This window comes from Paroedura picta, chromosome 6, assembly GCF_049243985.1.
Source record: "Paroedura picta isolate Pp20150507F chromosome 6, Ppicta_v3.0, whole genome shotgun sequence".
NCBI classification, from domain to species: Eukaryota; Metazoa; Chordata; class Lepidosauria; order Squamata; family Gekkonidae; genus Paroedura; species Paroedura picta.
This window is the reverse complement of record NC_135374.1, coordinates 62,714,983-62,773,391: the sequence shown is the minus strand read 5'-3', so window position 1 is coordinate 62,773,391 and position 58,409 is coordinate 62,714,983. Positions and strand designations below refer to the sequence as shown.

Sequence of the window (58,409 nt, the reverse complement as noted above, 5' to 3'; positions counted from 1 at the left end):
CTGCATTCTCATTTCTAATATTTTAACATTTTATTGTATATTTTAAAATATTATATGCCCCCACAAGCGGTGACCACAGGAGCGGCAGCATGGAAGTCTATAGTATAATAAATCAAATAAAAATAATATCTTGTTATCGAGTGTCCATAACACACTCCACTGGTTTTTGCAGAAAAATTGTTTTTTATGGGTGTTTCTGAGGCATTGTGGCCTGAAAAGGGTTAATAAAAGTGCCAGCGTTTTTTTTTCTAAAATGTCCTCGAGTGTCTGTAATGAATCCCAGGTTTAATTTGTTTTTTGGTTCAGGGATGTTCCGGACTTCTTTTGGCCTGGAAAAGATTAATAAAAGCGCCAGAGTTGCGCAAATATTATTCCCAGGTTTTGTTTTTCCTTCCCCGGCACTATTGCTTGTCTCATGCCCGTTCCGGGGCATTCAGGAGGCAGGGAAGGGGAACCAGATGCGCGAGAGCTCCACAGTTCCCCGTCTCGAGCATTGTTCTCCCACGCCTGCAATGCCTTCCACGCTTCTTGGCAGGCAGTAGGGTTTGTTTCCTGCTCGTTCCGTCTTGTACCGTTTCCTAGTGACACTTGCGCCAACTTTCCGGAACGTCCAAGTCAGCTGCAAGAGGGTGGAAGCTGAAGCGCTCCGTTTTAGGCCCACTCCGAGGCACTCGCTACAAACGGGGAACCAGAACAGAGAGAATTCCCGTGGTGGCCGCAGCTCTGCAGGAACGATCCTGATGCCAGAACGGCAGCGACGCCAGGCATGGCAGTCCGGGCCTTACCACATCCACCTCCCCCCCCCCCCGGCTTTCCTGTACCTTCAGAGCCACATGAACTACGATTCCCAAGTTGCATTGCGGAACCCCCACATCAACTTCCGGTGGCGCGTCGCTTCCGGCTCAGATCGGAACCTGGAGTCCGGATTCGATCCGGGTGCGAACATTCCAAAAGCAGGTAATGCCAATCCCCGCCTGGCAGCGCGCCGCGGCCTCGTTTCCAGGAGCCGCCCTTGCTCGCCGCTCGGGACCCTCCGCCAGGGACTCTGCGTCCCGCCCCTGGGGTGGCCCAGGGCGGCGCGGCGGAGCCTCCGGTCCGGCCGCGCCTCCGCCTGCTCCTCCTCCCCTCCGTCCCGCTCTCCTCCTCCACGCCGCCTGTTCTTTGTTACAGGCAGCCGCCGCCAGCTGCCGCGCGCGCTGTGGAGGGGCGAGGCGGGTCCGAAGCAAAACCCGGCGGAGCCGCTCCCGGATCCCCAGCCGGGCCCGAGCAGCCGGACGCCTCCCCAATGCGGCGCAGGGTGGCCGAGCGCGTCTCCGCCGCCCCGTCCCGTCCCGCTCAGCCCGAGTCCCTGCCTCTCCGCCTGCACCCGCCACTGGGAGGGGCCGCCGTGTGCGGCCGGCGGAGGGGGGGGGGCGGGAAGGAGGGCGCGCGAGAGAAAGCACGCGCACAATGGGGCGCCCTGGGGCTGCTGGGGAAGGGAGGGCTCGGCTGGGGGTCGCGCAGCCCCGCTTAGTCCCGGGCCAGGTAGAGGACGGGGGTCGCCGGATTTTCGCAGCTCCTTTCTTGTTGCCGCGTTTGTGCCTCAGGCGCTTGGCCAAGAGAGGGAAGCGTGTGAAATCTTGGAAGTGGCCACGAGGCTCCTCTCTCGCTCGGGGAATGGGTCAAAGCTGGCTGCTAGATGAAGGGGGGGGGGGGTGAGGCTCGTGGCTTCGCGCATTTTTGCATCACACCCAATATCTTCATGCGCAAATTGCTGGCATGGATTGCAAGCCCTATGCGAACAAAGCGCGGCGAAAGGAGATTTTTAAAAATCTAACCTTTTACTAGTTTTGCACTCACCATGATTTCAACGTAAGTAAGGTAATAAAATAAACGTTCATGGTAGGTAACGTAAGCCTAAAACACACACAAAATTCGATTTGCATTGCCAGCAATTGTAAACACTTTTACTCCCGCACTGTAGCGAGACTGGAGACTGGAAAACCCAGTCCGCTAGCCAGAGATATGACGTCATGGCAAAGTGTGATCGGGTGTTACATCACGAATGGTGACAACATTCATTGTGGAAATCTTCTGTTGATGTTGAAGGGACTATAAAGCAGTGATGGCCCAGAAACAGTTGTGCTATATATTTTCTTGTTTGCTACTTAACAGCTACATTTTCCACATTGATTTGGATTTAGTACATTCGTTTTTCTTACTTGTGCACACTCATGCCTTTGTGCTAGTGTGCATTAAACCCACATTCTACCTATTCTCTTCAAAGTAGAGAGGGAAGCATGTGCTTGAAGCATGTGCTGTATAAACTGGACTGAAAATGCAGTTGCAAGTTATAGGAACTGCATAATTAACTATGGTCCCACAGCACTTAGGGAGCCAGTGTAGTTCATCTACTACAGGCATGTTTAATATTACAGCCATAGATTGTGCAAGGTACTGATGCATCTTATAGATTTATACTTAGATAAAACTGTTCATTAAGCAAACTTAATGAACTGTTCATTAAGCAAAATATTGGAAGGTGTCAGATGCTGTTTGTTATTGTACAGGTACAAGTTCATTTGTTTGCCTACCTGTACTTTCCCATCATTAAAAATTTATATTTCCATTATATTAATCCTGCAATTTCAGGCATGTTTATTTCTTCAGACAAGATAAATAGTTGTAACACTGGGGTTGAACTGTTTGTTCAGTGTCAGAATCCTAGTGTTTTTTAAAGCTACCCCAAATTGTGACTGCTGCACTTTTCATTGGTTCCTTTTTATATCTGTTAGATGCATCTTCCGTTATTTGTCCTAAAAAATAATATACCAATTATCAATACAATGCGTTAATTTGCTTGCCACTATTTTCCACAGTTTTATTATGATGTATGTTTGAATAATATATCTGAACTAGGACTCATGTCCCTGGAGAATCTAAATGAAGACATTAAACATATCAAGGAGAAAAGAGGGAAAAAATCATATTCCTTAGACTTAAAAACTGCATATACAGAAATGCTGTGATGAAATGCAAAATAATCTTGTTTTTGTCAATATTTTGATTTTTAGGGCTTAGAGACCAGTAATACAACAGACATTTTGCTTGTTTGGTTGTAACTTACATCCTCATGGGGGGAAAGCTGTTGGACGGGCAATTTGGAACAAGGAAAAAGTGGCCCTGGGGAGGCTTAAAAACTATTCCACTCCCATCTTCTTTCTTCCTAATAACTGCTCCTAAAAGTGTCTTCCTGTGTAAAGAAGGCCATTGAGCGACAGATGCATGTATTTGCATAGACTATATTTTTATGAGTAACTTAGTCTAAAGAGGCAGAACTGCTGCAGAGAGAGAGAGAGAGAGAGAGAGAGAGAGAGAGAGAGAGACGGCAGTAGGTCAGCATACCTTGAGGTGGGGTAGCTGCTGGAGCCTAGGACTTCTGGTAGGGCCTGCTGTCTCTGACCCCCATCTACATATATCCCCTGCCTCATGTTTTTACCTGTTCTCCAATCTGTCCAGAGTGCTTAATTTGTACACATCTTGAATGCAAGCAAAAATACCCAATAAATGTATGTCCACTTGAGCCCACAGCATGTTATAATATTGGCATTTCAGCATCTACTCCAGACAGGCTACTAGCGCCCTACCTTGTCCTGGAACACATAGCCACGGTGATCCACATGATGTTCATCTCCAGACTGGATTTCTGTAACTCACTCTATGCAGGCCGTCTCTTGTCCTTGACCCAGATACTACAGTTGGTGCAAAATGCAGCTGCTAGAGTTGTCACAAAAACACCTTGGAGAGCCCAAATCCAGCCAGTGCTGAGGCAGCTGCATTGGCTGCCAGTTGAATATTGGATCAAGTTTAGGGTTTTGGTTTTGACCTTCAAGGCCATTTGTGATCTGGGCCCAGTGTACTTAAGGGACCGTCTGACTCCTTTTCTCCCTTGCACGGCTCTTCACTCTGATCCCTGGCCTTCATGAAGTCTGCCTGGCCTCAATCACAGCCAGTGCCTTTTTTTGGTCTGGGTCCCTGCTTGGTGGACCCGGCTCTGTTGGAACTAGTTCAGTTCCACAGGGCCTGCAAGACAGAGCTCTTCTGCCATGCATTTGGTTGAGGCCAGGCAGATAGAAGATCTTGCTCCTCCTCTGATGCCCCCATTGTACCAACATCCCTGGAGATTGACAGCTAGGGGAGGGATTAAGTGGGATTTTGGTGATTTGGGGATGGTTTTAGTTGGAGTTGTTAAATGTTGGGGTTTTTATATATTGTAATTTTATTGTTGTGAACCGCTGCAGATTGGTTGGCCTGGAGCGGCAACATACAAATTCAATAAATAAATAATATAGAAGGACTTTCAACAGTATTGGCGTATTAAATAATAAAACGGGTCACCAAGTTATTCCCTCTCCCCCTGAGACATCACAGTAAGGGGTGGTATATAAATTGAATAAATATTACCAAGTTTTGTTTTGTCCTAGAAACAACACGGGCTAGAATGAACACCAGAAATGAAGCTATCAGCAGTACAAAGAAAAACCCTGTGAAATAAAAGTCTAGAGCAGACTTTTTAGAAAATTCTAGAGCAGATTTTTTTGTGATCTTTTCCTGGGTCTTTTAGGGCAGCGGTCCCCAACCTTTTTGTGGTTGAGGACCGCCTCCAGGGGTGGGGGAGAGCCGGCGGCCTGAGTGCTGTGCACTTGTGGCAGCTGCGTGCACATACGCATGCGCAGAGTTGCAGCGCATGCGTGTTTTCGCCAGCAGGGGGCACAAACTCACATGTGCGGCAGCTCCGCACATGTGCGTTTGCGTCGCCGGCATGCTGGCGGCCGCTTCATTCACGGCCTGGCGATCTTCTCGCTGCGGGGGGGGGGAGGTTGGCGCAGCCACCAGCAGCCTGGTAACAGGCCATGGTTCGGGGGTTGACGACCCCCATTCTAGGGGCCTTGTGAGCTGCTCTGCAGCAGGGGGTGTGTGACTAAGAGCTCACAAGCTATCCATTGGAGAGCACAACACAGAAGATTGGGAGACAACAATAATGTTTCCCTGGGACAGTTAATTAAGTGAAGATTTGTTGCCAAAATCAAGAACTACAGTATAGACCCAGTTCTCCATTGTTCAATTCGTCAGCCAGCCTTGAGGCTGCTCAACTCAGTTGAGAACCTGGGGCAAGACATATTTTTGGAGGAGGGAATGAACTGGTTATGCTGAGTGTTCTTCAAACTTTGTCATTTTGCTGTTCACCCAGAGTTAATGCTCATAATCTTGAAAGGCTTGATCTGAGCTAGGAAGAGAAAGATTAAACATGCTGACATAGTGCTTGGATGAATTGACAGCAGAAGAGTGTATGGCAGAAAGGGACAATTGCCGAAACTAATTTGTATTTTTCCCAGTGATAACTTTCCTCAAGACTAGCTACACCTCAAGAGTTTTGCTGGATGGGATCAGCCATCTTTAGCATTTTCTTTGCAAAAACAGTTGGCTAGTTGTCTAGGGCAGCTTTTTTCAACCTTTAGTCCATGGAGAACTGCCCTGAAATATTTTTCAGGCTTCAAGAAACTCCAGAAGTGATGACATGCCCCTTCAGAAGTAGCCACAGAAATAAGATGCAGGAGTCATCTAATCAATGGATCATTTACCATTTCCATTGTGGAGAAAGAGACTAGGCCTGTAGAGCAGCTGGGGAGGTGGGCTGCAGTGATGAGTTGTGATGTCAGCAACCATCAGAACCTCTGGGAAAGGCCACATAACTCCTGGTGAGCTCTTCCATAACCCTGCTCTAAGATAACCCAGGTGTGAAGGTCGCATCTCTTGTACATTTATAGGTGGTATTCTGAGGAATGCTTATCTGAACGGATGTGCTGTTTAGACATCCTGCCTATTCTATGCAAGTTATGTTTTAGGGGCTTTTGGCAAGAAGACTAGTTTTGCCATGCAATCTGACCCTGCAATCTGACCCTGCACTGGGATCCTTCATTGCACAGAAGCCTCCAAAATTGGATTCTGAAGTCTTGATCTTATAGTAGTTTATTTTTTAAATTTATTATTGTATTTATATATCACCCTCCCCAAAGACTCAGGGTGGTTTACATGAAACAAGAATGATACAGGTAACTCCATTTGTAATAACATGGTGATAACAATAACATTATAGAATGGGGAAATACTGCGAAAAGCATTGAATTCAATTCATACTGAGGCCTAGTAAGTTGGGTGAATTTGTAATGGTGGTTGGAGGGAGGCTTGGGGGCCAATGGAAAGCATTGTTCAGGTCAACCACAACCAAATGCCTGGTAGAGGAGCTTCCTTTTGCAGGCCTTATGGAACTATTCAAGTTCCATTAGGGCCCTGATATCTGGGTGGGGGCTGGGATGGAGAAAGATCTGGGCCTGGTTGAGGTCAGGTAGGCTTCCTTGGGGCCAGGGACCACTAGGAGGTTGGAGGTGGTGGAGTGCAAAGCTCTTTGAGGGGTGTAGGCAAAGAGGCAATTATTCCTCAGGTATATTGGGCCCCGACTACATGTGGCCTTAAATGTGATAACCAAAACCTTGATCCTGATCTGGAATTTGACTGGAAGCCAGTGCAGCTGCTAGATGTGGGACCTGGGAGGTGTTGCTGTGAGGACCCTGGCAGCTGTGTTCTGGTCCAGTTGTCGTTTCCGGATCAGAAGGGCAAGCCAGCGTAGGGTCCCTATCCTGCATCTCAAGTTAGGGAAAAGAAGGACATTTTCTTCCCTGGCTAGTCCTTTTCCAGCATCTCCTTTCAAGCCCAGTCAACTCCTGGAATTCATAGCTAAATGTGTCAGTCTTATACTGCATGCCCATTTTTAGGCCTTTTCATTAGATCAGATTTTCTCTATTAGGATTCCATGAAATCCTGGGGTTTCTTGGTGGTTCTGGTTTCCTTCTTTTCCCTGAGATGCAGGATAGGGATCAGAAAACAGCAGCTGTGGGATAATATGACAGTAGGATGGAAGCCAGGAAAGAATGAATTTGAATGCATATTTTTGATTATGTACTCCTGAACCACACAACATGTCAAAATTCAGTTTGTAACTGATGCCTTTTCCTTTTTATACCAAACACAAGGATAGTTTTGTTCATTTGTCTATAATTTGCTCTTTGTTGATAAATCATCTTGTTGACAACATTACATGTTGTTGATAACATTACGTCATAGCACTTACCCTCATGCAATTTTTCAAGAACACAATTTATCTTAACACAAGCAAACTCTGAATGTAACAATACCCATCAAGACATTTTTTAACCCCTAGGAACAAAGTATTTTTTGTTTGTGAACTGAAAAAAGGTGGGATCAGAGGGACTGCTGTTCAGTGGCTGTTCTGCTTGTTATGTAAGTCATAAACATAAAATGAATCTCATTTCTAAAAATGCCAGACTAACAATCCCAGACATAGATATCTGCCAAATAGTAGGATTGAAATGTGATGGATTGGGAAAGATGGGCGAGATTGTATATGTGAATGAATGTCATACTCTGTACTGAGGCCCATTCAGTGAATACATCACAAGGTAGAAAGGTATTGAGAGTTTATGCATCTGTGACAGGCTACTTGCCATTCTACACCCCAAGTAGCTCCTCTGTTCTCCAAATCCCATCTACTCTTTGAGGCCTAAGTATGCTGGCAGTCACCTTTCTTTGTAGCTTTCCCTGGAACATTACCAGACTTCATTTTCTTCTGTGGCAGTGACTAGTCTCTACCCTGGGTAGATGGGTGGGTAGGTTGTCAGAGAGATTTAGGATTTATTCACTTTAGTAAAGTTCATTTCTCAAACTCCTGGGTGGGGACAATCTCTACCATGTTTCATCTTATTTGCTTTCAAGCCTCATTAATGTTTGCAACATGATGATTTCTTGCCAGTTGTGCGCATCTGAAAGCACTGAATGGTATTCTATCTAAGTATCTTCAGATCTTCTCTAGCTCCATCATGACTGTCCTTCCCAGTTTTATTTTGATTTTTAGTTATATGGGATGGAGGGGTTGTTATGGAGGGGAAATAGAAATAAGTGTGGGGGGGAGACCTTGATGGATCCAACCTGATACCTACAGGATGTGGATACATATCCAGACAGATTAGGATCCGAGGTGGAAAAAATAAGCAGGCATCATTGACAATCGTTTAGAAATTTACAGCATGGTAGCCCTGTGAACGGGCTAGCAACATTTGGTTGTGTAGGAGAGCCAGGACTGCCATCTCATAGCTTCCTGGAAATCTGGGGAAGTGAATAAAAAGTTTTGTACTGCTGGACCCATTCATGAAGCTATCACATAGTTCCTGTTTGTCTGTTTCCATATATAGAGGACTCTTTTGTAATCAGGATATTGCACAGAGTAGTATAACATTTGCCCTTATTATAGTGGATGTTGGAGCATAGTTGGAAGTAAACTTGTAGCACTTATATTGCTCTGCTTATTATATTTCTTGTCATCTTTGATTACATAGTTTTAAATCTCTGTCATCAGTCATGGTGAGAAAGGCAGAATGTAAAGTTATTAAATAAATAAGGATCTAGCAATCTTCACATTTCAAGAAACAAGGCTGAGACTCTTACTATTTTCAAGTTTATTCTAACCATCTAAAGAGTCTCTCAGTTTATTTTCACATGAAATGATCTTTTCATATGAATTTATTTCCATAGGAAATATTGTCACATGAATTTATTTTCACATGAAACGATCTTTGATAGGGTCTCAAAAGTCAGACTCGGAAATCTATAACACAGTTCCCATTTAACATCTAACCTCGGGAAGGGCATTGTAGTATTTTTACAGGGGTGCAGAAGTCCATGTAACTCTCTGGAAAAGTATTTTGTCAGGAAATGCCTAACGATCTAATTGGTGTCTGTCTGTTTTGTTTTTACAGATTTCAGAAATGGCAGAAGATGGCAGTGAGGAGACCATGTTTATTTGTGAGTATTCCTCAAGTAATGGCAATTTATCTGAAGTCGGTATTTTAACTGCTTTCACTGTTTTAACTGGTTTTTATTGCTTTTTATTTGTATTTATTGTATTTGTATTATTGTATGTTGTAAACTGCCCTGTGTCCCTTGTGAAGAGAGGGTATGTGGTATTAAATAAACAAACCCATGGGAAGATTATATGGAAATCAGACCCATATGGAAGGCATTTTGCAGACAAAATTTGGACACAATAAGTCCAAAGGAGTCACAAATATATTCTCAGTGTGATAAGTGCAGTTAGAACAGTCTGCCCCAGAGCCTGATGGATCCAGTGATTTCCTGAGGTTCCCTCCCAAGTTTTTCCTGCTGATAGGGTGGGCATCTCTGTCATGGTCTGGATTATATGTGGAATTTGGTGATGATTTAGGGGATGACATGATCACTTTTAGAAGCTTCCTGTCATCCTATAGAATCCATTCTGAGCTACGTAGGTTCTTGGAGGCTGTCTGATTGAACATAAATTATGAAAATGTAAAATAAAAGTGATCGAACAAAGATTAAAGTGCATGTTTGTGCCTTGCCTTCTCTGTAGCAGTATTGGCAACAAACTGTGTGTCTGCACAAAATTTTGTATTGCTTTTTTGAGCAATAAAGTGTTTAGTCCACTAGAGCCCATTTTATGAGCTTTTAGTGTGGGATAAATATGTTTTGAGGAAACAAATACATCTGCTGGGCTGCTCACAAAATGGAATTTGTGGATATGTATGCTGCCCCATTTTGTATAGAAAATTTTTTAAATAGATTTTTACACCCACTTTTTATCTGCCTTAAGGTGTCTTGAAGCGGCTTACAATCACATTCCTCCCCCCCCCCCCAACAAATCTCTTGTGAGAAATGTGTGGCTGACAGTTTTGACAGAATGATGACTGACTCAAAGTCACCAAGCAGACTTCATGTAGGAGAACCAAACCTGGTTCTCCAGATTAGAGTCTGCCACTCTTAACCACTACACCACACTGGATATTCTATAGGTTACTTTATACAAATTTCAGTTGGTGTTTCAAAACTACTAACCCCACCTTGCATTCCAGCATTATGATGCCTTACAGAGTTAATTCGCTTTCCTCATCTTTCTTTGAACTTCATAGTCTCTTAAAGAGAACCGCAGAGCCATTTCTCCTGGTTATTTACTTTTTTTAGCACGAGAAAAATGCAAAGTATATTTAAAGAATGCATTTCAAATTATGGGTCCAGTGACCAATTTTTATGCATGTTCAGTATAGCTGAAACATGCACAAAGTACACGTGTAGATTTTGTTTGTATGATTTGTTACCTTGGCAAATGCTGGATTGCTGATGGTGTGTTGAGAGCCTAGACACACATGTTTTGTTTGAGTGTATACTCTGTCTACACTCTACAATCTACATCATATACTGAACATGCTCAGGTGGGAGTGTAGTTCCACTGCCTTCACTCCCATACATGTTCACTCTGTCTCCAGTAGAACTTGCAAACAACCCAGAGTTTTCTGCAGCATTTCACTTAAATGAACTTTCAAACATTGCGAACATAAGTGTCTTAATTGGTTTCTGGCCACTTCCCTTCATATGTTGTAAATAGCTTTGGGAAACATAGTATTGTAATGGGTTTAAGGATACACCAGTAAAAAGTGTAGATTATAGTTCTTTTCCCCCCCAGGTCTGGGGGAGGCATGTATTAAATAACCCTATTTCAACAATTCTATTTTTATTTTTTATATTTTTTGCTGTGGAGACCCAACCTACTAATGGAATGTGTGTGTATATTGAGGATGTGTGATGGGGGGATTAATTTCCAGCAACTATAACATAATGGATACTTATGCTTTCACTATCCTTTTACAATGCAAACAATTTGTTTCTTCTAAAAAATGGTACTATTGAGAACACACAGTGCTACTCAGTTGTGCTGACTCTGCAGTGCTGACAGCCATGAAGCTTAGAATGTTTTACAGGCAAACTAAACAGATGTGCTTGAGATACTGCTCATAAATTATAGTTTGTCTTCATTTGGGATTATAGGGGGTATAATTAAGGTACAGTTCCACAGGAACTAAGTGCTGGAAAAAATGTGTTTGTTTTAATAATACTACCACTGAGTCAGGATGAATGGCTTGATCATTATTTATTGTGTGATTGTTGCAGGTTTGGGGAAGGGGGCTTGCCTGCATACCCAGAGGAGGGATGTTTTTGTCACAGTAGTTCTTACTATCAAAGAGACAAGCTACTGTTTAGTTTAAAAAGCATTGTGGAAAGCACTATGATTAAAAAAGCAGGCATTAAAGGGATGGCAAGAATGTCCAATTTCCTCCTGACAATGCATATCTCTTCTTTGACTCCTGATCTATGTGATACCTCTTGACTGTTGTAAATAAAATCTTCTCTAGACAACAGCTACATTGAACATGAAGTAAAGTAGACATGTGCTTGGAGATGTTTGCAAAATAATGAAAGATACTACTATTATATATACACATATGTCCCTTAAGAAGTAGATGAGAGTGCTTCCAGTTTTTAAGCACATAGATTATATTTGCACTATCTGAATCAATTCATAATATATAATGTTCCAGTTTTCTGCTCCCTGCTCTAGGCATCTTTCCTCAATTGTTAAATGTATGTTTGAAACATAAATTATGTGGAAATTTTTATCACTGAGTTGAAGTGAAATGTGGTCTTGTTTCAACTTAGTATATAGCCACTGGTTTATGGAATATCTCAGAAGATGGAGCTGGTTGGATAAGCTTGAATGTTGTGCCTGGCTATTTACTGAGAAAGTTAGCCCAAGCTGGTCTTTCTGTTGTCTGCCTCCAGGGTGTGAAGACTGTAGTCAGTACCATGATTCAGAATGTCCGGAACTGGGGCCAGTAGTGACTGTCAAAGACTCCTTTGTATTAAGTAGAGCAAGGTAAGTTGAATTGCAGTCTCAGCTGCTTTTTAAAGCGTATGATGCCAGAGCTGCAAAAGAGGATCCTTTGAACTTTTGGTTTACCCTTTATGCTACATTTCAGACTTGAAATGTGCCTTATTTTGAGGCCTTCCTAAGTACCCTGTTGTGACTGACAGCTAAAATAATTCTAAACTACTGCTGGAAGTTTTCCCACTCTGGCATAATTTAGTACTCAGAAGACAAGGAAAATGGCTCTGCAGTAGAGAATAACCAGAGATGGTGTGGCTCAGCGGTAGAGCCTTTGCTTGGCATGTGTCAGGTCCTCAATTTGATCCTTGTCATCTCCAGTTATAAGGACCAGGCAGTAGGTGATGGGAAGGACCTCTACCAGAGACCCTGGAGAGCCACTGCCAGTCTGAGTAGATAGTACTGACCTTGATGGCCTGAGAATCCGATTCAGAAGATATTTTCATGTGTTCAATTAGGTCAGTAAGTCAGTCAGGATGGAAATCATGGCTAGACGTCCCTGTATGCTTCACATTTTGGGGCTCATGTAGGGGTAGATTGACCATTCAGGCCACCTGAAAACATCCCAGTGGGTCAGTGGTCTAAGGGGCTGCCTCCCTACTGGGACTGCCTCAACCCCAGTGTGGGCAGGAGCCACAGCTGCTGCAAACAAGCCAGCCCCCCCCCCTCCCCCGCCCCATGAGTCCTTGATTCATGGGAGCCAGTGAAATTTTAGCCAATGCTGAAACTATTTGGAGAAAGACAGATGTCCTTCTTTAGTAACTAGAAAGGTTAATGGAATCTCAAGACTGAGATGGGATGAAGATTTGCTTACTAATCATCCTTGGTTACACTCATTTGAATTATTATTGTATATCATTTGCAAAGTGGTTTGCAGCCTTTCTGTCTTCATAGTGGGCATGTGCAAGGTCATGATAAAGTTTGAGATGTACCGCAGCTTCAGATTTTGAATTTACTGCACAGAAAATGTTTTAGTGTGGGAGCAACATATATCCGTAACACTATTTCACTCCCTTTTATTTGGGAAACAGCTTCCTGGGGGGAGACAGTCCGGGGCCCAGTCCATCCAGGTCCACCCTGATTGGCCCTCCCCCTCCAGCTCCCACCCTCCCTCCTTGCCTGCTAGAAGCCTTGTGGTTGATGCCTCCATTGTTGCCCACAAGGAGAGAGGCAGCGACAGGGCTTTGTGGCCCGCCGGTACACACCTGCTGGGAGGGAGCCGGGGGGGGGGTGAGTTTGCAGCCTCCCTGCGGGCCACAAAGCCCTGTCGCCTCCGGCGGGGGGGGGGGGGCTTTCCACTCCCTTTAGCCCACTTTGCAGGCCAAAGGGAGCCGCAGCCTCCCTCTCACACCCCTTTCATCTGCCGCCGCCACTTTCAAAGCCCATTTTTAAAATCGGTTTTGATACTAGTATCTACATAATTTCTAAACAGAAGTGTTCTGATGGTGGAAAGTGCCATCAAGTCACAGCTGACTATAGGGTTTTAAAGGCAAGAAACATTCAAAGATGGCTTGCCATTGTCTGCCTCTATGTCATGACTTTGGTATTCCTTGGTAGTCTCTAATCCAAATACTAGCCAGGGCTGATCCTGTTTAGTTTCTGAGATCTGACTAGCCTGGGGTATCCAGGTTAGGGTTTACAGATAGGAAATTATCATAGTTCTTAAAAGAACATTTGAAGTGTTGATGAAAGATGGCAGTAGTAGAATATTTTCATTGCTTGTCCACATTGGCCAACTTCTTGTTCCATGAGTGTGGCACGATTATTTCAAATTTTTGCATTCTACACTTGTGAATAATGAGCTACTTTTGACATTACTGTTGAGGGGTGAGTCTGAATTTATCTTTCTGTGAATGCTGGCAGACGTATACCAGACAAAGTTGATTTCTGGCCTATTCTGACTTGTCTGCCAGGGTTCATTTAGTTATAATCGTTTATACTGGCATCGAAATCTGACTTGTCTAAAATATTCACTCCTTAGGTCATCCCTTCCCTCCAATTTGGAGATCAAACAACTTGAAGATAGTACTGAAGGTGTTTTTGCAGTGACTCAGATGGTCAAGCGTACCCAGTTTGGCCCCTTTGAATCCAAAAGAGTTGCCAAACTGGAAAAGGAGTCAGCATTTCCATTGAAGGTATGATGTATCTAAACTGAGGTTGTCTGTCTGTCACAGTTCTCCTTCAGTGGGGCCGAAGTCATTCAAGCTGGTTAGGTCACGCCTCTGCTTGCTCAGGACTCAGAAGAAGAGTTGGTACTTATATGCCACTTTTCTCTACCTGAAGGAGTCTCAAAGTGGCTTACATTTGCCTTCCCTTTCCTCTCCCCGCAACAGACACCCTGTGAGGTGGGTGAGGTTGAGAGAGCCCTGATATCTTTGCTCAGTCAAAATAGCTTTATCAGTGCTGTGGTGAGCCCAAGGTCACCCAGCTGGCTGCATGTGGGGGAACACGCTCTCCAGATTAGAAGTCCGCAGTCCTAACCATTACACCAAGCTGACTTTCAGTAGGCCGTGGCCAAAACTTGTAGGACAAATAAGATTTACACAGCCTGAAGAGCTTCTGTTATGTCAAAAGACATAATTCGTATTATCAGAAACTATTAATCATGAGAACTGCTTGCTAATGGCTTATTCTTCATGCCACAGCAAGAATACCTGAATGCTGGGACCACATGAGCAGGGCATGTAACATAAATATTCTAGTAATAGAAATGCATTCTTGCATATAGTGTTATATTTAGTATATCTATCTCAATGTGTATGTCTCAGGTTTTTCAGAAAGATGGACCTCCAATATATTTTGATACCTCTAACGAAGATGATTGTAATTGGATGATGATGGTGAGGCCAGCAACACAGTATGAACACCAGAACCTGACTGCCTTCCAGCATGATAATGACATTTACTTCACAACTTCCCGGGATATCCCACCGGGAACTGAATTAAGAGTATGGTATGCAGCTTTCTATGCCAAAAAAATGGAAAAACCTGTTTTAAAGCAGGTTACTAACATTGCCAATGGTACGTGTGGCTGAATTTACTGTGTTACCATGTACAGGGCAGGTCTAAGTCTGAACAGCTTGTAGTTTCAACTATCTCCCGGTCCTTTTAGACAGAAGGTTGTAATAGATGGCTTTGTAACTTATCTTTCTGTGTTCATATATAAATAGCATATTGTAAATTCTAGTTAGAAAAAGTTTATGCCGTCTATTAAGATCTCTCAATTTATAATGTACATCAGTGGTCTGTAACCTTTTTAAGTCTGCGGACCGGCAGCGGTGGGGAGGGTGATCGCAAACGCGCATCTGCGGCCCTGCTTCCCTCTCCCCCCTTCCCACAAAAAGAAACTTGCTGGGCTGCGAGCTAATCGGACGCTTTTGCGGCTTTTGCGGCTGATTTGCTTGCGGCCTGGGAAGTTTCTTACTGGGGGGCGGGGGCGGGGGCGGGGAGAGGGAGCCGCGGCCCGGTACCAGGGCCTTCATGGCCCAGTGGTTGGGGACCACCGATGTCCATTGTATGAGAGGCAGCTGGAAAGTTCTCAGCCTAAGTAAAACAGGATTAGGATATGTGCACTGTATTCTGTTCCTTCCTCATCCCTCCACATAAACAAGCCACCACTAAAAAAGGCTACTAGCAATTTGTTTTGGTAGTTCTGGAGCACTGCAGGAAGGAAAAATTAGGTTTTTACATTTCTCAACCTGTAAGGCATTTTCTTTGGCTTTTCTGTTTTTCTCAGGGGTTGGGGGGGGGGTTGGGGGAAACTTTTCAGACCTCCCTCATGTATCAGTTTAGCGCATATCTCACTGGTGTAATAAGTGGGAGAAAAAATTAATAGAAATATTCTCTCTGTAATAGATGTGTGCCTGGTTGTGATGGAATGTGACCAAGAAGGAAACAAAATTACTTCAAAGCCTTCTGACACATGTGTCCTTTCTGTCAAGAAAGTCAAGAAATCCCGATTCCATGAAGCCAGTCTCACAGGTACACAAACTTCTTCGGTCTCCATTCTGAATCTGCTATGTAGTGCTGAGTACGTTGGGCATTTAAAAACATTCGCTGCTTCTCAGATTTGAGTTTTCTTAATTCTATGAAGATTGAATCAACCTAATCACTGATTCGGTACATTGATTTGAGTTTGACCAATTCAGGCTAATCTGAGTTTGGCCAAACCAGCCACCAGACAGCTAATCCTGCTGTAGAGAGAAACCTCTCCAGGGATCAGCTGTTGGTGGTGCCCTAGGTCCCTTTAAATGCCCCCAGCTGGTCCTTCCCACACAGCCTCAGCTATGCAGGTAAAGCAACAGAGAAGCTTGGGGTCTGCTGAGCCGACCCCACCACAATTGGGGAGCCTGAGTGTGGAGCAGACAAGTCAGCTCCATAATCATCCTCCCCCCCCCCCATCACAGCATGCAGTGAGCTCCAGGGAGGCTGTGAGTGGCTGACTTCTCAGCTCCAAGTCCATCAACCCAGTTTGAATCCCACAACTGACTCCAGGAGCCAATTGCTCTGCTCTGCACCCACCGTGATTTCAGCCTGTAAACCAGTTCCAGGAGGACCAGGGAGGCAAGGTGCACAACACCCACCCACTCCAGTCTCACCCTGCAGCCAGCTCCAGGAGGTCAGGAAAGCAGAGCATGAGGCTACACCCATCCTGGGTGTACACCCACCCTGATCAGAGCCAACAGTCAGACTCAGGAGGGTCGGGGGGGGGGGGTAGGTCACAATCTCAGAGGGGTCTGCTAGGGAGAAAGACCCTGACAAACAGCAGAAGGGATTTCTCAGCCAAATCTTCTCTGATTCAACTCTTATAAACTGATGGGATGTGTGATTCTGCTTGAATAAGCCTGAAATGTAGTCGAATCAGCATTGATTTGAGTATTTGGGGGCTTATCCAAGCTGAATCGTAGTGTTGAATATCAGTGCCTTGACAGACTGTCAAATAATGGTGTTTGTGATGGTGCTGAGTGGAGTTAATCATGCTAGTTATTGAAAAAATAGTCATCCCAAAATACAGCTTCATTTTGAACTCTGCCAGAGTTGCTTCAATACTACCCCTGTCCTCTTATCACAATGTAGTCCTAAATGGAGAGTCACCCTGCAGACCCATGGAAACCATTCGGCTTACTGAAGAGATCGCTGTACTATAGTTTGCACAGTCAGTGTTCCATAAATCTAAATATTTTAATACTGTATGTGTCCATGAAGATACTGAGAAGATTTTCATTTTGTGTTCTTGGGAGTGCTGAGTGTGCATTTTGTTTGTTTGTTATAACTTAGAGAGCACTATGGAAAGCAGTGGGCCTCTTGAAATGGAGTCCAACCAGTGGACATGTAAAGTATGCTCAACAACTTTCCAAGAACCTCAGCTGCTGACAGGTAAGGGAAAGGTTCCTCAACTTCTGCAATTGCATAAATGCTCTGTCGATATAGAAGCTGATCATAATCTTAGCTGTTGTGTGTGGTTTTTGCTGCTGTTTGTTAGACTGCACTTGAAAGGAGAATGAGAAAGCCATTGCTTTGCACATGCCCTGGAGGGGCATCCAGATAATTTTGGATCAATGTTCTGTTGCACCTTGTGCTTGTGTTTCCATATGGTCCTTAACTTCTTGACATTCCACTGATCCTTTAGGGACCTAAATTAAATGCACACAAAAAAAGATAAAATCTCAGTTCTATACACTGTGTAATACAGCAGATATAAAATCAACAATAACACCTAGAACATATGAGGAACAAAGCTTGCTAGGTGGTAAAAAAATCTAGGTGATGTTCAACCAGTGTGTAATATATAAGAATGCCTAATATAGAGGCCGCATTTTAAAATAGTGTTCAAAGACCAGCACTCTGTATTGCTCAATTCTCATTCAAAGTGGATTCTCATGTGTTAAGCAGGAAGAAGGGATTTTTAGAAAACAGAAAATTCCATTTACTACCGACTGGACCAAAACGCCCTTTTCCTCAGCCATTTATGGCAAAACCTTTTTCTCATATATTTTGATATATAGCATAGGAAAACCATCAAGGTACTAAATGTTTGATTCCCCCTGATTCACAGGAACAGTGCTGCTAATTATATGCAACCTTTCTGTAAAAACAAAGCTTGCACTGAAGGGAATCACAGAAGGTGTATGCTTTCCTCAAAAAGAAGGGCACTGAAATAGTAGTAAATTGGATTTGAGCTGTGAGGCATTGGCGAACTTTTTTGCGGATAAAGTCTTGTCGCTTTGCCAGGACCTTCCTGCCACATTTGATACAGAACGTGAACTGGAAACTCGGTTGGCTTTCAAAGGAGGGGATGTTTGATAGTTTCATATGGCTATCTTTGCTGGGGTCAGTAAGGGCGACCACTTGCCATCTGTATCCCTGTCCATCATGGTTGCTCAGATCAGCCAACCAACGGATAGGAGGTCCTTTGAGGCAGCGGTCCCCAACCTTCTAGTAGTCGGGGACCGCCTCCAAGGGTTGGAGAGAGCCGGTGGCCCGGCCGCCGCCGCTGCTCGCAAACGCGCACGCGCGGCAGCTCTCTGCATGCGCGGTTTCGCCACTAGGTGGCGCGGACCGGGGGTTGAAGATACTGCTTTGAGGGATATTGTTAACCTCTCTCTGACATCAGGAGAGTTCACCAAAGGGCTGGAGAAGGCAATGTTTCACCCTCTCCTGAAAAGATCATTGCTGAATCCATAGGACCCTGCCAGCTACCGCCGGTCTCGTATCTTGCATTTCTGGGTGAGGTAGTTGATAGGGCCACTGCAGATCAGCTCCTGGCTTTCTTGGAGGAAACTTCAGCCCTTGACCCATACCAGTCAGGCTTCTGTCCTGTCCACGGAGTGGAGACTGCACTGGTTGCCTTTATGGATGATCTCCTATGACAGTGGGATTGAGGCAGCTTGTCTATCCTCTTACTTCTTGACCTGTCGGCCGCACTTAATGTGGTCGACCATGAATTATTAGTCCACTGCCTTGCCGGGGCAGGGATTAGGGAAACAGCCTTCCAGTGGCTGGTCTCCTTTCTCCAGCCCCGGTCACAGAGGGTGTCAGTGGGGGAAGAGTTGTCTGGCCTCTTTGTGCTCCCCTGTGGGGTGCCACAGGGGGCAGTTGTCTCTCCCATGCTTTTCAACATCTATATGCACCCTCTGGTACAGTTGGTCCAGGGCTTTGGGCTGGCTTGTCATCGGTATGCTGATGACACCCAGCCCTATCTCCTGATGGATAACCAGATGGACTCCTCCCCCCCAGAAATATTTGCCAGTTGTTTGGAAGTGGGTTCTGCCCTATATAGGCCCCATCAAGGCCTGTAGAGGCATTGCCTTCAGTCAGCTAGTCACGGATTCTTCTTCTGTTGTATTCCTGAATGCAACGTGCTTTATAAAATAAAGGAACTTGACTGAACATTTTCCCATGCCATTTTGATTTTTATGAATGTTTTGTCATTGAGCAATCCACACTGAAAATATGTATAATAAATTGCACTGAGCAGTATTCACTATACTCTAGTTCCAAGTCATGGGAATTATACAAGCAATGTTAATGTTAATAAAAGCAAAGAAATTACAAACTGGATCAACACATTACATTTTACATTTAGAAACCCTCTTGAGTGGGCCAGAGTTTTGGTGTCAGAAATAATTTAGTCATTTCAGTCTCTTCCAAAAGTGTTACTGGGGTCCACAAAACCCCTTAATTATGAATTGTATTCCCAAAATCACGATAATGTGTATTGGTAGAAATCTTCTGGAATTGAAAAATCTTGTATCCTGTGCAACATTGACCAATTTGGTTAACACTGGATTGAGAGGATCCTGAAAACTGTACTAGGCTTTAGACGTTAAAGGCAAAGGTATCCCCTGTGCAAGCACCAGGTCATGTCTGACCCTTGGGGTGACATTTTCTCTAGCGTTTTCATGGCAGACTCAATACGGGGTGGTTTGCCAGTGCCTTCCCCAGTCATTACCGTTTACCCCCCAGCAAGCTGGGTAATTTTACCGATCTCGGAAGGATGGAAAGCTGAGTCAACCTTGAGCCGGCTGCTGGGATCGAACTCCCAGCCTCACGGGCAGAGCTTACCACTCTGCGCCACAAGAGGCTCTTTTTTTTTGCAATTAACTTTTAGAAGTTAAGACTACCTTTAATTCTAAGTGCAACCTTACTTGAAAATTTACAAAGCTGAAGATGTTTCTGGATGGCAGTCTCCCCTCTCCCCCCAAAAAGGTGTTATCAAGTGTTGTTGTTTTTTGCATCTTTGTGTCAGATATTATGGACTGCTTCTGGCTTTAGGAAGAATCCTATTTGAAAAAACTCACAGATCTTCCTGTCAGTCAAATATTTTTGATCTTTCCTTGCAGAACATCTGCTGAGTCACTTGGAGCAAGCCAAAGGAGCTCCTCAGGCTAATGAAAATGATGCACTTCCAGAAAAGGCTGTGGAAGCTCATCCTTCCAGTCAGCCTGTAATCTCTGAAAATACCAACATCAGTGCAGATATGAAAAGAAAAACCCAAAGGGGCAGGAAGCCAAAAGTAGCAAAGGCAGAAACTCAACTTGTGATTGTGGAAGATAAGGATCATTCTGGTGAGACTTACAGGCTATTAAAAGTTGCTCACAATGGCCTTTCATATAATAATACCTAATGATAAAATTATATTGTGATGGATATGCCAAACTTCCCATATCCCTCCATGCTGCAGAGCTGGTTTCTCTGCTGCAATCTGCTTCCTCTTTAAGACATACATATGAATTATGGAACATATTAGAGTTTGTGATTTATAACTGCAGTTTTTACATACAAGGGGTGTCTTTTTAATGGACATAGAAATTACCCTAGAAATAAGAAAAAATGTACCTCCTCCCACTGCCATCTGATACATATTTTCTCAAATGTGTTGCCTCTCTTCTCACTTGGATTATCTAAGATAATTTATGAATTACCTTATAGACAAAAATGATGTTGGTAAGACACCTTCTTGCATTGGCTGCTTTACATTACTTGTGCTTACTTTTTCATATGTTTGCCATCCGCGTTAATCAAAACGCTAACAATTTAGGCACTGTTTCCATTTGACATGTCGTTCTTTTGTTTCCATGAGGGATTATCGATTCTTATTCTGCTTTTCAGTTTTGCCTTTTTGTGTTGTTTGTGATCTGCAATTTTTTTTTACGGCCAAACTAATAAATGTATTCTTAGTCTGTATGCTGGTACTTAAAAACTTACAATTCCCTTTTTTTAAATAATGAATTCAATCAAAAGAGGACCGTGTTGCTGAAATTATAACGGAAATCCCACCTGATGAGGTAGCTCTTCCTTCTGCTGCAGAAGAAAGGATCATGGAGATGGTTTTGGGGAAGCTTCCCAGTACTGGAAACAGTATGACTTCCATAACAAAGTAAGTTCCTTCAGAAAAAGGCGAATGGTCAACATTTTTGCATCATACTTCAGTTTTCTTCATTTTAATGTGAAAGAGGAATAGAATGTGCTCATGTGTACTGCCCTTCTACCCTGCTATGTGTGGAACCTTCCTCTGGCAAAGAAGGCTCTTCTTTTGGAGGAAGGCTTCTTGCAGTGGAGAAAAGTCTTTGCATATAGCTGATAGGTAGGATATAACCCAGTAGTTATGGTCATCTCGAATAAGATTCAGTACGAGAGAAATAATTTTTAAAAGTAAAAGTCTATTAGTGACTTTAAGGCCAACAAGATTTCTAGGATATAAGATTTTGAGAGTCAAAGCGCCCTTCATCAGGTATCTGACAAAGGGTACATTGACTCGCAAAAGCTTATATCCTGGAAATCTTGCTGCCCTCTAAGCTACTATTGGTCTTGAATTGGGCTCTTTTACTGCAGATCAGCATGGCTGCCCACCTGGCACTTTGGGCTAGAATTCATAAGTGGGGTTAGAATTGTATAGAGTGTTCAACCCTTGTTCAATTGCAATTGATTTTTTTAGTGTATGGCTTATTTGTATCTTTCTTATATTAGATTTTTGTGTTGTATTTTTAATTAAACTAAATTAAGTAGGATACCTTTTTTTTTTTTTTGCCAGATATATAAATAAAACTCACTGTGAGGAATGCTCCTAATGGTCAGGGAAGCATGTTTTTCCAAGCTGTTTATGTTCCTAGTAGGACACATTTGGGGGCCATTTGTTCAAAAGGAAAGATTGTGCCACCAAGGAGAAACTTCCCATGTAGGAAGAGCTTTTGACACGGGAAGGCTTTCGAAGAAATTAATTCCCTCACGTGAGTGCTGAAGGATTACATTTTAGTGAGAGGATTATACCAGCATGTTGCATTAGCTGGCTGGCCAGCATCAAACAATGACTAATAAATGAGTCAATAGTTGTAAAGTATGCTGATTCTGTTAAGAAATGTAGATTTAAAAATGATCTATGGTAACTGTCTCCCAAGGCAGTCCTTTCACAGCATGGCTGAACTTTTCTGTTGTAACTTCTTTCCAATCTGGTAGGTATCCTCATCACCAAAGCTCTATGTCCCTCAAGAGAAGTTTAATCCTCTCAAGTAGACATGGGATACGGCGAAAGCTGATCAAGCAACTTGGAGAACACAAGCGGATATATCAATGTAACATCTGCAGTAAGATGTTCCAGAACAGCAGTAATCTCAGCAGGCACATCCGCTCTCATGGTAGGTGCAAGCTGGTTTTCTTTGGAAGCTTCCACAGCTAGTTATGGCAGCAAATTCATAACCCAGCAGGTAAAAATAAAACAAGATTCAGTTATAGATAGCTGAAATATCAGTTAGGTGGCCCATCTGTGGTTTTGCCAAAGTTTAAAGAAAATTTCCTATCATTTGAAATGTAGAAATTAGTTGTCTTTTCCTGGAATCCATATATTATATGTTGAAGTCATTTAATTGGCTTATGAGTAGAATAATTAATGCGGATGGATGTTGCACTATGTATATCTGGATATAGGTCTTAATTTTTAAATATGATTTAATAATAAAAACTTCTTTAAAAAATTAAATGTATAAACCCAAATTGGATCAAAACAGTTGACTAAGAGCTTTACTGATTAATAATGCATCCATTTCTGCTTCAGGGGCATATGATTCAAATTTCATGTCATGGTTAGGCTGATTTAATTCTTTCCTTAGCTAATGTATACTGGATAATATGTATAGTGACAAGCAGCATAATCTCTCCAACCATCTGGTGCTTCAAAATAATCAAATTTTCAACAACTTTTTCAAAAAAATATCCTTGTTGGCTATGTACTCTCCTCCTGTGCCTTCACAATGCTACAGTATTCAGCAGCCGCTAATAATTTTTGAAGGTAGGGTTGTACCTGGCTTCTGTTTTGCTCCATTATTTCAGGAACCAGAGCATAACTGATGGCAGTAATATTTATTTTTTGATGTGGAGCACATCTACTGCTGCACTTCCTATAATAGAAATGATAATGGATATGCCGTCTGTTGTCCCGCCGTAGGAAGCATGCTAGTAGATAGCAGTGGTAGCAGTGGCAGCAGAGCAATGAGGCTCAGAGTTGGGCCTTACAGTGTGCTCTGCTGCAGTGCCACGCATCTTCCCAGGCCAGCCCTGCCCTTGGGAGAGTGGAACTGGCCTTGGAAGAGGGGAGCCACAGCCAGCAGTAGTAGAGTGGCAGGGCTCAGAGCTGGGCCTCACAGGGTGCTTTGCTGCAGTGCTGCTCGTCTTCCAAGGATGGTCCTATCCTCAGGAGAGCATTTTCAAATAAATGTTAGTGATGTCCCTTTTTATGTAATTATATATTTTTTCTTTATGAAATGTGCCATTCTAATATAAGGGCTTATAGTTTCAGAGACATGATGGGTGATCCATATGTGTTTATTCACATTTCTGCTATCATGTGGACAAATGGGAGGAGGTCTCCTCCTCCTCCTTCTACACAGAAGGGCTTATGAAGGTGGTCTTTCCTGGCTTTACCTTTCTCTACTCATAACATCAAGCATTTTTTTGTAGCCCAGCTTACTTTCAGCATCACATGCTGTTTTTTTTGTAAAATCTATATAAGAAAAATAGACTTTTTACACATGAATAGTTGTGCACATGAATGTCTGTCATGTCTGGTTTGGCATTAAGCTTATTCTAGAAAAAGTCATTCGATTCATTCGATTCAAAAGGGTATTTTAAGTTTTCATATATTGGATTACGAAACCTATAAACTTTCCATGGTTACTTGTACTTCTGTTGAATCTGTTTATTGCTGAAACCTCATGGGTCATGTTTTGTACTAGGAAACTGATTCACAATTTAAAATAAAATATACATTTTTGTCTGGGGAAATAATAAGCACCCTTCTGTGTTTTTTGGCATACAAAAACATTATTTATTTCCTTCATTTATCCCCCCCCCTTTCCCAGTTGGGAACCCAAAGTAGTTTGTATCATTCTCTCTTCCATTTTTAGTCTCCCAAGACCTGTGTGAGGTGGATTAGGCCAAGAGTGTATGACTGGACCAAGCTAACCTGGCAAATTTCAGCATCAGAGTGGGGATTCAGTTCTCGGTCTCACAGATCCTGGTCTGGCATTCTCACCACCACACAACATCGGCTCTCATTCATAATTGCAGGCTATGCACATATTCTATGCCCAGAAATTGATGCATGAGTGCAAAATATAAAGTTGATTCTGAAATCTCTCTTTCAGGCAAAGGATACTGGGCTTGATAAATTATTGGCTTTGTCCAGTATCACTCTTCTTCAGTTCTGAAGATATCTGTACAGAATTTCACTCACCTAGTAAGGAGGAAATTGTTTTCTTTATGATTTACGATTACATTACAGTTAAAAAACATTCTAAAACAGAACCACTTAGCTGCAGTATCATAGCTCTGTGACCTCTTAAGTTTGGCGACTACAGCATAAATATTTGGTCTCCCTTTACCTTCAAATATTGTTTACTTTTTATTTTTAGCTGTCTTAGTTATTTCCAAAATTTTGATTTGGTGACATGAGTGACTTGACTTTGTTGTGTTATAATTTGATCCCTTAGGTGACAAATTATTTAAATGTGAAGAGTGTGCCAAGCTTTTCAGTCGCAAAGAAAGTTTGAAGCAGCATGTTTCCTATAAGCACAGTAGGAATGAGGTTGGTATTTTGCTCTATCAGTAAGTTACAGTGGGCTAAAGGGTAGGGATGCAGTCACAGTGGACAAAAGCTGCTGATATGTGACTGAACGAAGTTACTGTTGTCGTCAGATAAATCTGGTTATATTATTTCCCTAAAAAGTTTAACTGCAGAAACATGGTATATGATATAAAAGTATCAAAAACTGTGATAGTGTATTAAAAAGCAATTTGGGTAGTGTTGGGTTTAAAGGAGTATTTTTAAAATAAATACTGTTACAGCATGTTATTTGTGCTTCCTTTTCAGTCTTTTTTAACTGTTTATCCTTAGGTTGACAATGAATACAGGTACAGATGTGCTACGTGTGAAAAAGCTTTTCGGATAGAGAGTGCATTAGAATTCCACAATTGTAGAACAGGTATGCTAATAATCAAGTTACCTCAATTGAGTTGAATAACTATGGTCCAGGGCAGCTTTTCCCAAACAGGATTATCCATAACCGTTGGGTAATCAAGGAGGGGCTAAAGTGATTGGGGGAGATTTACTTTCATTAAAAAAATGTTGAGGGTAGTTTTCACCTTATTTGAGCAGGCTGATCTGCCCCACCCCAAAATAGCCAATGATGGCCCTGGAAGGGGTGGGGAGGGGAGGGGCCCCACCCATACAAACCTTTGCCAGCCGAGGCTACTCTATTATGGTCAACTTATTGGTTGTAGCTGAAATTTAGCACAGTGAGTCCTGTTGGGGTTGGTTAGGGTGGCTGTTTTGGAGTTCTTTACTCTAGGTAGCTGGGTGGGTGGGTGGTTTGGGAAGGGTTTACCCTAGCCTCAAGCTCTGCCCAGCAGAGCTGGCTGTTGGGCTGCTTTGAGGTTTGTGGGACGGGAGTGAGGAATGGGGCCTAGCTTCTGCCCAGCACTGCAGCCTGGCCTTTTAGTTACAGCAGTGGGAAGAGCTGGTCACCACTCTACAGCTGGGTAAGTCCTCTTGGTTGGGAAAGGGGTGTTCCAGGGGGTTTTATGGAGGATGGGTGGAGTGTCCTACCCTAGCCTGAGGCTTGGCCTGGAGGAGCAGACCGCTGGGCTGCCTTGGTGTTCAGGGATTGGTGGGGGCTGGGGCTTAACTCCTGCCTGCTGCTTTGGCCTGGTTTCAGTCCTAGTGTTGGTCAGAGCCAGCTGCTGCTCTCCAGCTGCGTGAGTCCTCTTGGGGTTGTTTGGGGGAGTTGTTTCATGGGAGGGAGTTGGCGGGGGGCTGTACTCCAGCCTCAAGTTTGTTCCAGTGGAGCAAACCGCTGGGCCACTTCAGGGCTTGGTTGTAAGTGGGTGGAGACTGGGGCCTAGGTCCTGCTTGCCACTGAAGGCTGGCATTCTGGTCTCCAGATGGGGTTGGTTATAATGTTGATATCTCATGAAGATCCCAAATCATCCCAGTGGAGAGCCACCAGGATGAGTGGATGCTAGAATTTGATATTATACTATTGGTAAAGGATTGCAACTAGCATACCTGGTGGACTCTCCCACACTTGCTCCACTGAGGAAGCTAATAGGTATAATGAGCACAGGCTGCTCTGGGCGCTGCCACAGCTATGTATCACATCATGATCAAGGTCCTGTTCAAGACAAGATACTGATGAGTACTCCGGTGTAAGACGGAGAGCAAGTGGCTTGTTGGCTTTGAGAGACAGCCCCTGTCCAGATCCGCACACAGGATTTGACTGACACTTTCTTAAAAACTGCTAAATGTAAATACTGCATTTTGGCTCTTTGCTTTTCTTCTCCTTTTCTTGCAGACGATAAGACATTTCAGTGTGAAATGTGTTTCAGATTCTTTTCTACAAACAGCAACCTCTCAAAACACAAAAAGAAACACGGGGACAAGAAATTTGCCTGTGAGATTTGCAATAAGTTGTTTTACCGGAAAGATGTCATGTTGGATCACCAGAGGCGACATCTGGAAGGTAAGTACATTTGTAATGAACATCCTGGATCTTGATGGTGATGGAGACTGGGGTATGAGCAAATGTATTCCTCTGCATGCTGGTGTGGTGGTGGGAAGCACCGTCAAGTCACAGCTGACTTATGGAGATCCTGAAGGGTTTTTAAGGTAAGAGACATTCAGAGGCTGTTTGCCATTTCCTGCTTCTGTGTCACAACCCTGGTTTCCTTGAAGGTCTCCCATGCAAATATTGGGTGACCTTGCTCAGCTTCTGCTGATAGTCAAGTACCTGCTGATATTCTTTCCAAAAACAGACCATGTTCCATATATATTGTATAAAATGAAGTCAGTAGGTAGATTTTGCTTGGTTCTTTTTGTCATTCATGATAATGAAGCAATGTGATAGATTATAAAGCAGCCATTGAATTCAGCTCTCTGTTTCAAAGGCACAATCTCATTGCTCAGTTACTAAAGGAAATTTTGAGAAATGCTCATGAATGCCTATTGTTGATTGTGTAAATATTTTGGGAAAATTTCTGTCTTTCCTTTGTCTTTCCTTTGTATTAAACACTCATACTCATTCTAGCTATTTGTACTGGAAATTTATTGCTGGATATGCTTGTGCCATAGAAGAGTTTGCCCTTTATAACAGAGATCTGTTCTCCTGTAAAGCTTGAAAGAGACAACACAATTGAAATATCCCACTTTCTTATTTATTTATTTCTTTATTTATATTTATTTCTTTATTATATTTATATATATACTGTCCTCCACTTGTGGCTTAGGACGGTTTACAGGAAACCTGGAATTATAGTACAGGTAAAATTATCTTAGTAATAACAGCAGGATAACAACAGTAGTAACAGTAACAATAGCATTTGGTGATAACGATTCTTTTAAAATTAAACATCAACAGTCTTTGAAGGGTTCAACTTCAGATGACTTTGTTCAGTCATCCCGTCACAGCTTCCAGACATCTGGCTAAGGATTCTGGGGATGAATCAGGGTGGCCATCTATAAAAAGGAAGAGCTGAGTGTCATCTGCATATCGATGGCACCCAAGCCCAATACTCCACACCAGCTGGGCAAGAGAAGAAGAGTTGGTTCTTATATGCCACTTTTCTCTATCCGAAGGAGTCTCAAAGAGCCTTACAGTCGCCTTCCCATTCCTCTCCCCACAACAGACACCCTGTGGGGTGTGTGAGGTTGAGAGAGTGCTGATATCATTGCTCAGTCAGAACAGCTTTATCAGGGCTGTGGCGACCCAAGGTCACCCAGCTGGTTGCATGTGGAGGAGCGCAAGATCAAGCCCAGCTTGCCAGATTAGAAGTCTGCACTCCTAACCACTACACCAAGCTGGGTACATAAAGATTCTAAATAAGATTGGGGAGAGGACCGCTCCTTGTGGAACTCCACATGTGAATTTGTAGTGGTTTGATTGTCTCTCAAATTATTACCCTCTGCCCGTGACCCCAGAGGAAGGAACAAAGCCATGGCCAGGCCAGAAGTCTGACTGGGATGGGTCTAGGACTGAAGCCTCATCCAGGAATGCTGATAATTGGTCTGCCACAGCCCTTTCCACCATTTCCCCCAGAAACACTAGATGCAAGACAGGTAGATAGTTGGTGGGCTCCTGCAGGTGCAAAGATGTTTTTTTCAGCAGAGGGCACACCACTGCCTCTTTCAGCCCCTCCAGAAATTCTCCCAGTGAGAGGGAAGGAATGATTATCTCCCAGAAAGGGGGGGGCGCTATTATTACGTCAGCTGTTTTAAGTAGCCATGAAGGGTAGGGGTCTAATGGGCAAGTGGTCAGCCGTGCAGATTTTAGCGTCCTGTCCATTTCAGTTTGTGTGAGTCATCTGAAGTCACTCAGTGTTCCCTCCAGAGGGTGGCCAATGAGTGACTGAACTATCTTTACACAGCCCGCAGCACTGCGGGCGCCGTGGACTGAATAAAGCTGTAAAGCTCAGGGGGAGGAGTTAGGGCGGGCTCTGTCCGGGATGAGGAAGGGTGCCGATTGGCCCCTTCCTCCGGACAGACCATTGGCCCGGCCGATTCCCGCCATGCCGACAAGGAAGCAACTGCTTCCTTGCCGGCGGCCTGACGCGTCGGGCCACCAGCCAAGGGAGCCCCCGCCAGCCGCGCTGCGCGCGACTGCCGGGGGTTCCCTTGCCTAGCGCCCGCTGTATTTATTTTACAGCGGGCATGATTACTAGTCCTATATAATTGTGCTGGGTGCAAGTTTGCAGATGCGATGGAAGTCGAGTAAAAATTGTGTTTTACTGACTTCAGTGGAGTTTTCAAAGATGTCATCATCTGCATATTCATTATAAAAGTATGGGGTACATACTGCTACTTTTCAGCTTTGTCCAGAGACAAAAGCTCCCCATTTACATGTCTGTGAAAACAGCATGAAAATGCACTATTTCTCTGCAAAAAGCCAGTGGTTAGTGATACACCCACTGAAAGCGATGAAGTGTCTTCTCTGATTTTCCTGTGTGCTCAGAGTGCTTGTCTCTGAATAACAGGTATAAATTAGAGGATAAAAAAGGATATAACCGTTCACTATATGGTTTCACAGTATGGTTTCAGCATTAGTTATCTTGCAATATTTTCAAAAAACCCAAAAGTCTCACTCCAGCCAAGACCCTGTGCATTAATGTAATTAAGTAATTTGTTATTACATACTGAAGGGTCACAACAGTCTGGATAAAGGTTTCTCAACCATGGCATTGGAGTCCTATACAATACCACACCACAAAGGCCTCTCAATGATTCCATGTGTGTGTGGGGGGGGGGCTAAAATGGCAGCTGGGGAGAGCCATCCTACCAGGTGCCTTCTATTTCTGACTCTGAGTAAAAATAAAATAAAATAATTCTTAAATTTCTACCCTTATTTGAGCAGGCTGACCTGCCCCCTCCCAAAGTTGCCAGTGAAGGACCTGCAAGGGGATGGGAAGGAGGGTGGTGGTGGCCATTTAAACCTTTGCCAGCTGAGGCTCCACTTACTTCCAGGGTGTATGCAAGGAAAGAGTGGTCAGCTGAAATAACTTCCTGGTACCCTGAAGCCTGAAAAATATTTCAGCAGTATCTCCATGGTCAAAAAGTTGAAAAAGGTTTGGCTGGTGAAGTTAGTAGCTTTGGTTTATTTGTGGAACATGCAGGTTCAGATGGTTGAACATGAAATTCACTGCATGGCCAGGAACTAAGATACTGAATCCCATCTGTTGATTTCTGTGCAAGCTGAGCCGTGCTGATAGTGTATACATTTTCAAGGGTTGTTTTCATCTGCATTATGATGTGTGTTATTTTATATGTATTTTTTAAATCGTAGATGTTAGTAGAAAGCATAGTTTATTATATATTTGTTCTTTATTTTTGGTGGGAACTGTTACCTTAAGGTGTGAGGCGTGTAAAAAGAGAGGACTTTGAGCACAGCACAGACAACATGGTCCGCTACAAGAAGGAGCCCTCTGGTTGCCCTGTATGTGGAAAGGTAAGATATCTTCTTTGTTTGTGTTTTTAATCATTTAGTACGTTAATACCCTACCTTTCTCCCCATTGGGGACCCAGTGTGGCTTACGTCACCTCTATTTATCCTCACAACAAACCTGCAAGGTAGGTTAGGCTGAGAGCCTGTGATTGACCTGAGGTCACCCAGCAAGCTTCCATGACTCAAGTAAGGATTGAAATCTGGGTTTCCCAAATCCCACTCCAACACTCTTAACCTCTACACCATACTGACTCTCATTGGCTTGCGTCAGTAGGAGTTTTTTTTTATCATTGCACATTAAAATTTTTATTTCAGTACAAAAATAGATAAACATATTTACAAAACAAGATTTATGCATTTACAAATTAGAGAAACCGGAAGGAACTGTGAATATCTTTAATCGCTCCTGTGGAGCGGATAAAATAAAACAGTAAGGGCCCCGAGGGTGGGCCCTGTCCGGGATGAGGAAGGGTGCCGATTGGCCCCTTCCCCAGGACTGACAATCGGATCGCGCCTGCCAATTGGGCCCTCCGATTGTCAGTCTGCCGTGGCTCGCGATAGGTCCCTTGCTGCCGGACTGATGAATCAGGAGGCGTGAAGCCACCCACCCACCCAACCCTAAGAGGATTCACTCAACTGGAAAACAGCCTACTGCCAGGACCAAAATGCTAGGTTGCAGTGGTGAGGGGGAACTAGGCTCTGGTCCCCACTCACCCCCAAGTTCCAAAGTAATCCAGCATCCTGTTCCACCAGGCTGAGCCTGAGGCTCCCCAGGCTTCTTCCCCAGTCCCAGTCCCCACACACCCATCCTGAAGCAGTCCAGTGACCTGCTCCACCAGTTCAAGCCTGAGGCTGAAGTAGACCCCTCTTCTCTCCCTCCAACCCATGCAGAGTAAAAAGAAACGAAAGAAAAAAAACCCCTCCCCTAAACCCAAAAGGACTCACTGCACTGGACTTCAGCAGGTCAACTACAGTACATGAGCCTCAGCCAGCAAAGGTTTGTATGGCCAGAGCTTCTCCCCGTTCCATCCTCTTCATGGCCACCATTGTGCATTTTGAGAGGGGGTGGGTTGACCTGCCCAAATAAGGTATAAACCACCCTGGGTCCTCTTAACAATCTTTAACCTCCTAGCGGAGCGGATTAAATAATAGGTTAAGGGCTCCGAAGGTGGGCCCTGTCCATGATGAGGAAGGGTGCCCATAGGCCCCTTCCCCAGGACTGACACTTGGAGGGCCCAATTGCCAGGTGTGCAGCGCCTGCCGATTGGGCCCTCCGAATGTCAGTCCGGCGGCAAGGGACCAATTGCGAGCTGCGCTGCGGCTCGCGATTGGTCCCTTGCTGACGGACTATTCGCGCCTCCCAATCTGCCCCCCTTCCACCTGACCTACCTGCCGCCGCCATTGCCTCCCTGCCATGCAGCCCAGATGGCCGCTCTCTCGTGGCGCGCCCTCCGACCGCCCGCTGCCGCGCCCCTGAGGCTGCCTCCCCCAACCTTGGCCCTCGGACCACACAGCAGGACTGCCCCGCGACGCCACCTGACGTGCCAGCCGACACCCGCTGCTGTGCCTGCGGCCCCGGGCCTTGCCCCACGGCCGTGCGCCCTGCACAGCCTACCACCCTCCAGCGCCAGCCCCAAGTGCCTCAACGCCGACAGGCCGCCACCCGCTGCTGCCCCTGCCCTGCCGCCGTGCGCCCTGCCCAGTCGGCCTACCACTCGGCCTCCCACCCTCCAGCGCCGCCCCCAAGTGCCTCGCCGACGACCCAACAGCCCGCAAAACCTCTCGGACATGACCAGGTCGGCCACGCCGCCGGATCCCGCAGCCAAGCCCAAGCCGCCCCAGCCCCAGCGCGCCTCCTGAGCCCCGCTCGCGCCCGCTGCATTAAGCTTGCAGTAGGCTTATTTAGTAGTCTTTTTTATATTTTGTTAAATATGTTAAAAATTAAATCCCTCCACAACTAGCATAACACCTCCAGGGCTCTGGAGAATGCTTGGAAGCTTCTTTGTTTGTATATTATATTTATACACTACCCTCCCTAAAGGCTCAGGGCAGTTCACATAAAACAGAAACAACCCAGTTAACTTATTTTTACAATAATAAAGTGATAAATGCCAGAGGTTTATAAAATTATGCATGGAACATAGAGAGTTAAGAAAGAAGACTTTTTCTACCACTCCCGAAATACTGGCACTCAAGGGAATCCTGTGAAGCTACTGGGCAGTAGGTTCAGGATGCACAAAAGGAAATAATTGTTTACACAGGAAATGATTAAAATGTGGAATTCACCACCAAAGGATGTAGTGATGGCCACAGGTTTAAAAGGGGATTGGATAGATTAATGGAGGAAAAGTCTATCAATGGCTACTATCCATGGTGACTGAGGGAAAGGTCCACATTCAGAGAGGCACTAAACCCTTTGAATTCCAGAGCCAGGAGGCCTCTGGAACAACAGGGGAAGGCCTCAGCCTCCATGCCCTGATGCTGGCCCTTCAAAGGAGCTGGTCAGTCAGTGTGTGACATGGGATTCTGGACTAGATGGACTATTGGTCTGATTCAGCAGGACTCTCATGTTCTTATTTTGTCATTTCTGTGATGGTATGATGAAGGTAGAACTTAGAACTAACGTGACAACTTAATTTTAATTAATGAATGACAGCTGGAATCTTTCCCATTTAACAGGAAAACAATGTTAATCCACTAACCTGTTACTTTTCAGGTATTTTCTTGTAGGAGCAATATGAACAAACATCTCCTTACCCACGGAGATAAGAAATACACCTGTGAAATATGTGGACGTAAATTCTTCAGGGTAGATGTACTGAGAGATCATATTCATGTTCATTTTAAGGTATCACATTATTTCATTTATGTATTTTAGTTATACTTTGCTTTTCTTCCCAGTGGGGAACCAAAGCAGATTACATCCTCTTCCTCCCCTCCTCAATTTTATTCTTGCAGCAACACTGGGGGTAGGTTAGGCTTAGAGTGAGTGACTGGCCTAAGATACCCTGGTGAGCTTCTATGACTCGATGGGGATTCAAATCTTAGTCTCCCAGATCCTAGTCTGACACTGTAACCACTACAGCACACTGACCACTGGCTTCCTCAAAGACAAGTTCCAGTTCTTCAGGGATACCCAGCATGGTGCCCATGGTGCTATGGCACTCACAGACTCATTTTCTGGGGCCTGCCAAGTGCTTCAGAAACCAGACAAGGACCAGGTAAGTCTTTCACCTATCCAGACTTCTGACTGGCCAGTGGAGATCTGATTGGCTGTGCAGGTTTTTAAAAATATTGCTTTGGCAGCTACAACATCATCCCTGAAAGTATGCAAGAATGTATATATGCATCAAGTATTCTAAAACAGTGTGCTGTAAAAGAATCATAGAATCATAGAGTTGGAAGGGGCCATACAGGCCATCTAGTCCAACCCCCTGCTCAATGCAGGATCAGCCCAAAAGAGTTAGTTTTAAAAAATATCCAGTTTAAAAAAGGAGTTATTTATTCTGTGCACTAGGCATGTACATTTGGTTTACCCAAACAACAACAAAAATACATATTTTCTAAGGTGAATACAGATAGTCTACTACTAGTATACCTGATCCAAATAAAAAAAATTCCAGCTTATATTTGAGCATATATAGCTATACTAATCAGCTGTCTCTGCCCGCCCGCTGCCACTGCAAGTGGGAGGACGTGAAAGGGAATGTGGGAAGTGTGTAGAAAAAGTGGGTTCTTTTTATCACATGTGGTGGAAATGTGAAAAAGCATATAAGTATTGGGCTAAAGTGCACACTATAATTCAGAAAATGTGGGGTTTAAGATTCCCATTGAAACCTGAGACCATGTTATTAAGCATACTACCGCAGTGCCTCCCAACGCAAAATAGAAGCCTGTTCTTCCACGTGACGACTGCAGCAAGGCTAGTTTTGGCTAGAAAATGGAAGAAGCAAGATCTACCTCCGATAGAGGACTGCTTGACCAGGTTGGCAGACCTGGCCAAAATGGCTAAATTGACACTGTTAGTCAATGGAAAGATAGAAGAAGATTTTCAAGAACAATGAGGCCCCTGTTTAAACTATCTAAGAAGATAAATTAAACGGGGATAAAATAATTCATTCTGTATTAATGCGATACAAGAGTTTTGCCCAGAACTCTGTCAATTATCCTTCTTATTACAATCCATGTACCATAATGCTTTTGTCCATGCAGGTCCAATGAACTCTAGCATTGTGTTTATGGTAATCCACAAGGATTCCTTCCTCACTTTTTCACCAGTGGAAAAACTGGTTGGATCTAATCCATGAAATATGTTATTAATATCTCAATCTTAAGGATGCTACAGTTGCTCCTGTGATGTTATAAGATATGGAATACAAGGGAAAGTTATTATCAAGGCAGACAAGAAAAATGTGGTTTTCTGTATCTTTCATGAATGATAAGATAAGATATGGGAAACATCTTTTGATCCATTTTTAAAGGATGGGTACGAGTATTATTTTAATAGTTTTTTAAGGTCATTCTTTTATTAGCATTTAACAAATCCCTTAGCTTTACCATATATCTTTGTAACAGTAGGCAAGCAGCCAGTATGTACCATTATATTATTTAGATTAGGTCATTTGAAATCATTCATATTCTAGACAATTCTGTCTTGTTGGTAACAGAAGTTCAACTAAGGGACAAGTGAAGATGTTATTTATCTCAGACCCTGAGGATTTCCTGTGTTTTAGTACTGTAGAAACATTGTCAGCTTTGTTTTTGTTTTTTTTGGTTGGCTAACGTTTGAATTTAAACCTCCACTCTGTGCAGGACATTGCAATAATGGATGACCATCAAAGGGAAGAGTTCATTGGCAAAATAGGAATCTCCTCAGAGGAAAATGATGAAAATTCGGATGGAAGTGTGGATTCTGAACCTCACAAGTATAGCTGCAAAAGGTGCCAGGTAGTTTTACTACTTTCAAACATTTTGTGGAGCTGTGGGTTGAGAGAGTTGAGAAATGTCACATTCTTTAATCAAGAGATTTGTGTGTCCTCCAATGTACACATGGAGTCTTTTAAGCACAGATAAGTAGCATAGGAAGTCATGAAAAGGTCTTCTTACTTATCCCTACTACATGAGTAGATTCTGGAATTTAAATAGTGGTCTTTGAAGGTTTCAGACAGTAGTTTAAGTACCACTATAATGTGATGGTTCAAAATCTGTGAATTTCCTTCTGTGATTGTCCCCATCTTGCTTCAGGTTCTTGGCCCTTTTCCTCATGTATAAATATCTACCTAATGTCCCTTCAGGTCCCTCTCTCTCTCTTCTGCATATTCATGAGTGAATTCCTGCAGCTTAGTCCCGTTTAAGATTCAGTCTCTCTTTATTTCTGGGGATCCAGTACGGCCTTTCATTAAAGGAGCAGAAAAAGATCTGTTCACCCCTTCCTTCCCTATTTTTGTTCCCACTGTCAGTATAGATCAAGGTAAATATATATATATTTTTAGTACCATACTATTGCACTACTACAATCTTGCAAACGTACTCTCATTGTTGTCCCCAAGGCAGTGTGGGAGCACAGTTGCAATGTTTCTGATTTGTGAAATCACACCAATGCTTTCCTATAACATTTAGATACATTTTATAACTTCTGGTTAAGTTCATTAGTATGCCCTCGTGCTATCTAAAGAGGTCATTGACTGCTTACAGAACTTACCCCTCTAAGTTGCAGACTCTCAGGCTGGAGACCAGTTCTCCAGATACTGAATCTGATTCTTTCCCCAAGAGGTAGAATAAAGGGCTAGAGTGCAATTCTGAGCTCTAGCCACCAATACTGCTTTTTAAGAAAAAAATGTAAAAGTACTATAAGAGTGCACTTGTGACTGCACAATTAAATAGAGACACTTTGGCAAATGAGCTCATTTGGATTTCCTGATGTTCCTTGCTGTGTGAGGTTTTATTCCCAGCCTCACTGATAAGAAGCCCTTCTCTCAGAGACATGGAATGCACACTATGATTGTTTCCTAAGTAAATCGCACTCCAAGCTAACATATTCACCCAGCCAATCAGAGGTAAAGGATTCATTGCCACAAATTAAATAAGATCTTGACAACATGCATCTGATTGTTGGTTAACTGTACTGTTTCTCAAAGTTGTATTAATTAGTGGTTGCTGTTTGCAAATTATTCTTTCTCTTTCCAGTGTGTGATGCACTCACTATTGTTTCATTCTTTAGTTAACATTTGGCCGAGGAAAAGAGTATTTGAAACACATCATGGAAGTTCACAAAGAAAAGGGATATGGCTGTAGTATCTGCAACAGACGTTTTGCCTTGAAGGCAACTTACCACGCGCACATGGTCATTCACCGGGAAAACCTACCTGACCCCAATGTTCAGAAGTAAGCCGATTATTCGATAAAATAAAATTAAGGACGTAATGTTACAATCTATACATGGGTATTGACTTCATTTGGATTTAGGCATGACAAAGTGGAGGCTGGATCACAACCTATTTCCTAGGAATCCTGGCACAACAGCCAATAAGAATAGTCAAAGGCAGTCGTTGTAGGGAACAATGGACTAGTGCTTATGGCACTTGATCTTGGGATGTCTACTTACAGTTTGCTCACCTCGGAAACGTTATTTCATCTGGTTTTGCATATAACTGCCAGGACCAGCCATACCTTTTTTTTTTTTGCCACTGTACACAGTGGCACTACACACCATACCCAGATAATGTGATAATTCCTGTCCTCCTAGCAGTCATTTCCAACCTGCTCTCAGAAGAGAAAGGAGGGAACTGTTTAACCCAAGGCAGCTTCTGGATCCTTGTGACTGTTGCTCCACGTGAATCTCATGACCCTGGGCATGGCTGCGCAGGGGAGGCGAGAGCTTGGAAGGCTTAGCAGTCCTTGTACTGGATCCAAACTATATCTTTCGAAATTCAGTACTCATTTATGACAGGGAATGTGAACAACAGAGTCAGTGGGCCTCTACAGGGGCTATTCCGGTAGGCAGTTGGACAGATGTAACAAAGGCAGTTGAGCTTTGGTGCATAGTTCCCAGGTGCCAAGATATGCTTTTGAAGAGATACTTAGAAACTGTGGGATTCTTTTTTTTCCAAATTAAAATACATGTGTGAGATCATAGACTTTCAGTTAATCAGAAAAAGAATATCATTAGCTGATCTTTATTTCCCATTTTAGATATATCCATCCATGTGAAATCTGTGGAAGGATTTTTAACAGCATAGGGAATTTAGAACGGCATAAACTTATTCATACAGGTAGACTCATTTTATTATTATTTTCTTTATAATGAAGGTTCTGTTCTTCTGCTGCTATTTTAGTCTGTATTGTTATTCTGTAGCTCTTTTTGTGGGGAAAATGCATTATAATGACTCATTTGTACTTTGAAGTAGGATTCTGAACCCAATACCCCAAAACCTTTTGGTGGGAAAGAGCTCTTAGGAAAGGAAGAATGCCCTGTGGCCATGTCAGGCTATAAAGCAGACCTGAATTGTAGAAACCACATTATACGTTCCATTATGCAGCATGTATTGATCTTCCCATACCACCTGCCTCTTTGCTGTGTCCTCACCATGGCAACAAATCAATGGAACTGATGAACTGCAGCAAAGGTAGTTAGAAGTCACAGAAGTCAGACTACCTAGGACTTGGTTGAAGGAGGCAAGGGGAACTGGCTCTACCAGACATTCCAACTGGACAGAGGTGGTCACTCCTTCTGGTTTAAGAAGCATTTCTGTGACACCTCTGCAAGGCTCTCCTTCTACAATGTGATGGAGCTCATTCCTAGTTGAAAAGAGCCCCCTTGTTTGCTTTGGTCACTTTCTTACTGCTTCTTTCCATCTAGCTCTTGATGTTTTTCTACTTTTTGATGTGGGGCACTTCTTCTGGCATGCCTCCTGGAATGGAAATGGGTATGGACATGGTGTCCATTGTCCCACCCCAGGGAGCGAGCCAGAAGAGGCAGGGAGGCGGCTAGTGACGTTGGCCAAGGCGACACCTGCACCCGTGCCAGCTGAGGCCAATGCATCAGTCACAGAGAGGCAGGGAGATAGATGCAGAAGGAAGCTGTGGCTTCACTGGCTGAGGCCAAGGCAGCAGCCCCAACTTCACTACCAGACACGGTGGCAGCAGAGGCTGCAGTGGCAGAGGCTGCAGCAGCTAGCTAGACCCCCTCCACCCAGGATGCTTTGGGTGTTCACTCACCTAGCCAGGATGCCATGCAGCTGCCCACTGCTGTGCACAACCTGCATGGGGCTGCCCTCTGCTGCCATCACTGTGGCCTCTTCCATCACTGCCATGGGCTCCTTCATCCTAGCTGGCTGCCCCATGGTTGCCAGGTTTAGGACTCAACCAGCGCCACTACAGCCTCCGCTGCTGTGGCCTCTGCTGCTGTGGCCTCCACCGCCACCACCACTGTCTCAGCATCCGGCAGTGTGGGTATGGCCACAGTAGTGGAGGTAGTGGCAGAGTCCTGAAGCCGGCAGCCACAGGGCAGCCAGCTAGGACAGTGGAGAAGCCGTACCAGCGATGGAGGAGTCTGTGCTGGCAGCAGCAAAGGGCTGCCCTGTGCAGTTTGCACAAGGTAGCAGACGGCGGCAAGGCTCCATGCCCAGATAAGTGAATGAACACCCTAAGCCTCCCAGGAAAGGGGGGAGGGGTCCCTTGCATGCTCCAAGTGCCATGCCCACCAGCAACGATCTGATTCTCAGAAATGTATTGTTTATTTGTCATCTCTTTGGGGAACTTTTCTTGCAACTGTTTTGAGGTATCTCCACAGCTTCCACTACTGTCCTTTTCTGCTTCCTCTGTCATTCTACGTCTTCTTTTAAAATGCTTTGTCTTTCAAGACTGTTTTCTGCTTTATGAAAGATGCTGAAAGGGGGCACTTTTGGATTAGCCTGCACACACAATCTGTATTTTTTTCCTTTGATATTTTGTTTATATAGCAGTCTCTTTTCTTTGTTTTTAAAAGGTGTGAAAAGTCATGCCTGCGAACAGTGTGGTAAGTCATTTGCAAGGAAAGATATGTTAAAAGAACATATGAGAGTCCATGATAATATCCGAGAATACCTGTGTGCAGAATGTGGCAAAGGTATGAGTATTTTTTCATATTTTTAAATATAATTTTACATCAGCATAGCTCTGCAGCAGAGCACATTTTAACTTCTGAAGTCTCATACACATGACCAACTGGTGTGATGCCATAGTGCTGATAACTTCTTTTCTTTTTATTTTCTTTCTTGCTTACGTAAGTTAAAGTAAATCAGGTGCACTATAATTGTACCTGAATTACAGAAGGAAAATTATCTCTACTGATGATAATGCATCATGTCTTAACACTATGCCATAGAGGAGTGATTCTCAACTGGTAGTAGGCATGCCACTGAAGAGATGCAGAAATAGGTGGGATGCAGGGTTTTCATAACAATTACTAAGAATTCACTCTCCTTCAATAACTATGTTCATCTCCAAATGTTACATGTTGTCACCTGCCAGCCCTACCTGTCATGGATTGTCCATCTGTGACTCTTTGACTGTTTCCACACTGGGAACTTTGCTGCCCTGGCTCCTGTGTGGGAGCACAAATCCAGGGCGGATGACCTGCACCAGGCCAAATGCTCCCCCATGTGGGAGCAGGAAAAGGCAGGGCAACCTGCCTTGGCTCAAACTCCAGCCTGCAGCCCAGTGCAAAGCCTGCAGTGAAGAAATGATCTTTGACACACTCATAATAGTAACAGAATACCAAATTCTTCTCAGAAAAAGGGGAGGGGTTTCTATCACAGTGGAACTCAGGTTATTTAATAGAGGAACTGGTGGGATGTAGCTGTACCAAAACATAGCTGTAGCAAAACTTTCCTTGTGCATTACATTAGTTATAATTACTTTTAATCTCAGTGTTGCCTAGTTGCAAACACTATTACCCATTTTATAACTCAAAAGCCTGGTGGCTAAATAACTTGGTTCAGCTGTGAAGGGGGGGGGGGGGGGGGAGAAGGGAGTTAATTCTTATTCAGAAAGTTCCAGAGACAACCCTAATTGGCTAGGGAAGGTCATAAGGTTATGGACACCTGATACGGTAGTCAACTCTGAGTTCCAAAATTCCTGGAGTATTGGGGATGGAACCTGGGAACCGTTGGGTTTGTCAGAGGGCTGCAACAAGGTGCAGTGCCATAGAGTCTCAAAGAGACCACCTTCCAAAGGCATTTTTCTACAGGGGACTTGATTTCTGTAATCTGAAGGGCAGTTGTAATCTTGGGAGATCTCATGTCACACCTGGAGGTTGGCAGCCCTACTACGCAAGTAGACAGTTTTATCTTTTTCCTGCACATTAAGAACTAAACACTATGTTTTGTTATTAAAATTTTTTCTTAAGTTTCTTCAATTAATCTTTTTTTTTTTTGCTTCATTTTCTGTAATTTACTGGGGAGTGACCTGAAGCAACCAGGGCCTAAATTTGGTTATGTTACTGCACCAAGGCAGGGTCAGTCTGGACAGGGGATAGCTTCCCCACACTTGTGACCTCAAGAGGACCCCCCTGGATGTCTGTATGTTTTCCCCAATTTGGCAAGCAGCATCCCCACATAATTAATGTTTGAAGAAAAGATTAATTCACCTCCCCCAGTGTTGCAGCTACTCTCTGACTTGGAAGGGTAGCAGTAGTGAGGATCTCAGCTGTTATTTATGAGTATAAAATGCTCAGAAACTCCTTTTGCAGCTCTTCTGGCATATCCTAGATCCTAGGCTGGCTTTTCAAATGCTGCAGCAGCTGAATTAATTTAAATAAATTTGACAGCACACACAGAGCATCATAATTCATTTCTGAAAGACTGATTTAATAACCTCTGCAATCTTTCAGGGCTGTTTTTAATGTATTTCTTGAAAGTTTATGTGGATTGTTTTCTAAAACAAGCTGTAGCACAAAGACAGTTTCACTTGGATTTGGAGAAGCATTTTCTACCTTTCGCTAGGAAGTGGCCATTGGCTTAAAACACACAGAGTCTTTGTCCTGGAACATGCTGAGCACAGGGCAGGTTAGCTGAGCTAATGCATGAACAAGGCAAGGTGAACACAACCAGCAGAGAGTGGTCAGAGTCCATATCCTAGGTCATATGCAGAGTCAGCAACTTTGCAACAAGAGCAGGTTCAGGGCAAATCTAAAAGTCTGAGTCCAAATACAAAGAGTCAGTGGCAGCACATTGTTTCCTCTCGCCATTCTTTATAGCAGAGATGTTCTTCTTGCAACTGGATGGCATCATGCAAGTGCATGTGCACCCTTTCTAAGTATCTAGATCCAAGTCTCTCTGGACTGCTAATCGTGCACTTTACCTTCTTTCCAACATCTCGTGACAGACCTTCCTCCAGCCAGTTTGGTGTAGTGGTTAGGAGTGCAGACTTCTAATCTGGCGAGCCGGGTTCGATTCTGCTCTCCCCCACATGCAGCCACCTGGGTGACCTTGGGCTCGCCACAGCACTGATAAAACTGTTCTGACCGAGCAGTGATATCAGGGCTCTCTCAGCCTCACCCACCCCACAGGGTGTCTGTTGTGGGGAGAGGAATGGAAAGGTGACTGTAAGCCGCTTTGAGCCTCCTTCGGGTAGGGAAAAGTGGCATATAAGAACCAACTCTTCTTCTTCTATGTTCCAGTGGTTCTGAAGACAAGGGAGGTTCATTGGATGGTGGAACACTGCTTTATTCTGAACCATGGTAGTGAACAGCTGGGTTGTTGCTATCAGAGGGTGGAACATCATTTGGCAGGGCAGATGTAGCTTCCTGTAGCCAGCTGTCTGTAACTAGCTGTGAGCTGGGTCCACCTTCACCAGCCCCTTCCACAGAGTCCTCGGCTTCTTCAGGATTGATGGTGCCTGACTGATCCATGACAGTCTTTTTGCTTGAGCGTTGCTCAGGAGAAGTATGGTGAAAGGACTTCTTCATCAAGCTTCAGTTTAGGCTTTGTCTCTTACAGGCATGAAAACAAAACATGCATTGCGCCATCACATGAAACTACACAAAGGAATAAAAGAGTATGAATGCATGGAGTGCCATCGGAAATTTGCACAAAAAGTCAACATGCTGAAGCACTACAAAAGGCACACAGGTGAGCCTGTTGACAGGAGCCATTAAATAAAGCAAGCTCACTGCCTGCAAATCCACCAGGAAGTGTTCTGCTATTCTCTTTGGTGATGTCATTGTACAATACAGTCATTCCATAGTCGCTGTACAGTGACATCAGTTACTTCTTATATATTTGTTGTATGCATGTTTCCTACGGAAGTACAACTAAGTTCAGCTTTCTGGAAGATGTGCCTAGTGTTGTACCTTAGCAACTGACACAATTATATTTTACTTGCCTGCAATTTTACATTGCACCAGCTTTATTTATTTTATGGAATATGGAATTCCCAAGTTATTATGGAGGAAGTATGACAGACAAATACGTGTAATTTGGAGTACGTGTAGATCTGTAGAAGTTTACTCTGCTAATGCTTTTTACCAAGTGCACCTGTAATTTTTTGCCCTAACATCTTTTCCAGAATAAAAAAATTACTAGCATGATTCATGTAGCTGATAAAGACAGGAAGCCAAAGAAATATATTCGTATTTTGAATCATATGAACTGTGAATTAGAACTGAAGAACTGCCGATACTAATAACAGTGATGAGATGCTTTGAACTAAAAAGTACATCTTTGTAATCTTTGCTAGGGAATTACAAAATCTTTAGCCTAGTGTTAAGAGGTCCTTCATTTTATGAGGACTGAGAGTTTTGAACAGTGTGCTATTCCTGCAAAGGGTTCTGTGAAGCAGATGTGTGCTGAGGGTTTGAAACTTAGTTCCTTAATTGTGGTTCTCAGCCAATCTGTATTGGGATCACAGTGTGTGGAAAGGGAGGGTTTAGGCCCTCTCTCATGCTATTTCCCTGACCTAAAATGGCCCTAGGAACTACTAAATGCCCTCTAACCAGTTGCGTGGGGTAAAAAAAATGTACCAATAGCATGTTTTATGGGAAACTTTCTGCCTCACATTTGAAAATATATTCTTTTTATCTATAACTGTGTGTAAGGGCTGTTCTGCTACAAATCAGTCATGTTAGATGGCTTAAACCAGGGGTTGTCAAACTGCAGCCCTCCAGATGTCCATGGATTACAATTCCCAGGAGCCCCTGCCAGCGAACGCTGGCAGGGGCTCCTGGGAATTGTAGTCCATGGACATCTGGAGGGCCGCAGTTTGACTACCCCTGGCTTAAATATTAGATAGCAACAGTAGACAGACACAATCCCCAGTGTTTCTACATGGCCACAGCTTCTTTTTCTAACATTATTTAAATGATTTATAAACTTAGAAGGGAAAATTTTCTACTTCAAATTTATCCAGAAAATCCTGTTAAAGAAATGTGCTGATGGAAATTTCCAGAGTGGGATAAATAGTAATTCCCCGAGGTAATTCCATGTTGGCAAACTAGCATTGTGGGAAAGTCTTTTCCCCACACCATGGTGTTGATCCAGTTGCCTGCACATGCCTAAGAACCCATGTTTCAACAAGGGGTTTCCAGCACATGTCTCTTTGATGGGATCCAAAGTAGATTTGGGAGCTTCCTTTTGGGCAAGTTTAAAACTTACTACACCAATCCCATATTCACTGGCTTTCATGAATTAGAATTTGCACTGATTTCTGGAGGTCACCCACTTGTGCCAAAGCAGATTATCATTCTGATCCTAATGAGTTTTCTGTTTGGCAGGAATCAAAGATTTCATGTGTGAGCTCTGTGGAAAAACTTTTAGTGAAAGGAACACAATGGAGACGCATAAGCTTATTCACACAGGTAAATGTCTGGCAGTTTCCAAAGTTAACTACTTCTGGATTCTGTATTGTATAATTCTAAAAAGTGGTTGCTGTGATACAAATGCAATACTAAAACAAATTTTGGTTTTATCATCTGCCAGTGGGGAAGCAGTGGACATGTTCAGTGTGTGATAAAAAGTATGTCACTGATTACATGCTGCAGAAACACATCCAGCTGACTCACGATAAGGTAGAAGCTCAGAGCTGTCAGCTTTGTGGAACGAAGGTTTCTACCAGAGCATCAATGAGCCGTCACATGAGGCGAAAACATCCTGAGGTGAGCATGCTAATATCCTAATGGTTGATGATTCTCCTGTCTTTTTAGTTGTATGTACTCTTGTTCTTAATGTGTTTTTATGCACAGCGAATTTGATTCATTATGATGGTTGTTTAAATCTGTTCTTCACATCTTCCCACTGCTGCATCTGAAGAGAATACATCTCACAGTATTCATGGAACAAAGTTTGAGTCCAATGGGACCTTTAAGATCAACAAAGCAAGCACAATTCTTCAGATACAGAGAAACAGAATTTCCTCAAGCGTTTCACATAGATAGAGAGAGGTGGAGGGGCTAGTTCCCAGGAAGGACTAGTTAGACTCAAGATGCATAAGTAACTGGATGGTTATATCTGAGATTGGCTTAAGGTGCCTTGTAAGATCAGTGATTGGCAGTAAATTAGCACACAAATACAACAAACAGATGTGAGAATGAAGTTTGAGTCAAGTGGCACCTTCAAGACGAAAAAAGTTCAATTGCGGGTATAAGTGAGAACTGAGAGGCTTAGTGTATGTAGATACACACTCTTTCACCGAAACAGAATATTTCAGACATTACATATAGGTAGGGGGTCTATGTACCAGGAGAGGCTAATTAGAGTCAAGATGCATAATTAACTGAGTAGTAAATACATCTGGGATTGTGGTAACATATTTGAGGAAACCTGTGAATAGCAGCAAATTGGTATCTTTCCACCTTCATATTTCACTAAGGGGTAAGTGAGCGGAGAGTGGGCGGGGCTGGTCCGGGTGAGGGGCCAATCGGAAGGTGCTTCACGCCTTCTGATTGGCCCCTCACCAGGACAGACATCAGTTCTAGCCAATCGAGTGAGGGCACAATCTAGGCCCTCACCAGGACAGGCCAGAAAGCGACGCGGAAGTGGCAGGACACCATGAGTAAAGAAGGCCCATTCCCTGCAGGCTTAGAAGCACACCTGGGGCCTCAAAGAGGCCCCGGGTGTGCTTCTAGGTTCGAGGGGAAGGCTGCGCCACTGCCGGTGGGGAGGGGGGGGGGGAAGCAGGCCTTCCCACCGTGCCCTGAAACGCCACACCCAGGGGCAATGCCGCTTCTATGTGTCTGCTGGGCGGCCACAGTGGGTGGGGGGCTTTCAAAGCCTCTTCTCAAAAGATGTGAAAACTGTGGCTTTACTGTGATCTCCCCAAAAGCTTTGGACCAAAGCAGGCTTGAGAAGAACTGGAGGAAAGCCAGGGAAACCTTGCGAGCAGGGATGGGCATGAACTGGTTCATGAGCCAAAATTCATCATGAATTTGGCCTGGTTCATGCCCTCTAAACCAAAGTTTGGGGGATGTGCTTCCACTGAACATTTCCTGGAGTTCTGTCCAGTTTGACTTGAGGCTTTGACCCATTTAAACCTAACAGCTGAATCCAGTCCACCTGTCAACTGTTAGGTTTAAATGTCTGGCAGCTCTTTAATCCATCTCATACACAAACCCCCTGATGCTTTGAAGCAGTGAGAAGCAAAACAAGACCACTGAAATGGCTGCCAGGTATTTAATCCTAGCAGGTTGGCAGATCCTCCTGTCAGCTGTTAGGCTTAAATATTTGGACAGTTATTTCAGCAGCACGTTTCACTTTCCCCAGCTTATTAAGTGGAGAGAAGTGAAACAGATCAGCCTGAAGTGGCTGGTTCATTTTGGGGCTTTAGGTTTGGTTTGGGGGTTCAGTTCAGGAACAATCTGATCAGCAGTGATGATCAACAGAGATCAGTTTTGTAAGTTGGACTTTATAGAACTGTATCCCATTGAAGTCCCTGCCCTCCTCAGTCTGCATCACTTAAAACTCTAGGTATATCCCAGCCCGAAACTGGCAACCCATGTAGAAACATTGTATGTCAGAAGTCCAAAGTTAGAAAATCAGATAGGGAAAGCAGTCACATGGAGGCAGTAATTTATGACATTTAGCATCCATAAGTACAGTTGCCGTTTCCTAGAAGCGGTGAGTCACAATATATTCTGCTTTAGATGTTACTTCCTCTCCGGAACTGCTTATTCAGCACTGGAGCAGTTCACAAACATCTGCACCTTCCTATTTTGTAATAAAATGTACTGCAAGCAATTGCAGAGAAAAATCTGCTGCCTGGTTATACAATATTTGTTGCTGATCATGGTACTTTTCAGACCTATCTGAGCCAAACCTCCCATTCTGGGAATTTAAATGGGTTGAATCAATGGTGGCTGAATTGCAATTAGGTCATTGGGTCACAATTCTGGCAGTTTAAATATTCCCCCTCCCCTGCTTTCTCAGGCAGCCCCTAAGAAGGTGGAGGGAAGAGCCCACCAAGCAGTTGATGTTTCATCAACAGCTGCCTGGTGGGCCCATAAATACTTCCCCCCAGCCTTTACGATGCTATGCAACGCCAGGTCGATCGAGAACAAATCCTCAACCCTGCGGGACTATTTCGCAGGACATGGGGTAGACCTGGCGTGCATCACCGAGAGCTGGGTGCGTGAAGGTGAAACAGTCGCCCTTAAAGATCTTGCACCACCCGGCTTCTCGGTCCTCCATCAGCCCCGGCTCCATGGTAGGGGGGGTGGGGTGGCGATCCTAGTCCGGGACAGCTATGCCTTCAGGGCTCTCCCAGCACCATCGATCCCAGGAGTTGAATGTGTCGGCCTGACGTGGGAATCGGTCGAGAACGTGGCCATCTGGGCGGTGTACCGTTCACCCACTGCCCCGCCCGATGCCCTGCTGGGCCTGCTGGAGGCGGCGGCCGCCTGGACATTGCAGTTCCCCAAATTATTAATTTTGGGGGACTTTAATGTCCATGAGGATTCGTCGGCTCCAGGACTTGGCCTGGACCTGCTGTCGGCCATGGCGACACTGGGGTTCTCGCAGTTTGTTGCTGGTCCCACTCATCAGGCTGGCCACACCCTGGATTTGATATTTGGTGCTGGTGTTGAGATCGATCTGGTGGCTAACAACATCGTTCCGTGGTCTGACCACCATACCCTGAAGGCTCGCCTACGGATGCCACCCCTCCCCTGTTTGGGTGACGGACGCATTTTAGTCCGCCCACGGAGACTTATGGAATCCGAAGGATTCCTGAATACTCTGCGGGACCCGATGCCCTCCGGTGTCTCGTTGGAGGCCTTGGTAGAGGACTGGCAGTCCCGCCTGTTGGCCGCCATTGACGAGATAGCCCCTGAGCGCCCTCTCCGCCCTCGCCTCAAGCAGGCTCCGTGGTTTACCGCGGAGCTTCGGGAGAGGAAGAGGGAGGTGAGACGGCTAGAGCGAGTGTGGCGGAAGACCCGCGACGAAGCTACAAGAACATCTCATCGCACGCTTATGAGGGCGTATGAGATGGCGGTGAAAGCGGCAAAGTGTGACTACTTTGCTGCGGAAATCGCGTCCGCTAGCTCTCGCCCAGCCCAATTATTTAGGGTAGTTCGGACCCTTACTGCCCTCGAAGGAGGGCACCAAAATAGTAGACAATTGGAACTTGGCTGCGAGGCTTTTGCGAGCTATTTTGCGGATAAGATCTTGTCGCTCCGTCGTGACCTTACTGCCACAGTTGATACAGTTTGTGAACTAGAAGCTCCGTGGCCGTTACGGGGGATCAGGTTTGATGGCTTCAGGCGGCTCTCTTTATCCGAAGTGGACAAATTGCTAGGGTCAGTGAGGGCGACCACTTGCCCCCTTGATCCCTGTCCGTCGTGGTTGCTTAAGACCAGCGACCCACGGATAGGTGTTCCCCTGAGGGAGATTATAAACCTCTCCCTTACATCGGGAGAATTCCCTCAGCGGCTCAAGGAGGCAGTGGTTCGCCCTCTTCTGAAAAAACCATCGCTGAATCCGCGGGACCCCGCCAGCTACCGCCCGGTATCGCATCTTGCATTCCTGGGCAAGGTGGTTGAGAGGGCCGCCGCGGACCAGCTCCTAGCATTTTTGGAGGAAACTTCGGCCCTTGATCCATACCAGTCTGGCTTCCGTCCTGGCCATGGGGTGGAGACCGTGCTGGTCGCCCTGACAGATGATCTCCGGCGCCAGCTAGACCGGGGCGGGTCGGCCATTCTCGTGCTATTAGACCTGTCAGCCGCATTTGATGTGGTTGACCACGAGCTCTTGGTTCACCGCCTCGCTGATACTGGGATTGGAAGGGTGGCTCTTAAATGGCTATCCTCCTTTCTAGAGAACAGGTCACAGAGGGTCGCTGTGGGGGAGGAGTTATCCGACTCCTTTGCACTCCCATGTGGGGTGCCACAGGGAGCGGTGCTCTCCCCCACGTTATTTAACATCTATATGCGTCCCCTGGCTCAGCTGGTACGGAGTTATGGGCTTGGGTGTCATCAGTACGCTGATGATACCCAGCTCTATCTCTTGATGGATGGCCGGCCAGATCTCCCCCCAGAAAAATTTGCCAGTTGTTTGGAAGCAGTGGCTGGATGGATCAGGAGGAGCCGCCTGAGACTCAACCCCTCCAAGACGGAGGTCCTTTGGCTAGGCCGAAGGGAGCAGGAACAGGAAGCGCGTCTTCCCTGCCTGGACGGGGTACAATTGTCATCTGTGCCCCAAGCCAGGAATTTGGGAGTGATTCTGGATACCTCACTTTCCATGGAGGCCCAGGTCACTAAGGTAGCTCGGACGGCGTTTCTCCATCTACGCCAAGCTCGGCTACTAGCGCCCTACCTGCCCCCGGAACACCTGGCCACTGTGATCCATGCAATGGTTACTTCTAGATTAGACTTCTGTAACTCGCTCTACGCGGGCCTACCCTTGTCTCTAACCCGGAAGTTACAGCTGGTACAGAATGCAGCTGCACGGGTCCTCACTAAATCATCTTGGAGGTCCCATGTTCAGCCTCTGCTGAAGCAGCTGCACTGGTTGCCAGTTTGTTTCCGGATTAGGTTCAAGGTTTTGGTATTAACCTTTAAGACTATACGCGGCTTGGGTCCTGCATACTTGAGGGACCGCCTATCTCCTTATGCCCCCCGCAGGGTACTTCGCTCTGCGGGTAAGAATTTGCTGATGATCCCAGGACCCCGGGAGGCACGCCTGGCCTCGACAAGGGCCAGGGCCTTTTCGGTCCTGGCCCCTACCTGGTGGAACGAGCTCCCTGAAGAGCTGCGGGCCCTGTCGGAGCTCTCTGAGTTCCGCAGAGCCTGCAAAACGGAGCTCTTCCGCCAGGCGTTTGTCTAAGGCCGGGTGATGGCCCGGGGCTAAGATCGGACCCCTCTCCCCGGAGGGGGGAGGCCAGTACTAGACTGACCTGGTTCCCCAGATTGTTCCACCCTATGCCCAATTATCTATCCGTTCCCTTCTGCTCATCCAGTGGGCCTGTACGGGAATAGTTTTTTTAATCGCCATCATTGTGACTCAGTCATTATTTTAATGGGGTTTTAATGGGGAATTTTAATGGTTAATATATTGTATTTGTATTAAAACATTGTGAACCGCCGCGAGCCGGTTTCCGAGAGCGGCGGTCATACAAATCAAATAAATAAATAAATAAAATAAATAAATACTGGCACTGAGAGCATTCTCCTCTGTAAGAGAAGGCTTGGGGAAAACATTTAAAGGGCCTGCCAAGCACACTTTAAATGCCTTCCCTCCATTTCTCAGGCAGCACATAAAAAGGGGGGGGGAGCATCAGCTGCTTGCTGGGCCCTTGCTGGGAATTATTATTTTACCCCCCAAAACATGGAGCTTTGCAGGGATAGAACCCGGTTTGTCTGTATTAAAGGCCCCAAGAGTGGTAGGGGAGATCTGCTTAGATATTGTCCCAATGCCAAGGCCATTAGGAAGTATAGTTAGGGAGACAGCCAGCTTGGGGTAGTGGCCCTTAACCTGGAAAACTGGGTTTGATTCCCCACTACACCACATTCAGCCAACTCGATGACCTTGAGTCACCTACAGTCCTCTCAGCTTCAACTACCTCACAGGATGTCTGATGCAGGGAGAGGAAGGGTAAGCAATTGTAAGCCATTCTGAGACTCCTTTGAGTAGTCTTCTTTCGGGCAGCTCTTCTTCTTATGTTTTGGCCAGGTTACTATGCCCTTTAAACTAAGGTGACCAGATTGTCCCACTTTTGGAGGGGGCACCTGGCAAATTGTACTTATGTTGAAATTAAAAAATATATATTACAATACTATTTTTGTGCTATATGCATTCTATGAAAATTTTTGTTGCTCCATATAGACAAAATTTTTAATCAAGACCCCCCCCCCCCCCCCGGTCAATGGTGTCCTGCTTTACCAGTGTTAAAGTCTGGTCACCTAACTTTAAACATTCACACACATTCCACTAGGGCAATGGCTTCTTCAGCAGGTTTTCTGGATGGAGTGCTGTTGACAAAGATTTGCAGAGTTGCTACCTAGTATTACCTCTTCATGCAGGGAATGCCTGAGTGTCTCCCTCCTTGGCCTGCTCTGAGAAGCCATTGGCCAGAAGGTCCACATTTAAAGGAAAAGAATCCCATAACAGACAAGGAGCAAGCAAAAAAAGACTTACACCATCCTCCCAGCTTCTTCTGCCTGTGATCTAGCTAATTCTCTTTAAGGCAATGGCAATTTGTACAGCTGGGTGTAGTGGTTAAGAGAAGCTCCTTCTAATGTGGCAAACTGACTTTTATTCTCTGCTCCTCAAGATGCTGGATGACCTTGGGCTAGTCACAGTCTTGTTAGAAACTGTTTTTACAGAGCAGATTTAGAGCTCTTTCAGCCTCACCTACCTCACAGGGTGTCTGTTGTGGGGATAGGAAGGGAAGGCAATGAAAAGCAGGGTATAAAAGCATACTCTACTACTGTTTTCCTCCTTCACATGTCCCCATGGTGCTTCATTGCCCCATCTACAGTTTCCCCATCTTCCATGCCAGAGGTCTCAAATTTGCTTTGTTGTGATGGTCTTGGAAAGATTGCAGCAAAATGGCATGCATATCATATCATGTCGGATCCTGACTGCGGTATTCTGCACCAGTTGCAGTTTCCAGATAAAGGATAAGGGTAGGCCTACGTAGAGCAAATTGCAGAAGTCCAATATGGAGGTGACCGCTCCATAGATCACTGTGGCTAGGTGCTCTGGGTCAAGGTAGGGCACTAGTAGTTTGGCTTGGCAGAAGTGGTAAAATGCCAGTCACGTTACCTTTGTGACCTGGGCTTCCATTGTAAAGGAAGCATCGAGGATCATGCCCAGGTTCCTGGCGGAGTGAGTCGCTAAGAGCTGTGCACTGTCCAGAGTGGGCAGGCGTGCTTCTTCCCATGGTCCCTTCCTACCCAGCCACAGGACCTCTGTCTTTGCAGGGTTGAGCTAAAGACAAGACTGATCCATTTTGTCACTGCTTCCAGGCATGTGGCTAAGGATTCTGGGGGAGAGTTAGAGCAGTCATCCATCAGGAGGAAGAGCTGGGTGTCATCTGCATATTGGTGGCAACCCAGCCCAAACATCTACACCAGCTGAGCAAGAGGGCGTATGAAGATATTAAATAGGATAGGCGAAAGGACTGCTCCTTGTGGGACTCCACATGTAAGGTGGTGACAGCTAGATACTCTCTCTCCTATTGCTACCCTCTGTCTGTGACCCCGGAGATCAGCTATTTGAGGGCTGTTCCCTGTATCCTGGTGTCGTCGAGGTGGTGAGCTAGGAGCTCATGATCAATTATGTCAAACGCTGCTGACAAGTCTAATAGTAGCAGCAGCGCTGACCCACCTTAGTCCAGTTGGTGACGGAGGTTGTCCATCTGCGCAACTAGCGCTGTTTCTACCCCATGGCCAGGCCAGAAACCTGACTGAAATGGGTCAAAGGCTGAAGTTTCCTCAAGGAATGCTGATATTCGGCCCAGAGCAGCCCTTTCAACCCCAGAAACGCTAAATGTGAGACAGGGCGGTAGTTGTCAGGCTCCTATGGAGCCAAAGATGTTTTTTTTAGCAACGGGCATACCACTGCCTCTTTTAACCCTTCCAGGCATTCTCCCATCGAGAGGGAGAGGTTGATTATTTCACAGAGGGGGGGGGCTCCTATTCTTATGTCTGTTGTTTTTAGGAGCCATGATGGACATGGGTCTAGTAGGCAGGTGGTTGGCCTCGTTGTTAGCATCCTGTCCAGGGCATTCCCAGGGAAGAGGCTTTTACAGGCTGCCCTGGGTCCCAGCGTGCCAGCAAGGGGGCATTTCTGGACCTCCTGCAGCCCTCTCTCCAGAAGGCACACAGAGGCTGTCCCAGGAAGCAGCTCATTCCCCCTCCCCTCCCACAGGTCCTTCGAACTGAAAGAGAGGTCAGGAGGCCAGGGAAACTTACTGGCAGCACGGCATGCTCTAAGGGTGTTTCCTATTCCACCCAGCAAACCTCTGAAACCAACAGGAAGTTGGAGGTGGAGAGCTGAATTGTATTAGCCCTTCCTGGCCAACGGTTCCCTCCTGATTTGGGGCTAAACTACCAGAGAGGGCCAGCTCTTATTGAGGGGATATTTCCGGGAGGGGCCAGTCAGGTAGGGAGTAAATTGGCCCTTATTGGCAGAGTGCAGTTTGACCTGGTTGGCTCTCATTGGCATAGTGTTCACTCTCTCTATTGGTGGCACACCCTCAGTGAGGGCCAATCAGGTAGTGAGTGAGTTCTCAGCTTGAGCTTTATTATGTTTAATGATGATGGTGATGATGATTAGCTATAGTAAATCAGGTATTTAGTCTGCCACTTTATATGCCACCTTTTTCAAAAATGTTATAAGTTATTTAATGATCAAGGGCAGGTGTACCCTGTTGTGCTAAATCTCTTGTACCGGTATGACCAAATGAATATAAAATAAATCCATTCACATGGTAATACATTTTAATTCTGCTTCAGATGATTAATTCCTTAATATATTTTATTTTTAGGTGCTCTCAGTTAGAATTGATGACTTAGAACCACTTCCAGAGACCACAACAGTAGATGCTTCTTCTATAGGGATTGTACAGGTAAAAACTGAATGTGAATTTTTTTATACAACATCCTATTTCTTCTTCTGTATATGTTGGTAAAAAGGGATGGGAACCCAATTTCTTTTACACTGTATTTAAATGTATTCTCATCCTTGTGATTGAAGAGATCCTTTGAGTTTGCATTATCACAGCCATCGCTTATAGATTTTGTGACATAGAGGATGGCCGTCACTGCCAGGAACTTTCATCAGTGAATATCTGCTGAACAAAAGAGATGCTTATCCATAACTAATATGATCAGTCAGATCTTTTAAAACTCTACTGGCACACTTTGCATATATCAGTCACAACCCCCAGACATTTATAATCCATTCATACCACTTGCTTAAGACCATTTCAGTCTGTCCTTGATGAGATCTATATGGGACATGCCCATAAAAGTATTCAACTTCATCCTAAGAACTGTAGCATGGACATTTCCTGATTTCAAATAATCCAGTGAGCCAACACTTAAAAACATAAATTGCTCTACTATCATCCTCTGGTTCCACTCTTGCATGGAATCCACTGCAGCCAAAAATTTTGCCACAACTAGCATTAAAACAAAATCTGTATTAAGTAGCAGTGAAACCATGGAACTGGAAGAAGCACCAGAAGCTATCATTGGCTGAATCCAAAAAAGTCACCAATATGCAGTCAAAAAAGATATGAGCTATAGAGTTTGGATCTTTTGCCACACAGTGCTGTTTCTCATGGTGATCTAGGAGCAATGCGCTTGGTGGGTTCTTCAGAAAACTGACTTCTAGATGGAATTCAGTGTGACATTGCTAAAGACACGGCTTGTCTCTTTACCCAGAAAAACAGTAAATAGTTAATTTTTTCCATGATATATCCGCTTCACCATGAGATAATGCTTCAACAACATTGTGGCATCAAAAGAAGAAAAGAAAGTATACTTTGTGGTTCCTTTTTTGACATATTTCACAGTGCCAGCATAGTTTTACAAGAGATATAATAACCCAAAATTGAACAGATTAGTGATATTGAATGTCATTGAAAACTCTGTCTATGTAGCCAGATCTCTCCCTGGAACAAGGAGAGCTACCAGAGGGCAAGCATATGAAGACTCATAAACGTGGCCATAAACGAAAGCATAAACCAGGGGAAGAGGAAGAAGTCCAAGTGCCTGAGGACTCTGCCTTCAGTGAATATTCAGAAAAAGAAGTTGAATTCACAGGAAATGTGGGGGATGAGACCAATTCAGCTGTGCAAAGTATTCAGCAGGTAAGTGCTATTTACAAAGGCACTGGAAAAGAGCATAAGTTTATAATGGATTGCTGGAACTATTATTAAAAGATTCTAATGAGGGTATGAAGTTTGCTTTGGGCCATTGATGTGATAACTTGTGTAAGAAAGGGACCCATAAAAGTCATGCTGTGTCTGACTGCAAGTTCCCTCTTAGCAGCTAAATTCATTCCCATGTGAGAAAATGCCTGCATTTTATGAACATCCGCTAGGGCAGCGGTAGTCAACCTGTGGTCCTCCAGATGTTCATCAACTACAATTCCCATGAGCTCCTGCCAGCAAATGCTGTCAGGGGCTCATGGGAATTGTAGTCCATGAACATCTGGAGGACCACAGGTTGACTACCCCTGCGCTAGGGAGTGGCAGATTTGCTTCCTGTTGCTGATTCTGCTGACTCTAGCACTGTGGGGAGAGGTGATGGTGAAAATGTTGCCCCCATCCTTCCAGAATCTCAAATGTAGCAACATTTTATTCCATAAAAATCAAAGCAGTTATTAGCTATGAAACCAGTCTTGCCTCTTGCCCTTACATAACTGTCATCCAAACAGATCTGCCAACTGGTAACTCTTGGTAAAATGGTAAAACCTAAAGTTCATCCAATCACTTACCCTTTATTTGGAATTATGCTGCTTTATTTGCCAGTTTCCATTCATAATGAATGTTGAGGTAATTACAATGAATACCATCCTCTCTGGCTGCAGTGATCCTATTTGTTTTATGTAGTTAATTTTGATTAAATTCAACGAATGCAAGTCTTAATTTTGACAAGAAATGTACTAAACAGTAATTTGACATAGATTTTTACAACATTTTCATCCAGGGTGAACTGCCTTTTACAGGTTTACAGTTCCCATAAAATTCACATGAGATCTACAATTTATAAATGTGCATATTAAACACAGTAATCAAGAAAGACTTTTAACCCACTGGAACAATAATAAAGATTTATAAAGGAAGTAAAACATTTTCTGTTATCATATTAATCTTTTGCATAATGTAGCTCTGACTCTATTCTAATTTTTGAGCTTCCTTATTCCTTATGTGATAGTAATTCCATTTATGCCATCCACAGGGGAAAGTACATATAGTTATGCTGTCTGTTGCTCAAAATTCTTGGGTTTTGGAATGATGTGATTACTTTGCTAAGTAAAGCCATTTTTAAAATCTCAATTGTTTCTATCCTCAGGTGGTGGTGACCCTTGGCGATCCAAATGTCACGGCACCTTCTAGCTCTGTTGGGCTGACCAATATTAGCGTCACTCCCATTACCACTCCAGCGGGGACTCAGTTTACAAACCTACAACCTGTGGCTGTAGGCCATCTTGCGACTCCTGAACGCCAATTACAACTAGACAATTCCATTCTCACTGTGACATTTGATACAGTCACTGGTTCTGCAATGCTTCACGGCAACCGCCAAAATGATATCCAAATACAGTCGCAGCCTGAAGCAACAAACCCTCAGTCCGTGGCACATTTCATAAACCTAACCACTTTGGTGAACTCCATTTCTCCGTTAGGGAGCCAGATATCAGAACAGCATCCCTTGACGTGGAGAGCAGTCCCTCAAACAGATGTCCTGCAGACTCCAGCCCAGCCAGCACAACCACAGGCAGGACAGCAACAGGTCCCAACAGAACAGCAACAGCAGATGTACAGCTACTAATTTGTACTTGAAAGAAGATTCCAAACTGTGAATTGGCTTGTATGAGCCCGGAGGCACTTAGCAGAATCAATTGCTGGATACCAAGCAGAAGTGGAAGGAACTAACTTAAGGAATGACATGTAAGCTGATGTTCAGTTTGACATACAGTGGCCTTGAGAGTCTCAAATTCTACAGACATCACCCCTGTTCATACGCAAGGTAGTTAGCCAGCTGGCTGGTTTGGAGCACTGAGGCCTCATAGGGGATTGTAATACATTTGACAAACAAGGCAGAGAAAGAAGAAAAAGAAAATATAGTTGCTGCAGCTTCAAAAAGCTTAAACCAAGCAGGTTTTTAACTATAAAAATCACAGTGACCTAGGGTTCAATAGCCTGGCTACAGGATATAAGAGCATAGTTGAGCAGAAGTAAACGCTTTGCTTTTTTCTAGCTTAGACAGTCCTGTATCTAATGAGGGGAAAAACAAGTGGGTGGCAATAGGGTGGGAATTGTCCGTGATGTGAAATGTACTTCATTTAATTAGTTGTTTCCATTATGGTGAAGGGCAAGTGCTTCTCTTTCAGTAAGTCAGTTGTGGGGACCTCAGCTGAAACAAGTAGTCAGACTGATATTAGAGCACCAGTTACGGTCTTATAATAAGAAATTAAAACTTGCTTGAAGCTTATGGTGGATGGAACTCCCACAAATTGGAAGACTTATTCCCAGAACTGTCTTTTGAATAAAAAAAAATTACATGTAGTTAGTAGGCCTGGAGAGCAGTACTTCCCACTAAAACCGAGTTTGTTAGTTAGCGGTGAGTTTACCAGTTAGTCGTCTTCTATCATGTAACATACACATATATATTTCAATAAAGGTGTTTTCCCTTTTGCACATTCTGTGCTCTTGGTGGATATTTACAAATTAAGGGATATTTTCTATTCACTTCACAAATCTTTAAATTTTTCCACCTGTAATAATTGATGCATGGATTGTGCTAAAAAATGATGAAATGGAAACCCCACAGCAATGTAATACCTGGGTGCCAACCGTAATGTACCATCTGTTGAATATTATGGTGACCACAAGGAGGCAGCCTGAACTAGTGCTTGCTAAGCACGGAAGGGAGCAGGCAATAGATCTTCTGCCACTGTCTACACTGAAGTTGGCATTTTTGCAGCCTCATGAATGTACCTGCCATACCTTGTGTTAAGTTCTATCTTTTGTGAAGCAGCAATGATTGTATCTTCAAAAAACAAAGGAAAGGAGCCCAGCAGTTGCTAATGAAAAATGAATAAAAGTTCATCTTGCCTCTGCATTTGTGAATGATTCTTCCTAGCCAAGAGATGAAGAACGTAGTATGTTTGAAAAATTGTGTATTCTTTGCCTAGTAAATTTCTTCACAAATGGACTCACAATTACATCTTCTGTGGTTAATATTTACAAGAATCTCTTATGGCTTAGTATGCCAATGAATGCTGTGAAATCATAAAACAAACAAAAATAGATAATCAGGAATGAGTTAAGATGGAAGTTGTATTTCTCTCCTTTTCTTCTTCAATGTTCCATCCACATTTCTTTCATTCTCTATTTTCTAAACATTATATAAGGACAAAAACTTCACAGGGAGACGACTATGCAGCATCCTTGGTGTATTATGCATGGCAGGAAACCTTGCAGAAAGTCTGCCCGAAAAGACTTTTTAAAAAATTTCTGCATGTGGAACAGGTTCCATCATGGAAAAGCCACCATAGTATCTTTGTTTATGCATGGCATAAGGGGGACTTCGTAGCAGCCACTGCGTTTTTTCAGCATGCATAAATACTAGCATGTTTTTGATCTCCTCTCCTGTGCCACCATATACCAGTGGGGAAATGGACAGCCTCTAGTACCTGGTCCATGTATGGGAGTTTGAGGCATCTCTTGTCCATGGCAGACCCTCCCACCCCTGCTATGACAACATGACACCAGTAAAAATTAATTTATGCATTCAGGGGCATTTGCAGGCATTTCAATCCACTCTCTATGAGGAACAGCATACCTCTGAGGGGAAAAGATTGTACTGTTTACAAAAGGCCACATGGAAATTTCTTGTTTAGGGCTCTGTGTCCATGAAC

At 44.3% G+C, this 58,409-nt stretch overlaps 1 protein-coding gene across 3 annotated transcripts; it reads left to right on the top strand.

The window, feature by feature from the left end:
* Positions 1-869: 869 nt before the first annotated feature.
* Positions 870-56,490, top strand: PRDM15 (PR/SET domain 15). 3 transcript variants are annotated; one of them, XM_077342764.1, is made up of 26 exons: positions 1,477-1,860; positions 7,259-7,338; positions 8,871-8,916; positions 11,761-11,854; positions 13,845-13,998; positions 14,632-14,884; positions 15,719-15,844; positions 17,141-17,239; positions 20,206-20,430; positions 21,107-21,242; positions 22,319-22,497; positions 24,847-24,941; positions 25,251-25,338; positions 26,707-26,874; positions 30,254-30,348; positions 33,062-33,193; positions 35,158-35,292; positions 36,566-36,729; positions 37,537-37,616; positions 39,332-39,451; positions 42,324-42,455; positions 44,096-44,179; positions 44,301-44,476; positions 53,302-53,382; positions 54,421-54,630; positions 55,838-56,490. In XM_077342764.1, exons 3-26 carry the CDS (start codon positions 8,880-8,882, stop codon positions 56,315-56,317), a joined length of 3,543 nt encoding a protein of 1,180 aa, XP_077198879.1. In that variant the 5' UTR covers positions 1,477-1,860; positions 7,259-7,338; positions 8,871-8,879; the 3' UTR covers positions 56,318-56,490. The 3 variants fall into 3 exon arrangements, with proteins under 3 accessions (XP_077198880.1, XP_077198878.1, XP_077198879.1); XM_077342765.1 differs by lacking the exons at positions 1,477-1,860; positions 7,259-7,338 and adding an exon at positions 870-957 and having other exon boundaries at positions 39,332-39,361; XM_077342763.1 differs by lacking the exons at positions 1,477-1,860; positions 7,259-7,338 and adding an exon at positions 870-957.
* The last annotated feature ends 1,919 nt before the right edge of the window (positions 56,491-58,409 follow it).

What these genes read in the sequence shown, in the direction of transcription:
- PRDM15 (XM_077342763.1), top strand. Translation starts at nt 8,880, where the DNA reads ATGGCAGAAGATGGCAGTGAGGAGACCATGTTTATTT. An exon ending in GGTTACTAACATTGCCAATG is followed by an intron (nt 14,885 to 15,718) that starts GTACGTGTGGCT and finishes TCTCTGTAATAG; the next exon opens with ATGTGTGCCTGGTTGTGATG. An exon ending in ATAAGCACAGTAGGAATGAG is followed by an intron (nt 24,942 to 25,250) that starts GTTGGTATTTTG and finishes GTTTATCCTTAG; the next exon opens with GTTGACAATGAATACAGGTA.